General features: G+C 43.4%; 1 protein-coding gene and 1 long non-coding RNA gene across 2 annotated transcripts; both read right to left on the bottom strand.

Moving 5' to 3' along the window:
- Positions 1 to 6,009: 6,009 nt before the first annotated feature.
- Positions 6,010 to 20,771, bottom strand: LOC130357751 (uncharacterized). Its single transcript, XR_008889244.1, has 3 exons — positions 20,548 to 20,771; positions 8,476 to 8,927; positions 6,010 to 6,180 (listed from the first exon to the last, which is right to left on the bottom strand). It is a non-coding gene; the product is annotated as an uncharacterized LOC130357751 (long non-coding RNA).
- Positions 20,772 to 32,626: 11,855 nt separating this feature from the next.
- Positions 32,627 to 49,903, bottom strand: LOC130357752 (protein-lysine methyltransferase METTL21E-like). Its single transcript, XM_056560492.1, has 4 exons — positions 49,888 to 49,903; positions 45,932 to 46,092; positions 39,830 to 39,947; positions 32,627 to 33,088 (listed from the first exon to the last, which is right to left on the bottom strand). Exons 1-4 carry the CDS (start codon positions 49,901 to 49,903, stop codon positions 32,679 to 32,681), a joined length of 705 nt encoding a protein of 234 aa, XP_056416467.1. The 3' UTR covers positions 32,627 to 32,678.
- Between the last annotated feature and the right edge of the window lie 22,186 nt (positions 49,904 to 72,089).

The following is a 72,089-nucleotide window of genomic DNA, read 5'->3' on the forward strand; positions in this document are numbered from 1 at the left end:
TTTCTTGTTCTCCCGCTATATCTAACCATATGAGAACCTTCTTCAGGTGACATTAAAAAATATATCAATATTGAGAAGAGAGAAGGAAGAACAGCGGAAGGGGCTAATCTAGTGCTGTTGTCTTTATAGCAAGAAGATAGATTGAAACGCATCTATGGTAATAAGTGGTCACCTTTGAGTGTTGCACCAGCAGGCACAACACTGTTAGATTAAAGAGATTTGGTAAGGGCACTATTAAATAGAAAAAAACTATACATATCCTCTATCCAAGAAAGCACAGCTCAACTCCATTAGCAGTCAAGCTCCTGTGCAGGGACCCGCTGATAGTGTTCCCAACTTTAAAGGGGTTATCCAGGTATTGAAAAAAAGAGCTAAAAAAAAAATGGTTTGTCTCCAGGTTGGGTGTGATATCACAACTCGGCTCCTTTTACTTCAATGGAACTGAGCTGCAGAACCACAACCAACCTAGAGACAGACATGAGTGTTTTTTAAAAAAGAAATTAGCTCTGCTTTTCTATTCCTGGATAACCCGTTTAGCTGACGATATTCACTTAAGAGGGAGCTGTCCAACATTTGGTAGTGTGAACAAAATTCTCCACTGTATTAGTATTCCTTTAACTTCCCTTACTCATAGTGTATAAAGGTAATAAGGATAGTTATTCCCAAAACATATCAGTGTTTGTTCTTGCTCTGAGTTTTTAGATAAAATGGAATGCTTATAAATCTGAGAATTTTATTCAAACTTCTGAGTACTGGGCAACTTCCTTTTTGAGGATATACTTAACCTCTTCGCTCCACTGCAGCTGCTGTCTAGGTGTCGGGCCATGCTGCTAGCACTTCCATGTGTCTGTGTTGATGTAAGGATCTTCCTGCTCAGCCAATTAGTTCCTGAGTTGGCGCACTACTACGGGCACTTAATTGGCTGAGTGGGAAGGTTCTTGTGCCAACACCGACACCAGAAAGTGCAAAACCAAGACAGAGGCTTGTGGGGGGCAAGGAGGATAAGTATACTTTTTCCTTTCTATTTAACTACACCCTGAGCACAGTAGATAGAAAATAACTTTTCTGTAATACCCCTTCAATTTCCCATTAAAAGGGTTGTCCCATAATAGACATTTATCATCTGTCCACAGAATAGGTGATAAATGTTTGAACCCTAGTATCATTAGAACCGGGGTCCTAAACCCCCTATCCCTGCTGCAGTAAAGAAGAGTTTCAATGCAGCAAGCACCCTACCTCCACTTTACTCCGTACTTGTTTCCCTCCCTCAGCCACTCTTTACCCTTTTTGTATAGCACAGTTTTTTGTACACTGGATAAAAAGTCACAATTTATTTGCCCAAAGACATTTTTGCGCAATCTCACACCAGCCCAAGCCACACCTAGAAACTTCTAAGCTACTTTGTGATTTATAAAGAACGCACAGCTTTTTGATCCGGCATTCTGGCACTGCATGAAAGATGATATGTACTGCTCCGACCATTGGGATTACGGTGAATTATTTTCTTCCTTAATTGTATTTCATTTTTGGATCATACTGTGCTGATAAAGGTCTGGTGACCGAAATGTTCATATTGGTATATCTATAAAGAATTTAGTGAATTATTGGATTAACTAAATTTTTATGCCAAGTATTGAGGAAATACATGATTTTGCAGAGCCATTTTTATGTCAATTTTTCTTTGGATGAAAAATATTTTTTTTGGGGACTTCTTATGCAGAAATAATGTTTAAAAATGCAAACTGGAGTGTCATTTCACTAACATTTTTGACCTTCCCAGCCTTTAATGAGCGCCTATCCAGTGATGTGTATGGTTAAATTGCTTAAAACAAAGGCTTAAAGGGGTACTCCACTGCCCCACCATCCAGAACATTTTGTTCCAAGTGCTGGGTACGGGCTGTGACGTGAGGGGGCATGGAAGCCATATACTTGCATTGAGGGGGCGTGGCATGATGACAATGGGGCGTGGCATAACATCACAACCCCATGGCCCGCACCCAGTGTTCGGAACAAAATGTTCCGGACGCTGGGGCAGTGGAGTACCTCTTTAATAAATCATGCAGATGGGTAACACAATTGCTGGATTGTTCTTGGGGCCCTTTAGATTCACAATTATCAGCTGCATGTTACCTGTTTACACAGGATGATGTGTGGCTGAAAATATTTTACATGGCTGCACAAAAGATCCAATCAGCTTATGAACAAGCATTTGCATGGGCTGTTTATCGGAAATGACAGGTGGTGATGATGAAAGGTGGTGATGATGAAGGGGGGTGTGGGATGATGACAGGTGGTGATGATGAAGGGGGGTGGGATGATGACAGGTGGTGATGATGAAGGGGGAGGGGGTGGGCTGATGACAGGTGGTCATGATGAAGGGGGGGTGGGATCATGACAAGGGGATGATGACAGGTGGTGATGATGACAGGTGGTGATGATGAAGGGGGGTGGGATGATGACAAGGGGATGATGACAGGGGGATGATGACAGGCGGTGATGATAAAGGGGGGGTGTGGGATGATGACAGGCGGTGATGATGAAGGGGGGATGATGAAGGGGGGGGGTGGGATGATGACAGTGGGATGATGACAGGCGGTGATGATGAAGGGGGGGTGTGGGATGATGACAGGCGGTGATGATGAAGGGGGGGTGGGATGATGACAGGGGGATGATGTCAGGCGGTGATGATGAAGGGGGGTGTGGGGTGATGACAGGGAGATGATGACAGGCGGGGATGATGAAGGGGATGATGAAGGGGGGTATGGGATGATGACAGGGGGATGGTGACAGGCGGTGATGATGAAGGGGGGGTGTGGGATGATGACAGGCGGTGATGATGAAGGGGGGATGATGAAGGGGGGTGGGATGATGACAGGGGGATGATGACAGGCGGTGATGATGAAGGGGGGTGTGGGATGATGACAGGGGGATAATGACAGGCGGTGATGATGAAGAGGGTGGGATGATGACAGGCGGTGATGATGAAGGGGGGATGATGAAGGGGGGTGTGGGATGATGACAGGGGGATGATTACAGGCGGTGATGATGAAGGGGGGGTGTGGGATGATGACAGGGGGATGATGACAGGGGGATGATTACAGGGGGTGATGATGAAGGGGGGGTGTGGGATGATGACAGGGGGATGATGACAGGGGGTGATGATGAAGGGGGGATGATGAAGGGGGGATGATGACAGGGTAATGATGAAGGGGGGGATGATGACAGGCGGTGATGATGAAGGGGGGATGATGGCAGGGTGATGATGATGAGGGTGTTAATGATGGGGGTCTGGATGATGACATGGGGGATGATGTATTTTCCACCCTAGGCTTATAGTCGAGTCAACAACTTTTCCTGGGTTTTTGCGGTGAAATTCGGGGCCTCGGCTTATATTCGGGTCGGCTTATACTCGAGTATATACAGTACCTTTACATACATATAGGAACAGGTCTCTACAAACCACGTCATTCTGCATTGCAAATTCCATAGTTTATACACCTGAGCTAATCCTTCATTTTTATGTTGAGACAGTTTGATAGGTTTCTATTTGTAGAACATTACAGACATCAGATATCAAAATACATTCCAATGTGCTAAATAAAATATTTTGCACTCATGCCAGAGAAAAACATTGTGCGGCAATAGAAGCTGGGATTGAAATCTGACATGACTAAATGGACATCTGTTTTATCTCTTTGATTTGCTACTTAACTTAAACATTGTAATATACAAATAATAACTCTAATGACAAGGCTGAACAATTTCCCTAACAATAAATGGCAGGTTTGACATCTGTAGTGGTCAGTTACATTTTGGCTCAATGCATTGACAACTTTATAAGGTCTAGCAAGCTGTAGTAACTCCATCTGCACAGTGATCAGTGGTGATACTTTTGGGCTGAAGTCATAAACAGTCTAAATAGAAATGTATGTTCTCCTTTTGTAGACATGGACACTTCACCTCACCTGTATATTAGATTTGTATTACATTTTTAGCAATTTGTCTTATGTCAGTCATTGCCCCAAGATAACAACAGAACCCTGGCTGAGCAATGATGTGAACGGGTGATATTTTAAGGATGCTAGTCATGTCAATAGTCATGTGTTGTTATTTCTTTTTATCTTGTGAACTTGATCCAGTGATGCTGAATATAGTAGCAACAATATAACAATGGTAGAAGAGCAGAACTCATTGTATGATTCTGTTTACTTTGAAAAGTAACTAAACATAAAAAATACTGCCATGATTTACACAATGAATACACCATGATTTCCCACCGATTATATTATTTCACAGAAACATAGAAGAGTGTTGGTAGAAACAAACAGCACATGGTCCATCTAGTCTAGTTAATACATTAGGATAGATATCGACTCATTAATAGATTTGGGAGGTGGGATTTCTCATTGATATACAATATGTATTTTGTTTTGAATTGTTGCAAAATTTTGAGTGCTCAAAACATTTTTACTTTTTGGAGATGTACACAATTCTGACTTTCCCTTTTTAACAGAGTATATATTGTGTGCTATATTTATTGAAATCGAAAAAAAAGTTGCACTCTGACACCACACAGGGGTGGTTCATTTCAAGCTTAGATCAAGGGACAGTGTCTTATATGGTTTATGTACTATTAGCATAGAATGTCTGGGAGGGAATCGGCACTGTGTTCAGGACTCCAGGTCCAGATGGGTGCTCTGCTGCTGGGGACAGGACTAAATGTCCCATGAACTTCACATCCAAAAAGAAAAAGAAGCCACACTCCAAAGTAATATAAAATGACTGTGGTTTATTCACCCATCTAGTGAATAGTGCTACGTTTCGGTCTTCACAATGAGACCTTTCTCAAGCCAATTAAACAGCCTACATCACTTCCTTTTATATGATGCTTGCCAGTGATGTCAATGATTACAATTTGCATAATATATTCATATAAACAAACACCAGAAAATACAATCATATACAGTGTAATACATCATTTCCAGTACAACACCTAGTGTTAAACAATACATAGTGTACAATATATCTCCACATTCTGATCTTCAGTTATATCACAACTTCATCCAATATAACCATATTTCATCATAAAGTGGGTTGTGACTCACCCGATCATTCTTAGTGTCATGTATATGCCCCCATCCTCCCTTCAACACGCTGCCTCCACTTGTAAAAAAACAAAGAGCGCAGGACCGGAACAAACATCCACTCCTCCTGCGCTCTGGCAATGTTTCTCCAGGGCAGCAGCGGACCAGCCGCCATCGCATGTACTCGCGCATGCGCCCAATGTTCACACATCCAAGTCGGCAGTCAGACTATGGGAGAAACCATGCATCAACTTCAGCGCATGCGCTGTATGAGTTCCCCAATGTGTGCAGCCATCTTGGGTATGGGAAAAAAGACTTCAAATGCCCACTTCTTTAAAAATATATGGAGCAATAACTGGCATCATAATAATCATTTGGGGAATAACAAAATATCTCCCATCCTAATCAAAATTGTAATACTTTATAACTAACTCAATATTCTATGTATAGGTGAGTCCCTCAATAAAAAAAGGTCACACGTATACATAAATTTGGTCCCGTCCGTGAGATATCTAAAATATATCATGGCCCGTGACATACATAGTCATGAATGTCAGGGGGGTGTACAAACCACTCTCCAGCCCGTGCCACTTAGAGATGTAATAGGAGTATCACATGGACGGATATGGTGGAGGAGAAACAGATTATCTGTCACCCCCCACCAAAGCACGCCCACATGTATAACCAACCCATAATCACACTAGGCATGTTCATGCAATGTATATAACATTGCCTGACCCGTGATACAAAGTTATATCCACATTAGTGAGGGACTCTCAGAAACAATTAAACACTAATTAGGGAGATATATTGACTCCCAATTACTAGGGAGATATACTGACCCCCAACAACTTATGAAAAAGCCATCCAGTTATACAACAACTATAATCATACAAAGAAAATTATTTATTGGGCACAAATTATAAACAAAGTATTGCGCTTGGTGTGGCAGATGGTCCTCTGTCTTCCAAGAAAAACATCAACTGGAAAATTCTCACACTATAGTGTTCTTGAGCTTCAGCAGATACTGCAATCGTGTTGTAGAGTGTCCATTGGGGTTCCATGTAAATACAAATCATAATGTGTCCCGAAAATACTGTGAAAAAATAAATAAGTGTCAGAAAGACAAAAAGGAAAAATGTATACAAACAATATACTGATGAATTGATGAATAAACAACAACCTTGATCCATCAGGTTCACATCACTAGGCATGATACTATATAATATTTCACATGTACGGTTTCATTGGAATATCAATATTCAATCCTGCAGGTTGTAAAGCACATAACTCATCAATCCAAACAAGTTCACTTTTCTTCAGAATTTTTTCCCTATCTCCCCCCCGTCTGAGTCGGGGTACATGATCAATAATCATGAATCTCAATTGGTCTAGGGACTGGAAATTCAGTCTTACCTGTCCTTATAATGGATTTATGATTATTGAGTCAAAGTTTACAAGCAGTGGTTGTCTCACCAACATAAATCAATGGACATGGACAAGTTAAAACATAAATGACATATTCTGATTTGCAAGTGACATGGTGGTGTGACATTCTGTACTCACTGTCTTCCTTAATTATCAATTTACAATTTTCACAATTCATACATGGATAGCATCCAGGTTTAAATGTTGTGGCTAACAAATCCGTACAGACCAACTTGTCCCTGAGATTTGGAGCCCTTCTATAGGCCAAAATCAGGGGTATAGTCAACACAGAAATGATTTCAAAAGAATGGGCGAGAATACTCCAGTGTGTACATATACTCTGATTTTGTCACTCATGGGAGTGTTTGTAGACACAAAAGGAATACGTTTAGCCGCATTCTCATCCTGGACATTTGTATGTAAAATATAATCTCTCTTCAGTGCATCAACCCTGCGTTTATGTAAGTGCACTATTTGTTTCAGGTAACCTCTTGCTGTAAATTTCTGCCCCATATCTCTAAGTCTATCGTCAAGGGTGTCTGGGTCCTCAACTATCCTCTTCACCCTGAGGAACTGACTATATGGTAGCGACTTTACCTTGCCCCTCGGGTGTGCACTGTCAAAACGCAGGAGGTTATTCCTATGTGTTGGCTTGACAAATAAATCGGTTACAAACTTGCCATTCTCCACACTCACCCAGGTGTCCAGGAACTGGATTCCGGTCCTGGATGCCACCATGGTGAAATATATGTCACCATCTATGTCATTCAAGTTTGTGAAGAAGACATTTAATTCTTCTTCTGTGCCACTCCAGATCACGAAGACGTCATCTGTATACCGCCACGACCTTGTCACTTTGTCAAAGTGGTGTGATGTGTATATATAGATTACTCTTCCATGTCCGCCATTACAATGTTGGCGTACATAGTGGCCATATTCGACCCCATAGCCATAACCCTTAATTGCATATAATACTTGCCCCTAAATAAAAAATAGTTACTAGTCAAAATAATCTCGACCAAACCAAGAATAAATTCTTGGCAATCTGCAGAGTGTTAACTGTTGTTCAATACTTTGGTGATACTCTGTATACATCTATCATGACTGATAGAGGTATACAAACTCACCACATCAAATTAGACCAGCATGCAATCGGTAGGGTGCTCAGTCTCTCTCAACTTCCCCAAGAAATCCGACGTGTCTCGGATATATGATTACAACATATTCTCAGAGGATCTTGTCGACATAGATAGCTGCCGGGCTGAGAATCGAGTCTCTGCCCGACACTATGGGTCGTCCCGGCGGGTTGTGAAGACTCTTATGAACCTTGGGCAGCATATAAATCATAGGGGTCCTGGGGTGTTTAGGTAGTAGAAAGGTGTGTAGGTCCTCATCAATAGCATCAATCGCTAGAGCGGGATCGACAAGAGTTTTCAATCTCAGCTCCACCACATATTTGGGATCATAACTCACACATTTGTAAACATCCGAGTTCTGGATCTGTCTATATACCTCCTTCATGTAGTCAGATTTGTCCATGACAACCGCCCCACTTTTATCGCCAGGCTTGATGAAATTGTTGTCATTATGGACAATCCCTTGTAAAATCCTATGTTCAGATCTAGACATATTATTAAACCGTCTGGTACTACCTGTTTCTTTTCTCAACTTAGAAATGTCCTTTTCAACCAATGGTCTCAATAGCATCAGAAGTCACTGGAGGAACAAAATGGCTTTTATTATGGAGATTCACATCCCTCAATCGTAACTCACTAACATGTTCATCCAGTGACCTCATTACCCCCGTGGAATTGGCAGAAAACCAAACCTTAAGCTTGATACCTCTAATAAATGCAGTAAGATCAGCCTGTAACTGTACACAATCTACAACTAGTGTTGGACAGAAAGATAAATCACGGTTCAATATATCATATTCAGAAAGTACATGAGAAGAGATATTTACCACAAGGCTCTGTTCGTTACAAGATCCCTCTACTTGTTGGTCCCCATTCTGCCCCCTCTTTGCCCCGAGTGGTTTTCTTTTCTTCAGTTGCGGCCCCCTCTTCTTGCATGTCGCTTCTCTCTGGCGTGGTGTGTCTCTCTGTCCCTAAAAAAGGAACCTTGGGTGTTTTGTGACTTTCCTTTGGTAGTCGAAGACTTGGGTCCCCTTTTCTTCAGGCTTTGTGTCTCTGTTCCTTGCCAACTAGGCTAGATTTGGACTTGAAACATCAGGTTTGCCAGGTTTTGAGAAAGTGGAACTAACAATTGTGGCATTAAAAAGTAAGGTTTCCATTACATTAGTCAGAGATGTTTCCACAGATTTGGGTTACTGGCTTTGAAAGCAGAAATCAAATGTTTTAGAATGAAAAAAATAAGTCTTCACCACAATGTCTCTATAATGCAGGAGAAAGAAGACTGGAGAAAAAGGTATGGAAAAGTCAGTAAAAGAAAAGGTTAGTTTCTAAACTTTTCTTTAAAAGGGAGAACAAATTGGGTAATAAAAAATTGTAAAAATGGTTCCCTTGCCAGCACAACCTTTTCAGTAATGAGAAGGGACAATGGATATCATCTGATTGAGGTAGGAAATGACCTTGTATCATTTAGAAAATGTTTTATAATATTGTCTCCTGTAGGTCAAATAAAGAGACATTCATGTCTTGTTGTGTGGGGAAAAGCATAGAGCCCCAAGGGGAGTCTTAGAATGGGAAAAATAGAAGGGGGTAGGAAAGAAGTCAGTTGAAGCTGATTGGCTTTCCGGGAGACAATAGGGCAAAAATTGAATGTGTTGTTCAAGGACTTCAGAAATAGTCAAGCTCCTAGTCAAGCTCCATCACAAATAAAGTCCAGAGAACATTATCAACCAAAAACCAGATTATGTAGACCCTAGCAGAAGACCAAGTTTCTGAGAATAGGAAATACATGCCTATACAGATAATGTAGCTTCAATGGATACACCAGCTCAACATGGCACAGGAACGACTCTCAGTGCAGCCAAGTAAGAAGATAAAACTTTAATCCCAAGGCTGAAGAAGCTGCGCAAGCGCAGTGAAGCACGTTACATCTTGGAATTAAAGTTTAATCTTCTTACTTGGCTGCACTGTGAGTCGTTCCTGCGCCATGTTGAGTCGGCGTGTCCGTTGAAGCTACCTCTACCTGCATACACTATCCAGCCGGAGGGCAACGGACGTCTCCCTATTACTTACACGCACTACCATTGTTGTGTATGTGGCTACACAACACATCAGGGTGAGCGGCTTTCATGCTTCTCTATCATTTATGTGTCCCCTGGTTTAACTACACTATGGAGCGCTCTCACTCTTGCTTTTAGAATACAGGTAATGGACAGTGAGCCACATGACCTTACTATAAATTCTAATCTTCAGTTTGTCTTCCTGTACATTTTTTTAATCTGTTTATGGGATTGCTTTTTCATTTGAGGCATTGTTCCCCTTTCTAATGCCCAAATGTCTCTTAGCTAGATTTGGACCGAATTAATGCACAGTCACTATTAACAATTATGGACTGATACAATGAATTGTCCCAACTGTGGACTGAGCCAATGTACAGGGTGGGCCATTTCTATGGATACACCTTAATAAAATGGGAATGGTTGGTGATATTAACTTCCTGTTTGTGGCACATTAGTATATGTAAGGGGGGAAACTTTTCAAGATGGGTTATGACCATGGCGGCCATTTTAAAGTTGGCCATTTGGAATCCAACTTTTGTTTTTTCATTAGGAAGAGGGTCATGTGACACATCAAACTTATTGGGAATTTCACAAGAAAAACAATGATGTGCTTGGTTTTAACGTAACTTTATTCTTTCATGAGTTATTTACAAGTTTCTGACCACTTATAAAATGTGTTCAATGTGCTGCCCATTGTGTTGGATTGTCAATGCAGCCCTCTTCTCCCACTCTTCACACACTGATAGCAACACCGCAGGAGAAATACTAGCACAGGCTTCCAGTATCCATAGTTTCAGGTGCTGCAGAATGGGTAAAACAAAAATTGGAACAGGACCCTCAGTTTAGGCAGAAGATTTTGTTCAGTGATGAGGCAAACTTTTATGTGAATGGTGAAGTTAACAAACAAAACCACCGCTATTGGTCTGACACTAACCCACATTGGATAGATCCCTCCAAGACTGTTGGAACACAAAAATTGATGGTATGGTGTGGTATATGGGGTACAAAGATAGTGGGGCCATTCTTCATCAATGGAAACCTCAAGGCCACTGGATATGCGAAATTGCTACATGATGATGTGTTTCCCTCTTTATGCATTGAAGCTGGCACGTTCCCTGAGTTTTTCCAGCAAGATGGTGCACCACCACATTATGGGTGTCAGGTCTGAGCATTCCTAGATGAACAGTTTCCTGGAAAGTGGATTGGTCGTCGTGGGCCAGTTGAATGGCCCCCAAGGTCTCCTGATCTGACCCCCTTAGATTTTTATCTTTGGGATCATCTGAAGGCAATTGTCTATGCTGTGAAGATACGAGATGTGCAGCACCTGAAACTACGGATACTGGAAGCCTGTGCTAGCATTTCTTCTGCGTTGTTTCTATCAGTATGTGAAGAGTGGGAGAAGAGGGTTGCATTGACAATCCAACACAATGGGCAGCACATTGAACACATTTTATAAGTGGTCAGAAACTTGTAAATAACTCATGAAAGAATAAAGTTACGTTAAAACCAAACACATCATTGTTTTTCTTGTGAAATTCCCAATAAGTTTGATGTGTCACATGACCCTCTTCCTAATGAAAAAACTAAAGTTGGATTCAAAATGGCCGACTTCAAAATGGCCGCCATGGTCATAACCCATCTTGAAAAGTTTCCCCCCTCACATATACTAATGTGCCACAAACAGGAAGTTAATATCACCAACCATTCCCATTTTATTAAGGTGTATCCATAGAAATGGCCCACCCTGTAGATTCACTACCAAGGATAGTGGATCGATTCGACAAAGCAACACCTAAGCTTACTTGTGCTATTTAGAATGTATAAAGGGGGTAGTCATCCATTTCTGTTTGACCGATTTTTGACAAATTTATTAGGGTTATGTATTTACCGCTAATATGTTATTATGTTAAATCTGAGACAAATCTATTAAGGAGTTTTCAAGTTATCACAGACAATACATAGACAAAATCCATCTGAGTTGAACAGTAGACCTACCTATGTTATGTCAATAAGATATAGATCAGTCCACTGCTTATTGTGTCACCTCACCTTTTAGGGAATCTGTCAGCTGCAATTCACGTTACAAACTGCTGACACTGTTAGATAACTGTTATGGGAAGGAGACAAAGGGAACATTTCTCAGATCTGTCTGTGCTTCCTTAACATAGAAAATGCTTTAATTCACTGGTGCAAAGTGTCAAAAAGGTGTTTCCAAAAACCCCTAAAGTGCTGAGGGTGTGAACACCTCCTATCTCTATCCCTGGTGGATGAACTGTCAGCTGGGAGGTGAGCCCTGCTTCTACATCTCACACCCATGCACAATTTGTATGTACAGCCCAGTAATGAGATTTGGAAACAGACCTCAGCTTCTGGCTGACTGTCAGTCAAGCAGAGACAAGGATAGGAGTCGAGATGGGGATGTGTTCCAGCCTTCAGCACTATGGGAATGTCTTTTTGACGCCTATCACCAGAGAATAAAATAATTTTTTCACCTTATGGAAACATAGACAGCTATATGAAAGGTAACACTTTATTCTCTATGAAAGGTCTCTATGTTCTGTTCTCTAACTGTCACTGTCAACAACAACCACCATCATTACCACAATAGACCATAAATATACAGTTACATAAGGTGACGTCTTCTCTGATTGAAATCGCTCACTTTCCTTTTTCTTCTTCATCCAGCCCAGACCGTCATGATGATTTCTTCCAGCCACAGCTCCTTTCTGCAGAACGTTTTCTGGTTCTGTAATTTTCCAAGACCTATAATGCCCCAAACCGTGTTAATGCCCTCCTTGGTGTCCCACATAGTAAAGTTGGTAGATAAGTGGGTTGGGGAAGAGTCAGTAAGTCCCACCCAATAGGAAGTTAGGGTGCTCCTGTAGGTAGACAGGGTCTTACAGGTAGTTTCCCCAATCACATAGGTGCCCCGAGTAGGTAGGGCCCCTCCAGAGAGTGTTTCCCTTGTAGGTAAATCCCCCAGATAGCTCTCCCCTGTATGAAAACCCCTATATAACCTATGTAGTAGGTAGCCCCCCAATTAGCTTGGTAGTTATTCCCCATATTAGCTAGGCAGGAATGTAGAAGATTGTAGGCAAGGTAGGCAGCAGTTCCCCCATATTGGGTAGGCAGCAGTTCCCCCACATTAGGTAGGCAGCAGTTCCCCCACATTAGATGGGCAGCAGTTCCCTCCCATTAGACAGGCAGCAGTATCCCTACATTAGGTAGACAGCAGTTCCCCCACATTAGATAGGCGGCTATTTCCCCACATTAGATGGGCAGAAGTTTCCCCACATTAGATAGGCAGAAGTTCCCACACAATAGATAGGCAGAAGTTCCTCGACATTAGATAGGCTGAAGTTCCCCCACTTTCCCCCACTTTAGATGGGCAGCAGTATCCCCACATTAGGTAGACAGTAGTTCCCCACATTAGTTGGGTATCTATTTCCCCACTTTAGATAGGCAGCAGTTCCCCCACATTAGATAGGCAGTAGTTCCTCCACGTTAGATAGGCAGCAGTCCTCCACATAAGGTTGGCAGCAGTCCCCCACATTAGGTAAGCAGCAGTTCCCTCACATTAGATAAGCAGCAGTCCCCCACCATAGGTAGGGAGCAGTCCCCCACATTAAGTAGGCAGCAGTCCCTCACATTAAAGAGGCAGCAGTACTCCCACCCAAGGCAGGCAGCAGCACCCCCACCCAAGGGACACAGCAGTAAAGGCAGTCACAACCCCCCCCCCCTGTGCCTGCCTGCTGCCGCAGCCGCACACCTGCCTGCCGTGCTTGCCTTCAGCTGTTCGGGTCCTCTTCCTCGGTCAGCACCCTCTGCACGGCCTCTTCTTTCTTCTTCCTCTGCCCTCTGACGTCTGATGATGTCACTCATGCACTGTAGTGCAGAGGAAGGGTACAGCCTCTTGCGTCTACTGGTTTACTGTAGCCATGGGCTACCTTGATTACAGTCTGGATTTTTAAATGTAACTTCTACCTAGAGCTAGAGGACAACATTTTCTCCTTGTTGCCTTTCGATTAAATAGACTGGCTCCAATTTAATCCATTAAAAAGATAACAGCCAGGTTGATCTTTATGTCCAATGCAACATAAGAAACAAACTAGATCAATGTTAGCTAGCAAATGTATATTAACATTATTATTTTCCTTTTATATTCTGGGATTTAACTGTCAATTGCTAATATGTCTATCATTCCATAGCACTTGATACCAGATATTCATGTATAAAGAAAACACAGTACAATGATATATTACATACCATACTTAAACTCTAGGTAAAAAATGTAATCTTCAGCTGGTTGAGTGATCCTCTCATAAAACACATTGGTATTATAACTGGAGAAACAGATTATCTTGTGTGTCGTTGCTTCTTAAATTAGTCAAACTGCTTGACATGTACATATGGATCACATATGTAAACTTATAGCTTTCAAGTTTTGACATTCTGTTCTTACATAAACAGGCATTTGATACTGAACAGACTTAAGAGCTTACTATTTCTTTTAATAGTGGAACAATACTATCATATCTTTATGAGACATCGGAAAACCATTCGATTCAGTAAGTTAAACAATGTATTACGTAGTGTACAGTATGTAATGCACATGTAAGCAGAATATTACCTAACATTTAAGAAATTCTATTTATAAATCTGTTTAATTAATTCTAATTAATCATTCTGATCCTTAAAGTATAAACCATACGGCTATGGATGCATAGTAAGCACTTGATCACTGAAGCTTACGGACTTAATACTTTTTCTGATGCATTCTAATAACATGTGGTTAGTAATATGACTGTAGATGAGTGAATTTTTAGAAAAATTTGATTCGGACGATTCGACAAATTTTCACAAAAAATTTGTTTCGGTCCAAATTTATTTGCGGCGACTCGCTATTAAAAATGGCTATTTCTGGCCTACAGAGAGCCTCAATAGGGGTGGAGAACACTTTGCCCTGCTGTAACACACATAGGGTGTGTGCTGGGTCAGTGAAATAATACTGTTATTCATGCAGATCAGTATGACATGCAGATCAGAGGCGTCACTATTGAAATCACTGTCACAGAGCGGCACTATGACAGAGCCTGGAGGTGGCATCAGGATGAGGAGACCATATAGTGGCTGACTGAAACAGCGTGGAGGTGGCGGCAGCATGAGGAGACCATATAATGGCTGAATGACACAGTGTGGAGGTGGTGGCAACATGAGGATACCATATAGTGGCTGAATGAAACAGTGTGGAGGTGGCAGCAGCATGAGGAGAACAAATAGTGGCTGAATGACACAGCCTGGAGTTGGCAGCAGCATGAGGAGACCACATAATGGCTGAATGACACAGCCTGAAGTTGGCGGCAGCATATAGTGACTGAATGACACAGCCTGGAGTTTGCGGCAGCATAAGGAGAACAGATAGTGGCTGAAAGACACAGCCTGGAGGTGGCGAAGCATGAGGAGACCATATAGTGCCTGAATGACACAGTGTGGAGGTGGCGGCAGCATGAGGAGACCATGTAGTGGCTGAATGACACAGCGTGGAGGTGGCGGCAGCATGATGAGAACATATAGTGGCTGAATGACACAGCCTGGAGTTGGCAGCAGCATGAGGAGACCACATAGCGGCTGAATGACACAGCCTGGAGTTGGCAGCAGCATATAATGGCTGAATGACACAGCCTGGAGTTTGGGGCAGCAGTAGGAGAACATATATAATGGCTGAATGACACAGTCCAGAGTTGGCGGCAACATGTGGAGAACATATGGTGGCAGTATGAGACGGCTTGGAGCTGGCTGAAACAGGAAGCGGCATGCCACTGGGTGATGTAGCAGGCTGGACCACCACATTGAAGCCACGGTTCTCCCAGGCCGCTTTACGGTGATGCTGCATTTGTTGATTCAAGGCAGTGGTGCCAACATTAGGACCCTGTTCACGCTTCACCTACTGCCGACACATCTTGCATGTGGCCAGGTTGACATCCTCCGGATGCTTGATGAAAAACTGCCACACCGCCGAGTAGGCAAGGTAGGCTGCAAAGCAGGTGGTCTACCCCAAGCACATTTGGCTCCAGACTTTCTGCATCTGCCACCATACTGACTGCCAACCATGCTACCACCTTGCTGGCTCAGCTGCTGTCTCACCGGCAACCTGCAACCCTCTTCTCCTGATGATGATGAAGGTCCTTCTGCACCCAGCTCCCAAGTGCGATTGGCTTCAACATCTTCGAGTTGTGTCTTCACGTCACAGATGTCCTCCTCAGGTTTCTCAACAGTGTCTGCTTCAGGAGCCTGAACGCTTCCAATACCAACGCCCACACCACTCTCCTCATCACTCCTTGCCCGCCTAGCGGAGGAAGCGGCGGTATGTCTCCTCCACTTCTTGGCTGGCAGTGGCTGCCGACTGTCCTCTAGTAGATCGCCCTCACTAAATAGGGGAGCTGAACCCACAGCATAAGATACTTCTGTGGGGGAGGGAACTGCATAGGACAGAGGCAATGGGAGGACAGGGATTGCTTCCGGGCCATGCCAACTGAGGGTTGTGTCTAAGGAACCCACGGACTGTTGACTGGGGGTGTCAGGTGTCACTTGGATGGAAGTGGATGACCGTGTTAACCAATCAATGACAGCAGATGGGTCATGACCGCTAGCTGACTAGACACGACCGCTAGCTGATACCAGGAGCTCAGGCCTCTCGTTGCCACTCCTGCTGCCACTTGCCCCTAGTCTGCTGCGACTTCTGCCTGATGAATTTAGGCCTCTGCTAATCCTATGTGCACGTCCTCGCACTTCTCTGCCTGACATACTTAGTGCGTATATGAGTGGAGTACAATATGCTCCATTATGCTTCAAACAGTATTTGTCTACAAAACCAGCAGGTGTGTACTTTTGCCTGGCCTTTCACAGTATCTAGGCCCTTAAGACTTTAACAGGAACAAAATTGTACACCACTTAGATGTATGTATGTGGTATGCACTTATGAGGGGATGATAATGCGCTCCAGTAAGCTTAACCTCTTCAGGACACAGGGCGTATGGATACGCCCTGCATTCTGAGTCCTTAAGGACCGAGGGCGTATCCATACGCCCGTGGGAAATCCGGTCCCCACCGCTAGCCGGTTGGGGACCAGAGCCGGATGCCTGCTGAAATCATTCAGCAGGCACCCTGGCACATCGCCCAGGGGGGTACTGAGACCCCCCCATGTCGGCGATCGGAGTAAATCGCATGTCAATTCAGACATGCGATTTTCTCCAATTCCGGGCTGATCGGGTCTCTGGTGACCCGATCACCCGGAAAATAGGGTTGATCTGAGCTGTCAGCAACAGCCCCGATCAGCCTAAAGGATAGGAGTGAGCTCGCAAAGCTGCGATCTCCTCCTATCCCTTGGCATTAGTCAGAACGGAGTTCTGACCAATGGCAGCGCAGGACAGGTGGTTGCCATGGCAACCCCCCGTTCTGCCCGCCCCTGGATGTCGAACGGAACTGAGAAGAAGATGGAGGCCGTACCTGCAGGAGAAGATGCCTGGGGACCTGGGATCTTCGCTGGAGCCTGCTAGATCTTTGCTCAGGTGGGGAATCGACAGTGGGGGGGGGGGGGGGGGAATTGAAAGTGAAAGTAAAACGATCTTTACTGTGGCAACCACTAGGGGGGCCAAAGTGCAACTCCCAGCATGCCCAGACAGCCAAAGGCTGTCTGGGCATGCTGGGAGTTGTAGTTTTGCAGCATCTGGAGTGTCACAGTTTGGAGACCACTGTTACAGTGGTGCCCAAACAGTAGCCCTCCAGATGTTGCCAAACTACAACTCTCAGCATGCCTCGACTGCCCAGGCATGCTGGGAGTTGTAGTTCTGTAACATCTGTCCCTTCAGAATTAGCAATTATTATGAAATTTTTGAAAATTGCTGCTCTACTTTGAAGCCCTCTAATTTTTTCAAAAAGCAAAAGTATGTCCATTTTATGATGCCAACATAAAGTGGACATATTGTATTTGTGAAGAAAAATAAAATTTATTTGGAATATCCATTTTCCTTACAATTAGAGAGCTTCAAAGTTAGAAAAATGCTAAATTTACAACATTTTCATGAATTTTTGGGATTTTTCACCAAAAAAGGATGCAATTAACGCCGAAAATTTACCACCAAAATAAAGTAGAATATGTCACGAAAAAACTATCTCAGAATCAGAATATTCGGTAAAAGCGTTTTTGCGTTATTAATTCGTAAAATGACGGTGGTCATAATTGCAAAAAAGGGCTCAGTCCTTAAAGGGTAGCTCCCACCATCCATTTTTTCTTTCTTTCTGTCCCTGCCCATTGCCCATCTCTCCCTAACCCCTCCCTCCCTTTACATTTTTTTTTACTATATTAAAATCCCTTTTTGTCTGCCTAGTGTGCTCACTACCAGGCAGACTTCCCCAGCAGGCACCACGTCACTGATGCCTGCTGTGGCTGGCACTTCCGCCCTTAGCTCACTATACAGGGTGCCTCCAGCTGTTTCACCACTACAACTCCCAGCTTGCCCTGACATCTACTGGCTGTCAGGGCATTCTGGGAGTTGTAGTGGTGAAACAGCTGGAGGCACCCTGTGGTGAAAACAATAACTTTATTAGCGCAGCAGTGCTACTTCGGGAGCAGCAGCAGCAGCGGCGGCGGCGCTCTCCCGAACTCCGCTCCCCACCCCCATACCTCTAGTGCTGAGCGGCGGCACTCCCCCGAACCCCGCTTCCCCCACCCCATTCCTCCAGTGGTGAAGACTTACCGGAGGATCAATGAGCTGCCTCTGGACAGGGTAACGGCCTCCGGACAGGGTAACGGGGGTGGGCGGGCGGGGACGCGCGCGAGGCCAGTGGAGCTGGCAAATGCGCGCAGCCCCAGCTATCAGCGTGCTCGCTCTCGCCTGTCTGATTGACAGGCGGGAGCGAGCACCGCAGTGACTGGATTTCCACTCATTGCCAGGCTGAAATAAGTCGAAATCCAGTAGTGACGTCACTGCAGAATTCATTCGGCCACTAGGAGGGCGACCCCTAGTGGCCGAATTTAAAAGTGATTTTAAACTTGTTTAAAATCACTTTTTTAAATTAAAGTATATTAGAGATATGTTGTAGTACTTAAGTACTACAACATATCAATTTTTAGATTTCATGACAGTGCCCATTTAAGGTAAAAAAGGGCTGCGTCCTTAACCCCTTAAGGACTCAGGGTTTTTCCGTTTTTGCACTTTCGTTTTTTCCTCCTTACCTTTTAAAAATCATAACCCTTTCAATTTTCCACCTAAAAATCCATATTATGGCTTATTTTTTGCATCGCCAATTCTACTTTGCAGTGACATTAGTCATTTTACCCAAAAATGAACAGCGAAACGGAAAAAAAAATCATTGTGCAACAAAATAATTAAAAAACGCCATTTTGTAACTTTTGGGGGCTTCCGTTTCTACGCAGTGCATATTTCGGTAAAAATTACACCTTATCATTATTCTGTAGGTCCATACGGTTAAAATGATACCCTACTTATATAGGTTTGATTTTGTCGCACTTCTGGAAAAAATCATAACTACATGCAGGAAAATTTATACGTTTAAAATTTCATCTTCTGACCCCTATAACTTTTTTATTTTTCCACGTACATGGCGGTATGAGGACTCATTTTTTGTGCCGTGATCTGAAGTTTTAACCGGTATGATTTTTGTTTTGATCGGACTTTTTGATCACTTTTTATTCATTTTTTAATGGTATAAAAAGTGACCAAAATACGCTTTTTTGGACTTTGGAATTTTTTTGCGCGTACGCCATTGACCGTGCGGTTTAATTAATGATATATTTTTATAGTTCGGACATTTACACACGCGGCGATACCACATATGTTTATAATTTTTTTTTTACACTGTTTAATTTTTTTTATTTTTACGCAGATACCACATATGTAAATTAGTATTTTTATTTACAGTTTTTTTTTTTTTTTTATGGGGAAAAGGGGGGTGATTCAAACTTTTATTAGGGAAGGGGTTAAATGACCTTTATTAACCCTTTTTTTTTACATTTTTTTGCAGTGTTATAGGTCCCATAGGGACCTATAAAACTGCACACACTGATCTCCTATGCTGATCACTGGCGTGTATTAACACGCCTGTGATCAGCATTATCGGCGCTTGACTGCTCCTGCCTGGATCTCAGGCACGGAGCAGTCATTCGTCGATCGGACACCGAGGAGGCAGGTAAGGGCCCTCCCGGTGTCCGATCAGCTGTTCGGGACGCCGCGATTTCACCGCGGCGGTCCCGAACAGCCCGACTGAGCAGCCGGGTCACTTTCAGTTTCACTTTAGAAGCGGCGGTCAGCTTTGACCGCCGCTTCTAAAGGGTTAATACCGCACATCGCCGCGATCGGCGATGTGTGGTATTAGCCGCGGGTCCCGGCCGTTGATGACCGACGCGATATGATGCAGGATCTCGGCGCGATCCCGCTTCATATCGCGGGAGCCGGCGCAGGACGTAAATATACGTCCTGCGTCGTTAAGGGGTTAATGGGTTAAAACTGTATTTGTCTACAACACCAGCAGGTGTGTACTTTTGGCTGGCCTTTAACAGTAACTAGGCCCTTAAGACTTTAACAGGAACAAAATGGTACACCACTTAGATGTATGTGTGTGGTATGCACTAATGAAGGGAGGACAATGCACTCCAGTACGCTTAAAAGAGTATTTGTCTACAACACCAGCAGGTGTGTACTTTTGCCTGACCTTTCACAGTATCTAGGTCCTTAAGACTTTAACAGGAACAAAATGGTACACCACTTAGATGTACGCACAGGTTACACTTAATAGAGGACAATATGCTTTTAGTGCTCTGCTCACCCTATCTGGCTGGCTACTATTAGTTTTTCAGTTGTTGTACACACCAATGCTGCACTTTCTTTCTTAATCTCACTCCCTTTCCGATAAGTGCTTCTAGGCTGGATTTGGGCTTGAGGTGAATCGCTGCTGTCAAAAAGCTTTTCTGTGCAACACACTGCTCTCTGTCTCTCTCTGCAATAGAACGCTGATGTGACTGGGAGGTGAATCGCTGCTGTAAAAATGCTTTTCTGTGCAACACACTCTGCTGTCTGTCCCGCTCTCTCTCTCAGCAATAAAAGGCTGAAGTGACTGGCCGCAAGATGGCTGCCGATTATATAGGGCTGTGACATCACAAGGGTGGCTGGCTGCTGATAGGCTACATGCTGCATGTGAGTCATCCTGCTTACCCTTGTTTCCGCCTTCCCAGGATTCATTGCACCATGTCCTCACATATGGATATGCCATTTTAGGTGCCCTGGAGCCTGGACCACATGTAGTTTAATGAAGCGATTCCTGGCAATATTCGCATTCTTGCGAATCAAATTTATCCTGAAATTCGTAACGATTTCGGATTCGTCAGATTTGATTTGCTCATCCCTAAATTCCTAAATATGACTAGTATCTATTACATAGGAACATGGTTTGTAAGGTTGAAAAAAGACTTCATTACTAAACACATCATTACTCCTTTTCTGTGTTATGCATGTTGGACCCCCTAAGTGTTCCCAATCTTCAGCTGTCTAGTTTTGGTGAGCCAGGTCTATAGCTGCGACATCACTTTCCACTTCATAGGCAATAGGATTAGTGACTGCTGTGTTTTCCTGTGGCTGTAGTACATTCACTTCAAGGTTGAACATGTCATGTGTGTCTCCAATATGCTCTACCACTGTTGTGATTTTTATAATATTAACATTTACTAATATTGTTGACTACAATGATAATGTTTATGCATGTAGCAACAAATCCTGGCTTATCGTTGAAACGTTTATGTACATACACTAGGAACAGCAGTGGTGAGGGATCAGGACAGGTGAGTATTGTTACAATTATGAGGGACATTTATCAATGTTTGCTTATGTATTCTTTTTTTTAGTAATTTTTTCCTTACTTTTGTTTTGCTTATGTGCGACGTATTTATCAACTGGTTTCAGACTGTTGATAATTTTCTTTCACGTAAGCAATTTTTCCTTTTTTACTTTGGTAGTAGCTTTTTCTGCTCCATGTTTGAGCTGGAGTAAATTTAGTCAATTTTTAACCCTGTTGCGACTTTTTTTTGCGCAGTTGCGACTGTCGCAGTTGATAAATACCTGACTATCCGCAGTCCATTTTAAAATTATTACTACGTAGTTAATCTTTTGAAAACTTGCTTTTCTCGCTTTCCATGTCAAAATGTCGCGAAAAATCGCATAGTCGCAGTTGCGATAATTTTGAGACAATTGTAGTAAAGAAAACCTGACTAAACCCATTGATAAATGTCCATCTATATGTTTACAGCACCTGGAGTCATTAACAAAAAAAATATAAAAAATTGGAAAACCCCTGTTGTTTAAATCAAATATTTATATGTTACATAATGCATATTGGTTTTTCTAATTTTGAATATAACGACTTATATTTTTAAATAATCAGGGAATCATTCATTTTTCTTTTTGGCCACTAATCCTAATAAACTGAAACTTGCTTTTCTGTAGAGAAAACTTTTCAGCAGTCTCCTGCTTATTTTCAGATGCAGGATTACAGTAAAGATGACACCTATATAAATAAAATATAGTATCTTCACCTGAGGCCAGTCTGAAGTCAGTCTTACTCATAGCAGGGAAATGATGGCTGATGCACTCACGTATTTGCCTCTTACAATGCATCAGTAGATATTTTTAGTACTTTTCCCCATTTTAAAACTAACAGGCTATACGCAAAAAGTGTCAGAGGACAGGCATTTACCCAACACTCGCATAATACATTTGTGAATTCTAAAAGATGTTCATCTGTAAGGCATAAAATCAATATCACTACATTTTATCATCATTAACAGTATCCAATACTAAAATAGTCTTAAATATAACTTACTGTGGATGATTTTCATGTAGCGCTTCAGGATCACATGGAATCATATAAAGTGGACATTTTAAATGTATCTCTTGAAATAATTTGTATTATTCAGTAAATTTAAGGGGTGAAATAGTAACTGCAGGTAATGAATAATAGTAAACACTTAGAAGTCCAGAATAGGCGCAATTCACGCCAGACAATGATCCTTTTCAGCTCTCTCAAAAATCTCAGGCTGATCTGTTATTAAAAAGATTTCAGCCGCAATATGAATGTGCTGTAAAGGTCAATGACCTGAGGGTCCTCAGACATGAAATCATCTTGGTTATGTGTGTGATACGTCTGTTGAGCTGCTGTAATAGGAGCTGCTGTACATAAACTGTTAAAGTAACCTACTTCCAGAATGTTAGAGCCTTTTTAGTTCATGATGGAATTTTACATTGGTATTTCTCTCACATTACAGAAGGAGTTATTGACAAACAGTTTTATTGGTTCACTTTATCGTGAAGCTTCTTAAAGGGGTACTCTGCTGCTCAGCATTTGAAACAAACTGTTCCAAACGCTGGAACCGGCGCCGGGAGCTCGTGACGTGATAGCCCCGCTCCCTCATGATGTCACGCCCCGCCCACTCAATGCAAGTCTATGGGAGGGGGCGTGACAGCCGTCACTGAAAGGACATGCTGGGAGTTGTAGTCACAACGGTTAGCACGCTGGTGGTACTTGTGGGAGGGTGGCCGAGGAGTACATGTGGGAGTGTGGCCAGCTCCAAGGGATATGAAACTACACTGTAATTTCATATTTCCCGGGCTGGGCTGTGATTAGCCGAGACCGACCAGCCAATCCCAGCCCAGGCTAGGAAATATGAAATTACAGTGTAGTTTCATATTTCTGGCAGCCTGCGCTGCCCCGGCCGCTCATCTCCCACCCGCCACCGCTCATCTCCCCCGCGGTGGGGGGGAGGTGAGCGGCAGTGGGGGAGAGATCAGCAGCGGCGTGGGAGAGATGAGTGTGTGGGGGGGGGGGGGGGAAGGGGGGGCTGGGTGATGGAGATGAGGTGTGGTGAATTTTTAAATTTATGGGAGTTTTGTACTCCAGGTCAGACCTGGAGCAGACTTGCGACTTTTTATAAGGGGTTTGCAACTTTTTTTTGTCTATGTGCGACTTTCGCACATCATACATACCTGACCACTACAAAGTGAAAATTGAAATTTGCTTAGGTAAGGTTGTTTGTAACTGTTTGCTTGCCCACAAAAGACTTTTGTAAGCAAAAAAAAGCTTGAAATTCCTTGATAAACGTCCCCCATTGTCTTGCTGAAATGTCCACCCTTGCTTTATCTTCATCATCCTGGTAGATGGCAGCAGATTTTAGTTAAGAATGTCTTGGTAAATTTGTCCATTCATCCTTCCTTATATTATGTGAAGTTTGTCAGTACCATTTGCTGAAAAGCAGCCCCACACCATGATGTTCCCACCTCCAAACTGTTGGTATGTTGTATTTAGGGTGATGCGCAGTGTCATTTCTCTTCCAAAAATGGTGTGTTTTTTAGCATACAAACAGTTAAACTTTGCTGTTATCTTACCATACTTTTCCTCCCAGTATTTCACTGTCTTTTCCAAGTGTTGTACAGCAAACTTTAAAGAGTACCTGTCACCAAAAAAACTTTTCTAAACTAACTCAGGCTCTGTTCCCTAACTATCCTAACACCCCTCCAGCCCTTAAAAAAAGATTTCAGAGCTTTAAAAAGCTCTGTATCTTACCTTTATTCTTCTTTATCCTTGCTCAAATTGTGCAATCTTCTAGCAGGAGAAAGTGGGCATATCCCAGCAGGCATGACATCTCTGAAGTCTGCTAGGGGACCACTTCCACCCTCACATGTTTGCAGTGCTTTGATGAATAGAAGACCTCAGGCTCTGTGCATGTTTCAGTGAGGCTCTATGCATCTTTCAGTGAGGTTCTATGCAGCTTTCAGTGTGGCTCTGTGTAGCTTTGACTCTGTGCAGCTTTCAGTGAGGCTCTGCGTAGCTTTAAGTGAGGCTCTGTGCAACTGTCAATCAAGCTCAGAGCAGCCACAAGCACTTCCTGAGTTTGGTCTCCTGCCAGGCCAGGAGGAGACCAAACTCACTGTATTCATTGCAGCAGGGACCAGAACAGCACCAGATAGTGGCCGATTTTTCTATTACATTTTTAACATATTTATGTTGATAATTTTAAAAGCAAGTGAATGGGAAAGTGTCTGCTAATTACACAAGGAACACTATATTAAAAGTTTTATTTGGTGACAGGTACTCTTTAAACGTGCCTCTAAATGATTCTTGGAGTCATGCGTGGTGAGCGTGTATACAGGGCATGGCGCCAGAGTGCATTACTTCCGTTTTTTTTAAGACAACAATACCTTAATCTTTCCACTTCCAAATTATGGCCCCTACAGTACTCACTGGAACATTCAGAAGCTTAGATATGCACCTGTAACCAATGGTATTGTTATGTTTTGCAACACTTAGGTTGCGATGGTCCTGAGACAGCTCTTTGCTTTCACCCATGTAAAAGCAAGGTGTCTTGTGTGACATCTTGGCAATGAGACTTTTTTTTTGTTGGCCATCAGATGGGACTAAACCATCTGATATTAATTTGCACTGACAAGGGGCTGGATTGCTTTTTAATTACGGTGCCATCAGAGCTGTGCACATGCATGCCAGGAAAAAATCCACACAATGCCAAAACATGATGATGTCCAATCGATTCCTGATGAGATGACAGGAGGAAACGCACTGAATCAAGTCACAACGAATAATGGAGGAAAAACAAGTTCAGAAAACAGGTTCATGTAATATGGATATTTATGATTGCATAAAACGAAATAACAATATGATACATGTGATTAATGGGAATCCCCGTAGTATACTAAGGAACAAATGGATTTTTATATATTTTGGACATACCTTGCTGCAGGAGGAGCATAATAACATTTCAGCTTCAAGTGAGCGAGCATTGAAGTGTATATTATCTGTATGGCAATGTGACTACTTATTATATGAACCATACAGAAGTTCTGACTAATATGTGACTAACCTCATTGGATAACATCTGTGTGTCAAAGTGACTAACAATAGTATACCTGGATTGGTGAGCATGGATGTGAACAGCCAACTGCTAATATAGGACTGTGTACCATATATATCTGCTGATGAGGGTATAAATTACCTAAAGGATTGTGAAACAAGGCACTTTGAAGTAGGCACTTTGGTGTCTCTATGTATAACTATGGATACAGTTAATCACCACCAAGAATGAATTGTTTATATGTGTTTTAAGAATTACAGACTGCTTTAACCCCTTAAAGGGGTACTCAGGTGGAAAACTTTTTTTTTTTTTAAATCAACTGGTGCCAGAAAGTTAAACAGATTTGTAATTTACTTCTATTCAAAAATCTTAATCCTTCCCGTACTTATTAGCTGCTGAATACCACAGTGGAAATTCTTTTCCGTTTGAAACACAGAGATGTCTGCTGACATCATGATCACAGTGCTCTCTGCTGACATCTCTGTCCATTTTAGGAACTGTCCAGAATAGGAAAAAATCCCCATAGCAAACATATGCTGCTCTGAACAGTTCCTAAAATGGACAGAGATGTCAGCAGAGAGCACTGTGCTCATGATGTCAGCAGACAGCTCTGTGTTTCAAAAAGAAAATAATTTACGCTGTAGTATTCAGCAGCTAATAAGTACTGGAAGGATTAAAATTTTTTAATAGAAGTCATTTACAAATCTGTTTAACTTTCTGGCCCCAGTTGATTTAAAAAAAAAAAAAAAAAAGTTTTCCACCGGAGTACCCCTTTAAGGACCAAGCCCATTTTCACCTTAAGGACCAGGCCAATTTTTATTTTTGCGTTTTCCTTTTTTCCTCCTCGCCTTCTAAAATCCATAACTCTATTATTTTTCCATCTACAGACCCATATAAGGGCTTGTTTTTTGTGTGACCAATCGCACTTTGTAATGAAACCTCTCATTTTACCATAAAATGTATGGCAAACCCTAAACATATTTTTTTAGGGAGGAAATTTAAATGAAAACCACAATTTTGCACATATTGTAGGGTTTCGTTCTACACTGTACACTTTAAGGTAGAAATGACATGTGTTCTTTATTCTGTGAGTCAGTACAATTAAAATGACACCCATGGCTAGAAACTTTGATATTTTTTTTACCGCTTAAAAAAAAATCTAAAACTTTTTGTAAAAAAATCAGTAATCTAAAGTTGCCCTATTTTGACCACCTATAACTTTTTCATTTTTCCGTATATAGGGCATTATGAGGGCTCATTTTTTGCGCCGTCATCTGTACTTTTTTTTATTGATACCACATTTGCATATATTAAATGTTTAGATAATTTTTTATACATTTTTTTGGGAGTAAAATGTGACAAAAAAGCAGCATTTTGGGATTTTTTTTATTTTTTACATTTACGCCGTTAGCCGTACGGGATCATTAACTTTATATTTTGATAGATCAGACATTTACGCACGCGGCGATACCAAATATTTTTATTTAAAAATGTTTACGCTTTTTGGGGGTAAAATGGGAAAAACTGACAATTTTCTTTTTTTTATTGGGGGAGGGGATTTTTCACTTTTTTTTACTTTTTATTTTTACATTTTTCAACATTTTTTTTTACACTTTTTATGTCCCCACAGGGGACTATCTATAGCAATCATTTGATGGCTAATACTGTTCAGTGCTATGCTCCTTTCCACAAAGTGGCAGTTTATGCAGACCTTTCAGCAGCCACTATGCAAGCAAGGTGTTCCCTGCAACCCATCACTTTGGCTCTCCGCAGAGCAGCCATAGCATACAGATGGGGATTCCCTGCCCGCTTGCTGGTCCACCATGACAACAACTTATATGTCATCCGCTCCCTGAAATAAGGACAAACTCTCCTTGCGACATGGGAAGTACTACCATATATTCATGTATTAGGATGGTCCAATGGGGATCTGCATAGCAAGCATTAACACAAATGGGCTCAATACTCCTTACAAAAGATCTTATTTCTGGAAGGAGGGTCAGGCGCTTAAATGTGACATAATTTGTGCGCAGGAAACACACCTACTTTCTAAAGAGTTTTCAGAATGAAACATTTTTCATTTTCTCATATATTCCAAGCTCACTATAAGACCAAGTCCAGGGGTTTACTAATTTAAATAAAAAACACGGTGGCGTTCCAATTGAAAGAAGTGCATACCGACTCCAAAGGCAGATTTGTAGTATTGTGCTGCACGGTAAATAACATTCCTCTGACAGTAGTGTTTCTCTACGCTCCTAATATAGGCCAACTGAGTTTTCTTAACTCTTTATATAGGATAGTTAGAAAGAAACTTTGGGGATCCCTGATACTTAGTGGAGATTTCAACTCTGTATGGGATCCTGCTATAGACACTTCCTCACATACCCGCGCCGCTTCTTCCACAAATACAGGACGTGAGGGTGGACAAACAGGGCTCTTTGCACTGAGGACAAGCATATTTTTTCATCCAAAAATATACACATTTTTTAACCAATGTATATTACAAATATACATATAATGTTATTATCCACATTATATAAAAAGTTTTTGTTGATGACAGATACACTTTAACGGATATCTTCATTTTTGTATCAAATTTCAAATCTATTCACCAATTATTGTGGATAGTACGTCAACAATAGAAATATAATGATGGCTCCCGAGTAAAGTATGGGTGTATTGTGTTGCATCCAAGAATTGACACAATAAGCGTTTAACCCCTTAATTACTATGGACGTATATTTACATCCATTGCTGGCTTCCACTGTATGAAGCGCACTCACGAGCTGAGCTGAGAGGATGGCGGGAGGTCTTTTACCTGGCCCTCTGCTGTCTGATCAATGGTAGGCTGGAGCAATATAGTGCCAACAACACTGATCAATGTTGTGCAATGGCATAGCATTGAACAGTGTATGCAATCTAATGATTGCATGTAATAGTCCCCTATGGAGACAAAAAAAAGGTTAAAAAAAAGTCAATAAATGAGAATTAAACCCTTCCCTGATATAAGTTTCAATCCCCCCATTTCCAATGTTTTTATGAAAAATTGTAAACATATGTGGTGAGTAAATGTCCAAACTATTAAGATACAATGTCAATTAAACCACAGGGAGATGCCAAAAGGCATGGAAAGCCAAAACAACAGTTGAAATATATCAGTAATTAAAAAGGGAAATAAATAATGAAATAAAAGTAATTGTGGTGTTAAAAAAAAAAAAATCGGTGCTCCTATGATCCAGTCAGTCATGGCAGGCTGGAGCAATGGAGCACCGATAACACTGATCAATGCTATGGCATACCATTGTTCAGTGTATGCAATCCAATCTTATAGGGACAAAAAAAAGTGTAAAGTATGTTTAAAAAAATTGTTAAAATGTGATTTAACGCCTTCCGTAATAAAAGTTTGAATCACCCCCCTTTTCCCATTAAAAATTTTTCATAAATTATGTAAACAAAAATAAACATAAACAGATGAAATATTGCTTTGTGCGTAAATGTCGGAACTATAAAAATATAATGTTAATTAAACTGCACGGACCATGGCATATACGTAAAAAAAATACCAAAATCCAGAATTGTGTATTTTTGTTTACTTCGTATACCCTTAAAAAATGGATAAAAAGCTATCATAAAGTCCCCCCCCCCCCAAAAAAAAATGGTACCAATAAAAACTACAGATAACGGCACATAAAATGAGTCCTCACACATCTGCGTATATGGAAAAAATACAAAAGTAGGGGTCAGAAGAGGATAATTTTAAACATGCTAATTTTCGTACAAAAAGTTAGAAGTAAAAGAAAATAAAACCTATACAAATCGGGTATCATTGTAATCAAATGGACCTACGGAATAAAGATAATGTTTTATTTCTACAGAAAATTGCACTGTGTAAAAGCGCAAGCTCCCAAAATTTACTAAATGGCAGTTTTTTTTTGCCTCAAAGGGTTAAAGGGCAGAAAACTTGCCTCCTGTCAATCCAAACCTTCATGTTCCTTTATAGGTAGATAAATGTTTGCTATATATGTGTAAATATATGTAACCTACAGCAGAAAAAAGATGGTTTGTTTTCATATAACTGCTGGAAGCTCTGCTGCAAATTCTATCATATTTTATGGGGAAAAAATAGCACTGCTTTTCTCCAATATAACTGACAATTCAGTGGAAGCATGTGGATAGGGGATGAGATATCTCCTGATGTATGAAGCGCGCTCAGCAGGTGAGCGTGCATCACATACTCGGTGGGTCCCGGTTGCTATGAACAACCGGGACCCACGGCTTATGCCAGACATCGCCGATCAGGCTGATGTCTGGCATTACCCCGTCTAAAACAAAAGTAAACATTGCCGGTTAGCTCCGTGGTGCTGTTAGGGACCACTGCGGTGAAAACGCGATGTCTCGAACATCTTGCAGGACGCGAGGAGGATCCCAACCAACCTCCTGTCCGATCGCCGAATGACTGCTCTGTGCCTTAGATCCACTGTGCCTGAGAGCACTGAACAGTATGAGAGATTAATGTAATTCATCTTATAGTCCCCTATGGGAGCTATAAAATTGCAAAAAAGTGGAAAAAAATGCAAATAAAGATCATTTAACCCCTCCCTTAATAAACGTTTGAATCACCCCCCTTTTCCCATTAAAAAAAAAGTGTAAATAAAAATAAACACATGTGGTATCACCGGGTACATAAATGTCCCAGCTATAAAAATATATAGTTAATTAAATCACACGGTCAATGGCATACGCGCAAAAAATTACAAAGTCCAAAATAGCGTATTTTTGGTCACTTTGTATATCATGAAAAAATTTATAAATAACGATCAAAAAGTAAGTTACTCAGTACCTAATCCTGACCACGTACATGTCATTTTTATGCCTCTATTACCTATACCTCCTTTCATTAGCTCACAGTGTTAGAAATCCTCTCAGGGGAAGGGGAATGTCCCTCCCTTGTGGTGGTGGGAGATGATTGGTGTGTCTGCTCATGCACCTTGTCCATGAGTCATCTCTTGTCCATGACTCATGGACAAGCCTGATGCTGCCGCAGGACTGATTAGTATCCCAGTGGTGGAATTTTCAGGAGCCATTCTCTTTATTAACCCCTACTACAAAATGCTTTTTTAAACGGTGTAGCTCGCTTCATATCCGCTTGGTTCCGGCTGCTGTCAGCCAATCAGCTTTAAGGATAAAGGGACGTCTCTTACCTGCTTCCTTGCCGTTCCATCGGTGCACCTATGCTGCAGCCAGCTATTGCACTGATCAATGCAATCTGAAGATTGCAGGTAACAGTCTCCTATAGTGCAGCAATGATTAGTGTATGTAATCTGAATTTTGCAGTTAATAGTCTCTTATGGGGACTAAAAATGTTGAATAAAGTGTAAAAAAAAGTTTAATAAAAGTTTGAATCATCTCCCATTTCCCATTTTTAAAATAAAACTACGTAAAGCGTGGTAAACGTCGGAACTATTAAAATATAATGTTCATTTAACCGCATGGTCAATGGCGTAAACTTAAAAAAATACCAAAGTCAAGACATGCAAATATTTGGTTGCTTCTTTAAGGTGTTAAATATTACAAAAAAATTAAACCATATTACAAAGGGTCTTTAATTTTCATCAGTAACACCATATAAAAAGTTTTTGGATCTGACAGTGCCCATTTAAAGCGTACCCGTCAGATCCAACAAAAAATATTTTTTTTAAATATATAACTCAGTACCTAATCCTGACTATACATCTAATTTTTATATGTCTGGCACCTTTATTTATTTTTTTATTACACTTTTAATTTAGCTCACTAGTCTGAATTCCTCTCAAAGGGAGGGGTGTGGTCTCACTGTGCAGGTCTCAGCCCCCTCCCTCAGTATGCTGTCTGCTCACATCTCCCCTAGCATTAGCAAAACTACAACTCCCAGCTTGTCCTTACTGACAGTAGCGGGACACAAGCTGACAGTGGGAGGATTTTTCCTCCAGCTGTGAGCCCTGCACTCACAGCTGTCAATCAAGGAAGTGTGTCCATGACATAGGTGATGATGCATGGACACAGCAGGACTAATATGTGTCCAAGCAGGCAGGGGGGGGCAGTTGTTTGACTGGCTTTTTCAGTATGAAATACTGAAAATGTTCTAATGAAAGTAATTGCAAAACCTATTGGTTTTGCATGCTTTACTACATATCAAAAGTTTTTGGATCTGACAGTGCCCAAGCAGCTCATTAGGTGTAGGTGGTTCTGTGGAAACACTTATCAGGAACTTGTGATGTGCACTTTAATATGTACACAAGCAATACTATGTCACTAAGATTGATGGCATCACCTTGGCTGGAGGTAAGTCCAGGGGCACGGAACTTACACTGCTATATTACATGTGACTGTATTGTTATAGAACATTTGGGTTGCACAATTAAGTTAAGTGGTTGAAATCATTATGGAAACTGCTGGATGACGCTGTTAAAGGGTTACTCCACCCCTAGACATCTTATCCCCTATCCAAAGGCGTTCGTTTAGTGCGGCGGGTGCAGCAGTGAAGGCTCGTGATGTCATGGCCACGCCCCCTCAATGCAAGTCTATGGGAGGGGCATGACGGCCGTCACGCCCCTCCCATAGACTTGCATTGAGGGAGTGTGGCCGAAACATCACGAATGGAGCATGACCGTGACGTCAAGAGCCTCCGCCCCACATCGCCAGTCATCCGGCATGGAGTGAAGTTCTTTGGATAGGGGAGAAGATGTCTAGGGGCGGAGTACCCCTTCTAAGGGCTTGCACTGATCTGGTAACATGGCTCATACAGGTAAGGAGTGTTGTAGCTGTCAGTGTTATGTAGCAGTGAGTGTTATATATGTGGATGTCTCTGAGTTGTGTCAAGCATTATACCTCATCCCTACTCAATAAATAGAGCTAAGCTGCAATATCAGGCACAGCTAATGGTCAAGAATTGTTTTAAAAAATAAAGAAGAAATAAAAGAAAAGGGGGGAGGGGGCTGCATTTATTTAGTATATTATTGATATATGATATATGAGTTTTCATTTGGAATTTGCATAGTAATGTCCATTATTTTTGGCAGTTGCATCTTCTAGCTTTGTAGAGTTTTATGCTCAGACTTGGCAGATCATAGATAACCTCCATGTCAAATAGTTTTTGGAATTTCTGAATAAATGCATTCTCCAGATGTGTATTTTCTTTCCTATATCTCATGACCCAAAGAATAGAGGTATGTGCACTGCACAAATGATCAAATGTCTCCAGAAGTTCTGCTAAATATGGATGGTTGTAAACAACATCTGCTGCAAAAATATAGTCAAAGTGTAAGGAGGCCTTTGGAAACTTCTTCTCCAAATCAGATGCCCAGATTAGTTCTTTAACTTGAGGGACATGTTTACTTTTCATTTTGGTATTTCGAAGTACATTATATTGTAGGTTTCCAATCAGCTCCTTCAGATCTGTTGCTACAACGTGGGCCCCTGAAAAAGGAAAGAAGGAGCAAATGTCAGGAAATAGATCTAAACACGCTGATAAATTCTTATAATACATAATATTAGAGATGAGTGAGTGGAGCCCGTAGATCCCAGTCCCGCTCAGAACTTTGCCTAAAATGATGTTCACCAAACATTAGAACTTTGCCTGGTTCAGTTCTATATACAAAAAGAATCCGAACTGACACCTTACTGTCCTGCCTGCCGTCATGGCTACATTGTGTCTACATATGATCCTAACATTATAGCGGAATACTCAAAATGCTAAACAACCACACACAAAGAAAAGAGTAACTAAAATACCGCAAAATGCAATATCTTTATTGAATCAATAAAATATAACAACATAAGACCAAAATGAAGCTGGAATGAACAAGGACCTCAAAAACACAGGCCGAGCAACAGTACAGAGACACGGACACTATTGTAATAATCTGGGAATAACTCTGTAGGAGTTGTATACAATGCACCTGCACAATAAGAAATTAGTCCTATGTAGACACTGGGGACCCGGCTGGGTAAATAATCCCTCTGGAAAAAAGCCTCCCAGTATCTGACCCAGTATCTGAATCAGCTGGATCAAAGTGCAATAGCTACTCACAATAAATAAGTGTCAGTGCATAAGGTGCTAATTAGGGCTTACCCATTCTAAAGTGCCATGCTCCGCTCCCTGGTTCAGTTCTAGTGTTGCTCGCGAATATTCGCAATGCAAATTTCATTCGGGAATATCGCATATTCGCAAATTCGCGAATATTCGCGAATATAGCACTATATATTCGTAATTACAAAAAAAAAATTTCTTTCTTTCTTCACAGTACACATCACAGTGATCACCCCTCTCTGCTTTCAGCTTGTGTGGTGTAAGAAGGCTCTAATACTACTGTGTGAGACTGGCGTGCAAATTTTTGCATGTGCGAAAATTTGCATATGCTAACTTTCGCATATGCGAATTTTCCGCTTAAGCTAATTTTTTTATATGCTAATTTTTTTATATGCTAATTTTCGCATACGCGAATATTACGAATATGCAAATTTAGCGAATATATGACGAATATTAGTCCATATATTCGCGAAATATCGCAAATTTTAATATGGCCTATGCCGCTCAACACTATTCAGTTCAAATGAGCCTGGCAACGGCACTATTATAGGAGAAGGAATAAGGAACCCAAAGTGTTTTGATGCAATTTCAACATAGGATGAGGAAGTATAAACACTGAGATGACATCAGAGTAGCATAGAATACTTTGCAGCTAACAGCAAAATCACATGACCACAGATTAGCCAACCATTGCTTGCATATAGCTCCAAGGCCAATCAGGAGATAGCATAGGGGTGGGTCATAGGAGACTGGTCAAACCCCTATGTACTGCTTTGCAGCCGCTATCTTGGAAACAAAGCTGAGCAGTAAGTAGTGCACAGAAGAACTCTTTAGAACTACTCATCCCGGAAAGCTTTCACGCTACAATACAAAAGCAATTCTGCAAAGCATTGTGCGCTGAGCTGACCTTAATGACCTGCATACTGTGTCCAGTTGCTGCACCACAAATCCCAGCAGTGTGACTGCAGAACAAGCCTAAAGAACGCTATCTTACTGCAACATAAAGCAATTTGAACAAAGCATTGTGCAGAGAGGGCTGACCTTTTTTGTACCTGTATTTTTTGGGTTTAACCAAATATATGTAGAGAATTTCTGGCTGTGAACAAAAAGGAGCATTTCTATCTGCGAGAGGGAAATATGGCTTTTCCTTTTATACCATGTTTTACCTGTATTTTCTGGGTTTAATAAAAAAAAAACTGTAGCTAGGTTTAAAAAAAATGCATTTTAGCAGTGAGAGTCAAAGTTCATTGGGTCTGTTTTGCCATGTTACCTGTATTTTCTGGGTTTATAAAAAAATAAAAATAAAAAAAAAAGAAGCAACATCTAGTATTCCAACCTAACCTGAATCCTCACCCCAAAAAATAATCAGGTGTGGATAAGAGAGAAATGTAAAAATCCTGTGATGCCACTGATTAGATAGTACTACCACCACCTCTACTGTCCACTGGGTACAACTACCACCAGTCTACCACCAATGTTGCTGCACACTACTACTGGGTATACATACACACAGATCCCACTCTTATGTCCTGTACTTTGTGTTTTATTTCTACCACCACCCTTTCTTTTGCTAATACTAGGCCTACACATCCCAACCTACATCCCAAGGCCTATACATCACAACCCTTGATCCCAGAAAAGGGATATTTTTTGGCTTTTCATTACTACAAAAGCTATTTAAGTTTCACAACATCAATCCATTTGCAACTCTTACAAGAGACAATTTTGGGAATGCTTGGAAAAAGATATTGCATCTTTAATTGCCAACAACAAAACCAATAAAGGGAGAATTTTTTATATTTTCTTCACCTTTTGAGGAACCAATCCTGTTGCAACTGTGAGAAAGAAAGAAATTAGGAATTACGACTCTACATAACATAGAGCAACAGCATAAGGCGTGGCTACAACTATCACTTGTCCACTACTGTCTGCTGTCCACTAGCTACCACCAGTCTACCAATTGATTACCACCAGTCTATCAATGCCTATTTCCGCTGGCTGCAACTATCGCTAGCCCAACATCAATGCCTGTTGTCCGCTGGCTACTAGAACTACCACCAGTCCACCACTGCCTGCTGTCCGCTTGCTACAAATATTACTAGTCCACCTCTGCCTGTTGTCTGCTGACTACTACAAGTACCACTAAACCAGTGTTTCCCAACCCAGTCCTCAAGGCACACCAACATTCTGGGTTTTTTCAGTTACTCCATTGGAATAGAACAGGGAAAAATTAAAATCCTGGACTGTTGGTGTACCTTGAGGTCTGGGTTGGGAAACACTGCACTAAACAACCCACCACTGCCTGCTTGCTACTACAACTACCAGTCTACCACAGCCTGCAACTACAAAAAAGGGATCATTTTTGATCATTTTTCATAGTTTCATAATTTATAAGGTTGTAAAAAGACAAGTGCCAAAAAAGTTCAATTTAAAATTCTGTTATGTTAATACAAAGTAAGGCAAACACCCCTTTTGAAGCTGATACCATTTGCCCCATTACAGAAGAAAAATAATTCCTGGATCAACATTCTGTCCCCATAAATCTAGTATACAGCTTGTAATATTATATTTTTTCAGAAAAACATCCAGGTCCCCCTTAAACTTGTTTATTCAGGCATCACAACATTATGTGGCACAGAGTTCCATGGTCTAACTGCTGTTACAGTAAAGAATCCCTGCCTATGATGATGGTGAAACCTTCTTTCCTCTAGATGTTACCAGACTAGGTACAAAAATATAGGCAGCTAGAAAGATCTAGGTACTGTCCATTCATATATTTGTACATCGTGATAAAATCGCCCCTGAGGCGAAACCCAGAGCTTGATAACCTATCTTGATAACTTTTTGAAAAATTTTCATTTTTTTAAAATTGATTATCAAATTTTTTTTTCAATTTGTATGCAGCAGACTTCTCCACTCCCTGCTGAGTCACGCTTCCCTGATTAGATAGTACTACCACCAACCCTACTGTCCACTGGCTACAACAGCCACCAGTCCACCACTGCCTGCTGCTGTTTGGCTACAACTACCACCACTTTCTGTACGCTGGATACAACTCCCAACAGTCCACTACCACCTGCTGAACACTGGCAACTACAACAACAACCAGTCACCCACAGCCTGTTATCTACCAGTTACAACTTCACTATTTTGACAAACTTACAACTCCTAAACAAGGAAGAATGTTTTATTTTTTTCATAGTTTTTATAATTTATAAAGTTGAAAAAAAAGTCCATGAAGTGTTGATCAGGAGAAAGGTAAAAACCCTGTATGGGGCTGATGCCAATTGCCCCATAACAGGAAAAATTCCTTCCTGACTCCAATATGGCAGTTAGAATAAATCCCTGAATCAACGTTCTGTTTCCAGAAATCTAGTATCCAAAGCATGTAATATAATATTTTTACTTTTTTGTTTTAACTTGGTCAGCACTCTGTCCTCCCCCCCCCCCCCCCCAGCCGAGGCCTATATAAATTGGCGGCAAGCCACAAAGGGCCCTATTCTTTCTGGCTGTCTCCCAGTCTTTGACTGGGAGCACATGGTAAGTGAGCTTTGTCACCTGCTCACACTGGTGCTGCGCTGTGCGGCATCCATTGCTGCTGCGGCACCGTGTCTATGGGGAGGTGCAGCCCAGGGTCTGGTGAAGCAGCAGTGGGTCTGCTCTGCCAGTGGGTCTTTCCCCTTGTGGGCACTGATGTTACGGCGGTGGTGGTTGCCGCTCAGTGCAGCAGAATTTTATGCTTGGGATGTTAGGGACCCGCTATTTACAGGTGGCCGTGACGTGGCTAGCGGGCTTTCACTTTATGATTATCAAGTATACTAACGACCTGTTAGTTTAATACATTTTGCTCAGAAGCCTTAGATAACTGTGCGACCATGTCTGTTTTTTTCCTTATTTGAATTCACATTGTATTTTTACTACTTTTAAAAATTAAAACATTTTGTAAGAAAATTTTTATGCTTAAAATTGTCCTCTTCTTACCATTAAATACTTTTATTTTTCCATATAAGGGCTGTATGAGGGCTCTTTTTTGCGCCATGAACTGTAGCTTTTATTGGCATCATTATTGGTACCATACCCTTTGATGGGACTTTTTGATCACTTGTAATAATTTTTTTCTGCTATGTAAAGTGATCAAAAAATCAGTGATTCTGGACTTAGTCATTTTTTTGAACGGTTGACCGTGCGGTATCATTAACATTCTATTTTAAAGAGCACCTGTCACCAAATAAAACTTTGAATATAGTGTTCCTTGTGTAATTAGCAAATACTTTCCCATTCACTTGCTTTTAAAATTATCAACATAAATATGTTTAAAATGTAATATAAAAAACAGCCACTAGGTGGCTCTGTTCTGCTCGCTGCCACCATTGAAGGGGTATTCCAGGATTTTTTATTTATTTATTTATTTATGCTACAGGGGCTGTAAAGTTAGTGTAGTTCATAATATAGTGTCTGTACCTGTGTGTGACGGTTTTCTCACAATTCTTCTGTTATTTTCACCCCAATATTTATTTTTAACAGCAAACAAAATTACTGTTGTCTCGGATTTTTCCCAGGTTGCAATGCGGCCGAGACCTGACCTCACTAGTCAGCTGATGACAGGGAGCCTGTCTGCTTCAATGGGTGGAGGGATCAATCTGCAACTAATGCAACAGCTGTAGGCACCCTGATTGAAAACCACAGGTCTTTTGAATGGATGCAGCTCATTTATGTTTCAATGGGTGGGGTGGTTGATGTGTGGGAGGGAGGATAATGGAATTATGGGATTTGTAGTCAAAGAAAAAAAGGAAATACTAGTTCACAAAAAGCTAGCCACAGTGTTATGGTAATCTCAAAACATAGCCATTTAGCCCCAAGACAAGCACAGATCCTTCCTAAGCATGTCCATTACTGTCTGCTGGGTACGTACTAAAATCACCTTATCGTGGATAACCCCTCAGTGGCAATAACTTTGAAATGCTTTTACTGAGTGCAGCGATTCTGAAACAGTTTTTTCCTGACATGTTGTACTGTTTATTAGTCAATGAAAATCATTGTCAACAATTAAGAGTAAAGTGTCATCTTCCTCATCTTCCATCAGCTTGTAGCTCCCGTTTTTTGCCTGTAGGCATTTTGTACTATTATTTTTTAAGTGTAATACTGTTGTCAGGAACCGGACTGGAAGCGGGTAGTGGATCCTCTGTGTTAGTGAGGCGATGGCATGGGCCGTACCAGGGGACCGGTTCTAAGAAGTTACTGGTTTTCACCAGAGCCCGCCGCAAGGCGGGATGGACTTGTTTTGGCGGTAACTCCCAGGTCGTATCCCCTGATAGCGACTCAACCTCACTAACAACTGAGATAGGCGTAGTACACAAGGACAAGACGAAGGCAAGGTCGGACATAGCAAGAGGTCAAGGCAGGCGGCAAAGGTTCATAGTCAGGGGCAACGGCAAGGGTCTGAATACACAGGCTTGGGAACACACAGAATGCTTTCTCAGGGCACTAGGCAACAAAATCCAGCAAGGACAGGAAGGGGAAGTGGGTTTTTATATGTTTGGGAGTGATTAGCACTGATTGGGCCAGGCACCAATTAGTGGTGCACTGGCCCTTTAAATTTCAGAGAGCCGATGCGCCCGCGCCCTAGAGAGCGGGGCCGCTCGCGCCGGGACATGACAGCAGGGGAACAGGGCAGGTGAGAAGACTGGGATGCGACCCGCGGGCAGGCGCGTCCCGCCACGCAGATCGCATCCCCACCGGTGATAACAGGAAAGCGCTCCCGGTCAGCGGGTCTGACCGGGGCGCTGCACGCTGAAGAACGCCGCGAGAGCTCCGGGGAGGAGCAGGGACCCGGAGCGCTCGGCGTAACAACTGTAAATATTAGATAAAGAGGAGATAAGAGGTTGCACCTGCAGGACTTCTTTTACTCTGCTTTTCTGCAGCTACATGCTCTGAAAGGAAAGAATAAGTAAGAAGGCATGTGAGAATTGAATCCTATGGATGTCCTTGGGCCCCACTTCTCTTACCCTAAGCAGAATCCCACTCTATATTTTGAAAGACTTAAGCCATCCATGTATTACACGAACTGCCATTGATCATTTATACAAAGATGAAGATGTGACAGATGACTTTCATTTAGAAACACTTACCTAGTAGAGAAGCCACGATGGCAACTAGCCCTGTCCCAGATCCTATCTCAATTATGCTTTTATCTTCTATACACAATTGTTTTCCATGTTTCTCCAAAAAATAACACAGCACAAGGGCCTGTGAAGCAAGAATAATAATGAAATAACTGAACCAGAATTTAGAAACAATGGGGTAGATTATTGTACTTGTCTTTAGGGTATAGGATCTGCTGCAGAATTGTATTAATATAGGTAAGGTGATTTCTGCAGCATCAAACTTGTGGCATCAAATCTGCAGCAGATCCTATACATGTGTATGTACTCTTAATGTAGATAGCCTAAAACTAGACCAGAACATATGCCAAATTTTCTTAGTGATGTACTATGTGATATATTCACACTATTGTTTACACCACCTCTTATTTAGCTTACTTTAGACTTGTATGGCATAATAAATACACCATTTTGTCACTTTACCTATGTATCTCAATGAGATGTGCAATGTGAGTCTCAAAGAGACACATAGAAGCCACTGAGTTCCATTCATACAACAGAAGCTGTGGCATGTTGCGATTCATGTGGTCACATAGTAGGACCAGTATGACATCCCGACTAAGAGATAAGGCTGCCTGGCAAGAGAAGCATCAACATCAACCCACTTGTGTTAAGGGGTACTGTGGGGGAAACAAATAGGCTGAGGGAGGTGGTAAACCTATACTTTACTTCCCCACTCCCTTGCCATCACCACTGTCACTATGTTCCATCCTGATGCACAGTATTCCCTGTGTTCAGGGTCAGCATGTGCACATGCCTGCTCAGCCAGTCAACAGCCAAAGTCGTGTCCTGCTTCAGCCACAGATTAGCTGTATGAGCCACTGCATGTGCCAACCCCGAACACAAGAAGCCCAATGACAATGGGAACAGCGGGGGAGTGGGATAAGGCAAGCATAGTTTCATTTTTAATGTTTACCACTTCCCTTTGCATACCTAATAAAAAATAATCCCTGAATACCCCTTTAAGCATATTTGGTTATGCCCTTAGCAATCAGAATACTTTTAACATTCAGACTAGTACAAAAGATGGAATCTGACTGTTTACTATCATTAAGGCTAGGTTCACACGGCCGTTGTCCCCATCCTATTTTCTCCTGTCAATGCCTCCTAAACAGACCAAACGGATGCAAACTGATGCAAATGGATTCCATTTAGTGGTATCCTTTTGCATCAGTTTTTCATCCATTAGTATGAAAAGTCAGCCGCCTACACACTCCCACAGCCGGGACAACTACTACTTCCATCATGAAACAGATTCATTTCCATGAGGGAAGTAGTAGTTCCCCCGGCTGCGGGAGTCTGCGGGTGGCTGGGGAGGATACATTAGTGCTTGTACTACTGCCCCCATCATGGAACAGAATCTGTTCCATGTTGAGGGTAGTAATACTGGGGCTTAGGGACTGATCGCATTGGGTCTCACTTTTGAGACCCGATGTGATTATAAGCTATTAAACCAGGAGATTGGGCGGCATGCTCCGCTCCCCTGCAATTTTATTCCCCCGACCCCAACTCCACATAATTTACCGCTTTCACAGCACAAAGCGGGGACATGTCACTCCATTCCCTGCTGCTCATCCCAGTACCTGATGGGGATGAGCAGCGGGGAATGGAGTGATATGTCCCTGCTCGATTCCCCGCTGCATACACATGCTCCGCTGCCCGTACAGATGCTCCATTCCCTGCTGTCCATTAGCATCTCCTAGCGCAATCAGAATGCACAACAGGGACATGTCACTCCTTTCCCTGCTGCTTATCCCTGTACCCGACAGGGATAAGCAGCGGGGAATGGAGTAACATGTCCCCACTGTGCGCTGTGATTGCGCTCCGTTACTTGCTGCACTTATGCTCGCTCCACTGCCCGTACTAATGCTTCATTTCCTGCTGCCCTCTCCGCAATCAGAGAGCACAGCGGGGACATGTCCCTCCATTTCCCACTGCCCGTCTCCCTCGGGTATGGGATGAATAGCAGGGAATGGGATGACATGGGTCAGGGGAATAAAATTAGATTATTCACAGTACAAGTTTAAAAACCATGCCGGCAGTCGTAAATGGCCACTTGGTGCCGGCCATTCAGGGCATGTTGCCTGCTCCTGGTTTATAACTTATGATCGCATCGGGTCTCAGAAGGTGCGGTCAATCCCTCAGACCCTCTACTACTACCCCCAACATGGAACAGACTCTGTTCAGAAACTGTCAGCTTGTTCACCCACACTAAACCCAATACACTAGGTTATAGTGTGGGTGAACAGGATTCAAACGAGGGGTCACTTACTTATTTTAGTCAACTGGCTGTCGAAATATATGCTTCTGTTTTGGAATTTCCAAAATGAATAAGCGTACTGAAGGAGAATCCCCTGCCCGCTGGCCGCCTCTCTCTCCGGGAGAAAAGCTCCTAAGGCTGCCCCTGCACTTTGTATATTAATTAGCTTCAACTCCACGTCCTAGTGACAAGGAGTCACAGCTCACATGATCGCAGTGCTCTGCGCCGGTCCCTCGCTAAACCGCCCTGGATGCTTTGCGGAATTATATCACACCTAATCCCGCTCTCCCCCTCCAATCACCCTCCTCTACCACGCCTTAGTCCCGCCCCCTCCTACCAATGCTCGATGATTGGTTCCCTCACAGAGCGTGACCAATCGCCGCTCTACCCTTCTTGCTCCCTTGTGCCTGCAGCCTCAGAGCAGAGCGCTCCCCTAAAGCTGTCCTGATGACGTGAAAGCTGGGGAAAATATAACGGTACATGTGCTCTTTAGACAGAGCACTACGATCATGTGAGCCTCGATCCACCATCTTCCAAGGACCTACAGCACCCACGACTCATCCTGCTCACTGTAGACTAAGTTCTGTGACATCTGCAGCTGTTCCTGATGCTCCCAGCAGAGGTCTCACTGGGTTAGTTGCTCTGAAGATCTGTGCATGGCCATGATCCAGCCCTCTCACCAATCACACTCTAGTTCCTGCTATATAAGGAGCCTCTGAACTTCCAGTCATTGCCTGATCTTCTAGTGTTTACACCTTAAACTAGGCAGCTATCTGACTTGCTGTATCCTGTTAATTGACCTCGGTATGTTCCTGACTTCGTTCCTGCATTATCCTCTGTTCCTGTTTTGCCTCTCCTGGATTGATTCGGACTGCTTGACCATTTTACTGCTGTTTGGAGCTGCTACTTCTCCAACACCTGAACTATTACATCTCTGCTGCATCCTGCTGTTCCAGGCTTCCAGACCTGGCCCACCAGTGCCATCTGGTGTCAGCCGGCTCCATCTGCGGTGATCTCTACTTCCAAGTTCCTGATCTGCTAAAGCCAGCTGCCATAGCTGGGGCCGTTCCACCATTAGGATCGGCTAAAAAGAACTCGGTAAGTGAGTGAGAGGGTTCACACCCCTTGGAGCATTACACTAGGACGTGGAGTTGAAGCTAATGAATATGAAAAGCAGAAAGGCGGCCTTAGGAGCTTTACTCCGGGAGAGAGAAGCGGCCAGTGGGCAGAGAAGACGCCTTCAGTGCGCTTATTCATTATAGAAATCCCAGAACTTTAGAAGCATATATCTCGGCAGCCAGTTGACAAAAATAAGTAAGTGACCCTTCATTTGAATCCTGTTCACCCACACTATAGCCCACTATATTGGATTTAGGGTTGTGAACAAGCTGACAGTTTTCCTTTAAAGGCTCATCTGTTTGCCATAGACTTCAATGTTAAATTTATAATATCCGTTACTAATCCGTTATTTTTGCCTGGGAAACAAAATACTGCATGCAACGTCTTTTTGCCATAAAAAATAAAGGATTAGGAACCAAACGGGTGCAAATGGATTTAAAAAAGAGCTATAAAAAAAAACTTTTATGAACGGATATGAATGGATTTGAGAACAGGCATAAATTAACAGGGGACAGACATTAATGTGAACGTGCCCTAACATAGAGATTTTAAGATTTACTATATTCTGGAAAAGAGTACCAGGACCAAAAATCTGATTGAGGTGTTTCCTTAATTTAGTATATGTTTTCTTAATTTAGTATTTGTTTTAGTATCTAGCAACAGATTCTTAGGGCTTGTTCACAGGGATGGATTTGCTTGCAAACTTGCAGCGTGTTTCCCGATGCAAGTTTGATTGGGAGCGGGCTTTCCGCAACAGATTTTTGGTAGCGAAATTTTGCTGTCTGCAGAGAGCCTGCCCCTATTCAAATTTGCTATCGTTAACGCATGTGTGAATGAGTTCTTAAAAGTGTCTAGAAAAGGGGAACAGCTTAGATGAGTCTGTCATTGTTCTATAATAAACATGTACCACGTTCACCATTTTAATAAATGCTTTAGAAATGCGCATACTTTTTTGCCATCTCATTAATACAGTATATGCGCCATTGAGGCTAGACATGCGAAAATGAAGAACAGACTTGGCTTTTCAAAGTCACGTTACCGTGTTTTTGACTAAATGTGTTATATCTGATTTTCAGCGGAGAGAGAAGAAACCTGATAACATGAGAAATAAACAGGATATAATACAAAGTTTTTTATATTCACTTGTATTGATCTATGAAAAGTTTGCTGAAATGATAAGAAGGCTTTAATATGAATCTAATGTTTGTAACATGGCTATATTATTAATATAGTATCTGTTAATTAAATGTACTTTGCTTACTTTTATACTTTGTGCAGCAATTGGAATTATTGGGTATTGATGGATCCTTTTTTGGAACTAATATCAAGACTTAATTACCATGGTTGTCACTCTAGATGGTAAGAGACTGTCGACAGCTGGAGGTGGCTCAACTGACTCTTCATTGTCCCTGAACACAGTCCAAAAAATCATATCCATCTTCTAAAAATACTGTGGAGGAAGTACAAATGCCATACTGCAGCAGGAAAACATTCTTCAGACAGATGATATGTTTACTGTCAAGACTGTACAATTGGAGACAACATTGTTAAAGAGGACCTGTGGCCAACCCAAAAGATTTTAATGTCATTAAAGGGGTACTCTAGGTTCATTTTTGTTTTTTAATCAACTGGTGCCAGAAAGTTAAACAGATGTTTACATTACTTCTATTTAAAAATCTTAATCCTTCCAGTACTTATCAGCTGATGTATCCTCCACAGGAAGTTCTTTTCTTTTTGAAATTTTTTTTTCTGTCTGACCACAGTTCTCTCTGGTGACACCTCTGTCCATATCAGGAACTGTCCAGAGTAGGAGCAAATCCCCATAGCAAACCTCTACTGCTCTGGACAGTTCCTGACAGTTCCACGCCCGGATGAAGCAGTAGTGAAACGTTGGGTTAGGTGTTGGTTTCCCAGGTATGCTCTGTCCCACTTGCTATTAATATGTATATTATCAGAGTAACCTCTTTTACTATGCTGTATTATTGCACATGGGCTTAGTCCCAACAATAAGTTTCTGTTTACATACATCCTTGTGTACTATTTCTATATTGATTGGTAGCCGCCATTCTCAGTCTGGTCCATTGTGGCCATTATCATAATTGTTTGTTGTATCCTTTCCAATCCCTTTTATGGGTTTTTAATGTAATTCATGTATTTAATAAAGCATTGTTTGATCTCTAAAACACATTTCTTTCCTTTCTTGTTATGCTCTCGTATCTAGCGTGGGATCAGTTACCCATTGGGGTCGTTTTTGGTATTGATCAGTTCCTGACATGGACAGAGGTATCAGCAGAGAGCACTGTGGTCAGAAATAAAAGAAATTCAAAAAGAAAAGAACTTCCTCTGTAGTATATAGCAGCTGATCAGTACTGGAAGGATTAGGATTTTTGAATAGAAGTAATTTACAAATCTATTTAACTTTCTGGCACCAGTTGATTTAAAAAAAAAAAAAAATTCCCATCAGAGTACCTCTTTAAAGGGGTTGTCCTACCTGGTTACTTTTGGCTTTTCCCGAATCTCTGGCTTCTTTGCAGCAGCCATTGATGGTCAGGAAGGCTTAAAGCAGCCAAAGTAGGGAAGTTACGCAATTTGTGAAGAGTTATGTGCTATATGCAAGGGATAGAAGGGTACTGCTGCCTGATCACCTTTCTTCTGTGCAATATAGTATGAAATCATGAGGATTGACTTACTGAAGGCCAAACAGTAGCACCATATAGTTCTGTTGATTCAACAATTTTTATCTCATGTCCAACATAGTTGAAGCCTTCCCAGGCGACACTTTTAAGATAAGCAGGTACATATCTACGTTTAAGAATTTCTGGTACCAAAATGTTATCATTCTCATGACCTTCTACAAAACAAAAACAAACAAACAAAAAAAAAGCAAATGAACATAATAATGTTGTGCTGGATTTATATCTTACACATTACACGTTGCATTCATAGTTCTCAACTTCTAAATGTGTATCAAACTATTTTATCTTTTATGCAACTTTTTCTATAATCTTAAATACAAAAGTACTTTTTCTAAGGGTTATTCAACTATAAAGAATTACATTGTAAGAACTAGATAGAGACAAATGATCCACAAGAAGGGGGAGAATTCCTTTACCAAGGCCAGGTTTAAATGGGCACTGTCATTAAAATAAATTTTTTACATTGTATTCCTTTATAAAAATAATAATGTTTCTAATGTACTTGTTAATAAAATTGTCACTTTTTATTAAAAAAATTGAACTTTTATACAGTAATACCCCCTCCTAGTGCCGGCCACATTCAGTGTCTCCAGCAGACCTGACTTTGGACTCATGCCCGGGTGATTGATCTTCATAAGAACCCTCACAGTAATTCTTTATATTTGTGAGTTGAATTTTATTTGCGGGAAAATTTATTTGTTTATATTTGTCTATAACTATATATATATATATATATATATATATATATATATATATATATTATAATATAAACTATATAAACTATATATATATATATATATATATATAACTATATAAACTATACTATATAAATATAAACTATATATATAATATAAACATATTTATTTATATTTGTCTATAACTATATAGAGAAAAGGTCTGGTTTCCTGATGAGAAGCACAGTCTAGCTATCGGCTTATATACCGATGTTTTCCCGCTGACAGCTCTGCTTTGAATTATTTTTTGTCTCATCTGGATGCTTCTTTCTCAAAATAAAGCATCATATGCTGGTTCAGTGTATAGTCTTACATCTTCCCTGCAGGGTTTCCCAACCTGATTGTTTTTTTTTTTTTTTTTTTGGATGTACAACTTATTCATGATCATTGACAGCCAACAAGAAATTCAGAATATACAGAATATAATGTGAGAATACTGTTTATAATACTAATATAAGTACATATGTACCATTCACTATTAATATTATGATTATTATAACCTATAAAACTTCTTCCAATTTTTACAGACTGTCCAAAAAATGATTGAAGGTTGACAACCGGAGCTTGAGACAATTTTCTTTGTTGAGTGGTAGACCCCTCTATGTCCTCCATATGTCCTTAAACTAACAATTTGCTAAGTGTATTGTAAGTGAATTGATTTCTAAGTGCATCCTGCAGGTGGCAGTCATCTACAAAGCATTTGGAAAGTCTTCACCCCATCATTCTGCACTTAGTATCCCATAATAACAAAGTGAAAGCAGAATTTTAGACATTTTTACAAACAGAAAAAAAGCTAAAGTTTGCATGGACATTAGTATTCGGACCCTTCGCCATGACACTCAAAGTTAAACTCTGGGGCAAGTGCATTATTCAACATTGGCCTCTACCTATTGTATATGTACCTTCTACTTCTGAAATATTGAAGGAGCACCAGGTTGTTTTACATAAAGAATTATTCCTCACTCTCAAACACACAGAAATGCAGGCAAAGTTTTTTTTTTTTTTTTTTAAATGTAGGTCTTTTATTTCCTACTTACTTGATGCTTCTGAACGGACGAGAATAATGACACATTTCAAATATTCTTCATGGTATTGTGTTGAGAGTTCAATGGGTACCTTAGGTAATTTAGCACTAGACACGATCTAGATACGCTATTGCTCATTGGACCACTCATCTAGACGGGTTAGTCTTCATTATTTTACCTCCTTCCCGCAGATATTGTAGAGCCATGGCTTGACATGGGACGCCGGGTTGGGGGAATGGATTTCAGAATGGTAGAGGGTTGGAGTGTACTGATATCGTCTTAGATAATACAGATTTTTGCCTGAGGCTATTTTTTTTATGGTTTGCTACAGTTGTTTTTCTGCTTATTTACCTTAGGTTTTCCTACAGCTGAAAGTACAATTTGGGTTCGAACCGACCTCTAATACCTTATTTAATTGCTGACATTCATCTAGTGGCGACACCTACCTATCCCAATTGCTTCTAGCTTTTAACATAAAACCAGGAGTGGCATGTCACCGTTCATGTTTTCATGTTAATGCTTGTATATGTAACATGCTGTTCTTGATCTTACAGTACTTTTCTGTATTGCGATGTTCACTCCTGTCAATGAAGTTTATTTACAAAAACTCTGGGGCCCCCCATTTCTCTTGATCATCTGTGAGATGTTTCTACACCTTGATTGGAGTATTCAGTTGATTGGACATGATATGGAGAGATACACACCCATGTCCATAAAAGGTCTCACAGCTGACAATGCAGAGCAAAAACCAAGCCATGAGGGGGAAAGAACTACTTGTGGAGTTTAGAGACAGGATTGTGTTGAAGCAAAGATGTGGAAAAGGGTACAACACTAAAAGTTCCAAGTGGCTTATTGGCCTCTATAACTCTTAGGTGGAAGAAGTTTGGAACAACTAGGACAGTTCCTAGAGCTGGCCATCCCACCAAAGTGAAGTATTGTGGTGTGGGCATCATGCTGTAGGGGGTCTTTTTCAGCAGCTGGGACAGGAAGACTGGTCAGGGTTGAGGGAAAGCTGAATGGAGCATAGTACAGAGATGTTCTTAATGAAAACCTGATCCAGAGTGCTCTGAACCTCAGACTGGGCCGACAATTCACCTTCTAACAAGATAACGACCCTAAGCCCACAGCCAAGACAACACTGGATTGGCATATGGACAATTCTGTGAATGTCTCTATGTGGTCCAACCAGAGCCCAAACATCTTTGGAGAGACCTGAAAATGGCTTCCAACCAACCTGACAACCTGTGGTATCATTCCAAAGAAAAGAGGAGATTGTAATCGCTGCCAAAGGTGCTTCAACTAATTACTGAGTAAAGGATCTGTATATATATTTCAATGCAAGTTTTTTAGTTTTTCCTTTTCAATAAATTAGCAAAGATTTGTAACATTCTGTTTTCATTATGGGGTACTATGTGCAGAATGATTGGGGTGGGTAAGGGGAAACGAAACTTGATTTTTAAATTTCTTTTATTTAAGGACAAGGCTCTAAAATAAAAAGAATGTGAAAAAAATAAAGACTTTTGGAATGTATTGAATAGGACAATAGCTCTCAGACAATGGGAGGAACCTAAAACACAAAGAAAATATATTGGCAGGCTATGCACTCTTTAATGAAAATTAAAGGAAAACTGACAGCAGGGACACCCACTTTAACCTACAATGTAGTGCAGGTGACCCTAATTCTAAGGCTTCTTACCAGGTGAAAACTGGTACAGGGAATTGTTGCTAATATGGTTATTTCTTCTTATATGCAATGGAGGCAGGCTGCTGCTATATGTGCAATGCTTACTTTTGCCCCCTCCCCCCACTCATCAAAAATATTTATTCCCTCTTCCTCAGCATGTCTGTAAAGGGTTAAGAAGAAGAAAAACATAAGAGCAACAATGTAAATATTGAGAAGCTGCACTGATTTTCAACTGGTAAGAACTGTTAGAAGCAGGGTCCCCTGCACTATCTACCCGTATATTCAGGTTAGTTAGGGTGACCCTGCTGTCAGTTTCCCTTTAAAAAAAAATTGCCTATCTAAGCTGACTTTATAATGCTTTTGACAAATGTTTATGACATCCATCTGAGCCATATATCGTGAATACAGAAGGTCGATGAACCCATAGTTCATATAATATAATATAATAACCTTGACTTGATCTGTGACATATCTACACACAAAATCTAAGACAGGAATTTTAATTACCGTGTTCATCTTCCATGTTTTCTGGTCAGCTGACTTTTCCTGTTCTTCACAGTATACTGTTTTAAAAAGTAAAAGATGAACATTAAAGAATAAAAGAATACACAAAATAATATAACACAATGGCCCTCATTTACTATTCTAAACCCGACTTCTTTTGTCTGTTTTTTTTGGCGCATCTTTGTCTGCGCCATGTCGCAGACATCGTGCGCCATTCTGCGACACGATGCAACATTTTTTCCCGACGGACCCGATGTGGATTCTCCCAAACCCGAAAAAGGGGCGTAACCCGACATTTCTGAGCTTTCCCACGTATTTATAAAGGTTTCCAACGCGAATTTGTTGAATTGTTGTGGATTTTTTCCCGACAACTCAGAGGAGTTGGAAACCAAAACCTACAAAACCCACGTGCGACAAACAGGATGCGACATAATAATAAATACCAGGGGGAAAATGCAGTCGGGTAAGAAAGCAAGATAGACTTACAACCCGATTTTCTAAGTAAATGAGGGCCAATATATGATTAAATTGATTGTAAAATTTTAACCGAGTTTATTAGTAAAGAACGTTCACTATTATAATGTACTCCAGACATATTTGTGGTGCCCAAGTGAATGGTACTCTTAGAATCTGGAAAAATATGAATTGTCTGAGCTTTACCAAACTAAAAGTCTAGAAAAGTGGCTTTATAGATGCACCATATTTATTAAAATTTCAGCTTTCCAACAAGTAACTACTCTGGCCATGATGACATCCACACAGAAAACAGCTCAATCTGACAGGGTTTTTATTTATTTTTTTTTTTTTTAAAGACAGACGTGCAATTGTGATGATGTCAGAGTAATGTTTGTATTTATTTCTTGGCTGCGTTCTATTGTGTTAAATCGGCAATAATGCTTGTTTGAATTCTAGGCTGTGTTTCATTGTGATCACATTCTGTTAGATGTCACAGTAGTGATGGTCTTTATGATGAGAGTTTCCCTTCTTGTGATAATGTACAGTAGCGTTTGTTTTTATTTCAAAAGGCTATGTTCTTATTGTGATGATACCAGACTAGAGTTAGTTTTTATTCCTATGCTGTTTGTTAGGATTCGGCAGGCTGGAGGTGGATCCTCTGTGTCAGAGAGGGATTGGCGTGGACCGTACCGGTTCTAAGTTGCTACTGGTATTCACCAGAGCCCGCCGCAAAGCGGGATGGTCTTGCTGCGGCGGTAGCGACCAGGTCTTGTTCACCGGTAATGGCTCAACCTCACTGACTGCTGAGAGTGGCGTGGGACAGGAGGACTAGACAGAGGCGAGGTCAGACATAGCAGAAGGTCAGGGCAGGCGGCAAGGTACGCAGTCAAGGGCAACGGCAGAAGGTCTGGTAACACTGGTAAGGCAAACACAGAAAATGCTTTCACTGGCACTGAGGCAACAAGATCCGGCAATGCTGGGAAGGGGAAGTGAGGTTTTATAGGCATGGAGCAGATGGGAGCTAATTACACTGATTGGGCCAGGCACCAATTAGTGGTGCACTGGCCCTTTAAATCTTAGAGAGCTGGCGATGAAGATGTATGGTACCTAGTGCTGCCATACACATCTATAGGTAATGTCCTAGGCCCAGCAGCATCACTAAACCATGTAGTTGCTGAATGAAACAGACTGAAGCTGGCTGAAGCATCAATAAACCATATATTGGATGAATGGCACAGCCTGGAGGTGGCTGAAGCATGAGGAGACCATATAGTGGCTGAATGACACAGCATGGAGTTGGCTGAAGCATGAGAAGAGACCATATAGTGGCTAAATGAGACAGTCTGGAGGTGGCAGCAGCATCATCAGGAGTCCTAAAAACAACCCAGTGACAGAGTGGTGCGGTGGGTGGCAATACCAGTATCCAGGGATGAAGGTGGGTGAAAAAAGGTCTGATGCGGAGGAATTTTTGTAACTGGGGAGCAGCGCCTTAAATCTGTTTGGCACTATCCCTATTTGTGAATATGGTCAATCTACTCCGATGCATCAGGCATTGGTGGTTGGAAATCCTGGCTGATCCATGCCTGATTCATTTTCACAAAGGTCAGTCTCTCCACATTTTTTGTGGACAGACGAGTTCTCCTTGGGGTGACTATGGCCCCTGCCGCACTAAATACCCGCTCTGATGGAACACTACTGGCCGGGCAGGACAGTTTTTCCAGGGAAAACTCTGCTAGTTGCGGCCACAAATCAAGTTTGGCTGCCCAGAAGTCCAGAGGATCTTCAAGGTGTGTTGGCATGGGTATGTCAAGGTATGCCACCACCTGCTGGTTCAGGACCTGCTCCAGGTGTACCTGCTGCTGATGAGTTGCTTCACTATGCGGGTGAAGAAAGCTACTCATCATCAACTGTAGACTCAGGCTGCTGCTGATGGAGCTGGTACTGCTCCTGCCACCCCACCCCTCCCCAGCAGCCATGGCAGTGGAAGGTGAGTGCTGGGGGCTCCCTGATTCAGGGGGGCATGCGAGAGGATGGATGATGGCGCGATAGGCATCGGCCAACTCACTACATAGGAAGCCTCTGTAGTAGGTCACTTTGTCCTCCCTCTCAGTGGGTGTAAAAAAGGCCCCTATTTTGTGGCGGTAGCAAGGGTCCAATAAGGTGGAGATCCAGAAGTCATCCCGCTGCCGAATGGTGAAACTTCAGCTGTTACTATGCAAACAAGTGAGCATGCATTGTGCCATTTGTGCAAAGGACTCAGTGGGACTCCCTGCCTCCATCTCCACTGCATACTGCCACGGTGTCTGGGTCATCTGTCTCGCCTTCCTCATAACCCTCTAGATCCTCTGGCTGCTCCTGCTCCTCCTCTCCTGTCAGATTACTAGAAAAACCGCCCATTTGGCTAAACCTAAACTGTGCTCTACTGTGCCCCTCCTCCTCCAGTTCAGCCCCCACAGGGCTCATGTGGCCGTGAGATGTAGGCGCCACATGTCCAGTGCCCTGACAAGTCATTGTTTCCAACATGTGTTGTAAGAAATGAAACAGTGGAATGAGGTCATTCATCCCGTAAACCTGGCAACTTACTAATAATGTGGCTTCCTCAAAGGGCCTGAGCAAACGGCAGGTGTCACGTATGAGCTGCCACTTGTTCACATTAAAGTTACACAGGGAAGTACCCCTATTCACTTTGATCATCAAGAAATCAGTGATGGCTTTTCTCTGTTTGTACAGTCGGTCCAACATGGGTGAAATTCCAACTTGTGGCAACGTCACAAATCAGACTATGTTGGGGGATACCGTTCTGACGCTGCAGCTCAAGGAGGGTGTGCTTTGCAGTGTACAAGTTGCTGAAGTGCATGCAAATTTCCTTCCCATTGTTAGGATGTCTTGCAAATGGGGGGAACACTTCAGGAACTGCTTCACAACCATATTGAACACGTGTGCCATGCAGAGCGCATGGCTCAGCCTTCCTAGTTGCAGCGCATGGAAGATGTTCTTCTAGATGTCAGTCACCATGGTTCCCATTTACAGTTTTTGGTGGAGTAAGCCATGCCCCAATTTCTTTATAAATTACTTTTGCCAGTTCCTCCCCTGTGTGACTCTTTTCGCCAAGGCAAACCATGTGAAGAACAGCATGACACCGCCGTGCCCTGCACACAGGGTATGCTGAAGGGCCACTAAGACTTGTCTGGGCAGTGGAGGCTGAGGACACGGTGGAGGATGAGGAAGCGGAGTCACACACTGTCACAGGACAAACGGCCTGAGAGCGTGGAGGAGGAAGCGGCATGACCTATCCAAGTTGGTGTTGTGGCCGTGCAGGAACCACATTCAACCAGTGAGCCGTAAATGACATGTATTGTCCCTGACTATAGTTACAGCTCCAGAAGTCGGCGCTGCTGTGCACTTTGGTACACACCGACAGGCTCAAGGACTGGACTACCTTCTCTTCCACAAATTGTGCAGGGCTGGTACTGCCTTCTTCACAAAGAAATGACGGCTTAGCACTCTCCACCTCGGCTCGGCACAAGCCATCAGTACTCTGAAAGGTCCACCACTTGAAAAGGCAGGGACTGCAGCACCAAAAACTTGGACAGAAGCACATTCAGCTTCTGTACCATTGGATGTGTGGGCGCATACTGTTGTCTCTTGGACATGGCTTCGCCGATGGATTGTTGGCGGAATGGCTGACTAAAAGTAGGAGGAGCAGAAGCATTTGGATCAACAGAAGGAGGGTATGACACACATCTCCCTTCGGCTGAGTTGGTGGAGACTTGGCTGGCTGAAAGAGGGAGCAATGTGCCACTGGGTGATGCAGCAGGCTGTACAACTACATCGGAGCCATGGTTCTTCCAGGCCTCTTTATGGTGGCGAAAGATATGTTGATGCAGGGCTGTGGTGCCAACATTGGGACCCTGGCCACGCTTCCCCTTCTGCCGACATATTTTGCATGTGGCTACGTGAACCTCCTCCGGATGCTTGATGAAAAACTGCCACACCAACGAGTAGCTAATTTTCCCACCAACAGTCCACACTAATTGACTGCTACTGCTGCCGTCTCCAGGAACCCCTGTTCCCCTACCTCCCGGTAAGGTAGGCTGCCGTGAAGCAGGTGGTCTCCTCCGGGCACATTTGGCTCCAGAATTTTCCACTTCTGCCACCATGCTGACTGCTGACCATTCTACGACCTTGCTGACTCAGCTGCTGCCTCAAGGGCAACCTGCAACTCTCTTCTCCTTATGATGATGAAGCCCCTTCTGCAGCCGGCTTCCAATTGCGATCGGCTTCCTCATCATCAATCAGTGTCTGCAAGTCACTGATGTCCTCCTCAGGTTCCTCAACAGTGTCTGCTTCAGGAGTCTGGACCCTGGCAACACCGCCTCCCACGTCACTCTCCTCATCACTACTTGCCACCTAGCAGAGGAAGCGGTGGATGTCTCCTCCACTTCTTGGCTGGGCAGTAGCTGCTGACTGTCCTCTATTAGATCGTCCTCAGTGAATAGTGGAGCTGAACCCACAGCATAAGATACTTCTGTAGGGGAGGGAACAGCATATGACAGAGGCAATGGGAGGACAGGGACTGCTCCCGGGCCATGCCAACTGAGGGTTGTGTCTGAGGAACCCACCGACTGTTGACTGGGGGTATCAGATGTCACTTGTGATGAAGTGGATGAGTGTGTTAACCAATCGATGATGGCAGATGGGTTGCTTGTCGAGACACGACCGCTAGCTGATACCGGTAACTCAGGCCTCTAGCTGTAACTTCTGCTGCCCTAGTCTGCTGCGACCTCTGCCTGATTAATTTAGGCCTCTGTTACTCCTCTGTGCACGTCCTTGCACTTCTCTGTGTGACATACTTAGTGCTTATATGAGGGAAGTACGCTTAAACTACGCTTCACTACGCTTAAAACAGTATTTATTCTAGAACAGCAGCAGGTGTGTACTTTTGCCTGGACTTTCACAGTATCTAGGCCCTTGACAGATTAACAGGTACAAAATAGTACACTACTTAGATGTAGGTATGTGGTATGCACTTATGAGGACAGAAAAATGCGCTACAGTACGCTTAATAAACGTATTGGAGTAAAACACCAGCCGGTGATTACTTTTGGCTGTCCTTTCACAATATGTAGGTCCTTGACAGATTAACAGGTACTAAATAGTACACCACTTAGATGTAGGTATGTGGTATGCACTTATTAGGGTAGAAAAATGCGCTACTGTACACTTAAAAAAGTATCTGAGTAAAAACACAAGCTGGTGCATAGTTTTGCTTGGACTTTCACAGTATCTAGGCCCTTGACAGATTAACAGTTTAAAATAGTACACTACTAAGAGGTAGGTATGTGGTATGCACTTATGAGGGCAGAAAAATGTGGTACAGTACGCTTAAAAAAGTATCTGAGAAAAACACAAGCTGATGCGTAGTTTTGCCTGGACTTTCACAGTATCTAGGCCCTTGACAGATTAACAGGTTTAAAATTGTACACTACTTAGAGGTATGTATTTTTTATGCACTTATGAGGGCAGAAAAATGTGGAACAGTACGCTTAAAAAAAACTTATTTTAGTAAAACACCAGCCGGTGATTACTTTTGTCTGGACTTTCACAGTATGTAGCCCCTTGACAGATTAACAGGCACAAAGTAGTAAACCACTTAGATGTAGGCATGTGGTATGCACTTATGAGGGCAGAAAAATGCGCTACTGAACGCTTCAAAAAATATTTGAGTAAAACACCAGCCATTGATTATTTTTTGGCTGTCCTTTAACAGTATGTTGGCCCTTGACAGATTAACAGGTACAAAATAGTACACCACTTAGATGTAGGTTTGTGTTATGCACTTAAGAAGGCAGAAAAATGTGGTACAGTAGGCTTAAAAAAGTATTTTAGTAAAACACCAGCTGGTGATTACTTTTGCCTGGACTTTCACAGTATCTAGGCCCTTGACAGCTTAACAGGAACAAAATAGTACACTACTTAGATGTAGGTATGTCGTATGCACTTATGAGGGCAGAAAAATGCGGTACAGTACGCTTAAAAAAAAAAAGTATTTTTGCACAACACCAGCAGAACACAACAGTGCTGCAGAACAAAAAAAGCTGTGTACTAAACACAAAATTTCACTCTGTCAAAGACTATTAGGAATGGACTGCTGGGTATTATACTGTCTACAAACTAGTATAACCAGCAGATGATTTGTTGTGGAACACAGAATGCACAGACAAATTATTCCTGCCTCCTCTGCTAAGGTTTATGAAGTTGAGGCAGCTTGTTGAAATGTATGAGACAACACACAGCTATCTGCCCCTCTCTGTAATACTATGCCAAAGAAAGTGACTGGGAGGTTAATGGCTGCAGTAAAAATCCTTTTCAGTGAAAAAAAACCCCACTGCTCTCTGTCCATCAGAAAGCTGATGTGACTAGGATGTGAAACACTGCTGGAATGAGCTTTTCTGTGTAACATACACACTCACACACACAGCGATGTCCGGCCTGTCTGTATGCAGTGAAATGAATGATATGATGATGGCTGCAAAATGGTTGCCGAATAAATAGGGCTGTGACATGACAGGGGTGACTGGATGCTGATAGGCTGCATCCTGCATCAGATTTAGGGTCATCTCGTCTACTTACCTTCCCGCCTTGCCTTCCCTATGTTCCTTGCCCCATGTACTGACATGTGGATCCGCCAGTTTAGATGCCCTGGAGCCTGGACCACAGTAAATGGAGTTTAATGAAGCGATTTGCATGATAGAATCACAGCAATATTCACATTTGTTGCGAATCAAATATTTCATGAAATTCGTAAGGAATTCGCTCATCTTTAATTTTGAGAGTTACCATCTCCAACATGTCAAAACTGCTGTGCCCTATGGGCAGTACCTGAGGTTACGCTGTAGTAACAGTACAGACAAGTTATTTTTAAAACAAGCCTCTGAATTATCTGGAAGATTGCAGCAGAGAGGGTACCCGCTGAAGGTTTTGGATACTGCTTTACAAAAAGCATTAGAACAGGATAGAATGGCACTGTTGAGAAGAACAACCAGACGTTTTTTAAAGACGAAATCCAGTGACCAAAAAAAGCCCCCACTTTTCTTTTGCATTCAAATTGAGCTCATTATCTAACACCATTAAGAGTGCTATCCTCCGACATTGGCCACTTGTTCAAAGGGATCCCTTATTGAAAGGCAAAAATTTGGGAGATGTCCTTACACCCAGTAGGTTTAAATCACAAAATCACAAATGGCTCAATAAATCTACAATGGGAGGAAACTATAAATGTGGAGGTTGCAATTGGTGTTTTCATTTAAAAAAAGGTAGAAATGATGTTCTAGGAGGTTGTGATATTCATGTGAAGGACTTCATTTGTTGTCGTACTAACTATGTGGTTTATGGGTCGTGTGTGTGTGTGGGATATTTTACATAAGCTGCATGGTACGACCCATGCACACACTATTCCAGGGACACATATATTCATTAAAAACACAGAAGGGCTCCACTTGGTTAATAAAAGATGTAAAAGAAAAACATAATGGTGACTCCACCGTATTAGAATTCTTTGAGATAGAGAGACGGCGGAGACAGGAGAAAAGCATTGCTTCAAAGTGAAGCGAAATGGATTTTGCGCACGGGAGCGCAAGGCACAGTAGGATTAAACGATAAAATAGACTTAGCGACTTTTATCTAAATTACAGTCAATCTCCTTCAATCCCCTGGTACAAGTCAATTCACTTAGTAGTATTTGTTTTTTACTTGTTTTTTGCCTCTTGTTTTTAATTTGCATTATGCACATTTGTGAGATAAAACATTCGCCCACTCACACCGGAGTACAGGTACTTAACACCTACTCCAACATCATTGGGGAAGTGGTCCGAGGAAGTGCTACCAGCACACGGAATAGCTATCGCCGCCGGTGTGGACGGTGTCCGTGCTCTTCCTATGCCAAGTATGTATTTTTGCGCTTTCTGTGAATAAATCTACGTCTGGAACCTGGTGAGTGCCATTCATGTTCTTTCATGCATTGTTGATGATTTTACAATAGTGTTCTGTTGCAATTATGTTTGAACTGATAGGGAATGGGAGTAGAGTATAGAAGATAAGAAACGGGAAGTTGTGTTTGTCTTTATTTTAAAGGAGTATTCCAGGAAAAAACTTTTAAACAGATTTGAAATTACTTTGATTAAAATCTTAATCCTTCCATACTTATCAGCCGCTGAAGTAGAGTTGTTCTTTTCTTTCTGACAACAGTGCTCTCTGCTGACACCTCTGCTTGTCTCAGGAACTGTCCAAAGCATTAGAGGTTTCTATGGGGATTGCCTCCTACTCTGGACAGTTCCTGAGACAGACAGAGGTGTCAGCAGAGCACTGTTGTCAGACAGAAAATAACTTCAGCAGCTGATAACTACTGGAAGGATTAAGATTTTATTAATAGAAGTAATTTACAAATCTGTTTAACTTTCTGGAGCCAGTTGATATATATTTCCTGGAATACCCCTTTAAGTCTGTGTTCTTTGCAGTAATGTGATAGTTATGCTTTTCTTCATCCCAATGCTGTGAGATGCAGAGTTTAAGAAAATTGTCCAGAGCAGGAGAGGTTTGCTATGGGGATTTGCTCTACTCTGGACAGTCTCTGACACAGACAGAGGTGTCAGCAGAGAGCACTGTGATCACACTGAAAATAACCTCACAACTTCCTCTGGAGCATACAGCAGCTGATAAGTACTGGAAGGATTAAGATTTTTAAATTGAAGTAATTTACAAATCTGTTTAACTTTTTGGTACCAGTTTATAAAAAAAATGTTTTTCCATCGGATTACCCCTTTAAAGGGGTAATCAAGGAATATGAAAACAGAATTAAAGAAGTACTCTGGAAAAATCATAATTTACATTTAATTAGCTGCAGCATGTACAGTTATATAACTAATTTCTAATATACAGTTATCACATGTTCAGAATGCATACCAGTGTTCACCTTTATGTGTGGCTTGATGGAAGAATGTTAGTTTGCCTGATTCCTGCTGACTGGCGACCCCCCACCTTTCTTACTCCGGTAGCCATTTTTGGCCCAACATGTCACTGATTCAAGTGATTGATGCACATTTTTTCCTACCTACTGGGCCTGGGTTGATCATCCCACCTTGGGAATATGTATTGGGATTGTCTGAGCATGTCTCGTGTACATTTAGGGGAGGTGATTACATACACTGGGCGGCCCGCACATCCCTGGAAAGACATACAGGGAATTTTGGGATATTTAGTGTTGGGCTGTACATGGCGCTCTGCCCAAACCAGGTAGTGAGACGATTTTGGAACCAGTGACAGCGAATACACGGGGTGGAAATCAGAAAATGTTTGGTCACAAGTTTCTACTTCACCGCTCCGCTGCTAACTTACTAGGCCCTTCTATGGCATCATACATGGTTCCATCTTGGTTGTCCAGCACACACTGGCTCTTGCCTACTTGAGGGGTCAGCATACTCAGGGCCAGATTGAGGCTGCCTGGAAGACGGAGCACTTAAGTATGATGGGCCCCCAAACAATCCACCAGAGACAGTCCCCCCTCCCCTCCCAAGTGAGAATTCTTCTCCTACCACTGAGACTTGTTGCCGGCTAGCAGGGTTGGACTGACAACTCATGGGGCCCCCCATGCACCCACACTCAAATGCTCTGCCCACATACAATAAATATCTCTTTCAATTCATAAATAGTGTTGAGCGGCATAGGCCATATTCGAATTCGCGAATGTTCGCGAATATATGGACGAATATTCGTCATATTCGCGAATATTCGCATATTCGTAATATTCTCGTTTTATTTTCGCATATGTGAATATTCGCGTGTGCGAAAATTAACTTATGCGAAAATTTGTATATACAAAAATTAGCATAAGCGATAATTCGCATATGCGAACATTAGCATATACAAATTTTCGCATATGCGAAAATTCGCGCGCCAGTCTCACACAGTAGTATTAGAGCCTTCTTACACCACATAAGCTGGAAGCAGAGAGGGGTGATCACTGTGATGTGTACTGTGAAAAAAAATAAAAATAAAAAAAAAGAATATTCGTAATTACGAATATATAGCGCTATATTCGCGAATATTCGCGAATTCGCGAATATGCGATATTCGCAAATAAAATTCGAATTGCGAATATTCGCGAGCAACACTATTCATAAAGAAAATATAGCAAAATAACGCAATTTTGGTAAGTGGGGGGGGGTGAGTTTGTTTCTACGCAATATATTTTACAGTTAAAATTACACATTATCTTCATTCTGTAGGTCCATATGATTACAACGATAACCAATTAATGCAGGTTTTGTTATATTTTTACATTTTTTGTTAGAAAATTAACATTCATAAAATTTTCCCATTCTGAAACCTATAACACTTTTATTTTTCTGTATACAAGGCTATATGAGGGAAAAAATTTTATGCCACGATCTGTAGTTTTTCTCGGTATAATTTTTGTTTAGATGGGAATTTTTAATCGCTTTTTTATACATTTTTTAATGGTATATGATGTGACCAAAAAGCAGCAATTCTAGACTTTGGTATATATATTTTTTTTACATTTACGCCATTCACTGTTATCTCCTAATCTCACCACTGAATGCTCAGATATCACCCTGACTTCACCGGTGACATCACCACCGATATCACCACTAAGTGCTCACTGACATCAACCCCCAAAAAGTAATGTAATGTATGTAACACAGTGACCTCACCAGCAGAATAGTGAGTACAGCTCTGGAGAGAGGTTGGGTGTGTCTGAGCTCCTGTGACTTCCAGAGACTTCCAGTGAAGCAGCGTTTTCATCCGCCCCTACCCAGGTGTGTGGCAGGCGCCTGGGTAGGTTTTTCCTGCTATGGACCCCAGAATTCCATCATCCACTCCCCGTTTATGGCCGGCTGGGAGTGTGAGGGAGCATGCGACGGCCAGTAGCCAGGATGGGGTGAGGCGTTCAGCCAGGACCCACAACATCCCCCCCCCCTCCCCCATCCCCTGCTGGAAGCTGCAAAGCTTCCAGCAAAAGTGTCTCCAGGCAAAGGAGTGCAGGAAAGGCTAAGGTGTCTGGTTCCTCTGGACCCCAGCAATGGGGAGTAAAGGGGCCCAGAGAATCCCTGGCTACCTTCGGATCCAGAATCCAGGCTAAGATGGCGGAATATGAGCAACTCGGCAAACAGCTCAGAGGCCTGAGGGAAGAGCTGAAGCTTGTGTCTTACCAGGCAGATACAGCAGCCAAGACCAAGAGAGCAGCATTCACTGCAAAGGTGAGATCATTAAAGAAAGAGGTGGAGGATCTGGTGCAGCTGAGGTCGGACATTGTGGCTGGAGCTGGATTCCTCGGTGAGAAGCTGATCAATAAGGAAAGGTTCTCCAACATGCGTGCCTCCAGAGGTTCAGAAAAACTGCATGATGACTTCCAGAGCGAGGAGGAGGAGATGGAGGAAGGTGATGGAGGTGAGGAGGGCAATGTGAGTGGGGGGGATATGGACATGGGTTCTGTTGGTGCCACCAATGTTGCCCCTGACCCCCCACTTACCCTGAGTGAGGACTACATAATGGCAGCTCAGGTGGCCTTACCTCCCTCCAGCGAGGATGAGGACGGTGATGGCAGTGACTGTGGTGAAGGCAGCGGCTTGGCGGATGGGGGTCTCCTGCGGGCGATTGTGATGCAGGAGTCCCCCACCCGTCTGGAAAATTTTTCTTTTGGAGAAGATCTGGGCCCAGAGGAGAAGAGGAGGAATAAAAAAAGGGCAAGAAGAGGAAAAAAACTGAAGGGCAGATAAAGTTTGTGTTTTCTCCCCTCCAGCAGTCTGGGCTGGCTGAGAAGTCAGTTCAGGGTGCTGGGTCCCCCAATCTGCCAGACCCCGTTTCTGTAGTGGAACGGGGCCAGCATGGGGGATACAGTAGTGCACCCAAAATGTCCGCGGGTGCTATAGAAAATAAAGGGCACCCTCCTGTGAGGGGGGAGGGTGTCCAGGCACCAGAAAATGGCGGCAGTTTCTCCCGTTCAGGGGGCGGTCCCCGGGTTGAAGTGAGCGGTACAAGTCCTGGCGCTGCAGGGCACTCCCCTGTGAGGGGGGGGAGTGTCCGGGCACCGGACCTTGGTGGTTCAGGGGGCGGTCCCCTATGTGCGGTTGGTACCGTTTCTGGCGCTGCGGGGCACTCACCTGTAAAGGGGGAGGTTCCCTGCACGTCAGCTGCAGTAGGCGGGGCAGGAGTGCGTCCGGAGGGACAGCTCCTGCCAAAATCCATGACTTCGTCTGAGGGGGCGGGGCCATCCATATCAGAGGCGGAGCCTGTGTCTGCACCCCAGAAGACTGGAAATGCAACCTTAGTCCTGAAACCGGCGACCCTTATACATAATGCAATAGACCCAGCCAGCCCAGCCTGTAATATACAGAGTGTAAGCAAGAGTGAAAGTGAGAGCAAAAATGTGTGGAAAAATGGTAATGTCCAGAGTGTGAGTTATGGTAGTGCGCATGGGAGGAGTTGTAGTAGCAGTGTGGATGAGGGGTGTGCAAGTGGGGTGCAAGAGAGGGGTGCAAGGGGAGTGCAAGAGAGGGGTACAAGTGGAGTGCAAGAGAGGGGTGCAAGTGGAGTGCAAGAGAGGGGTGCAAGTGGAGTGCAAGAGAGGGGTGCAAGTGGAGTGCAAGAGAGGGGTGCAAGTGGAGTGCAAGAGAGGGGTACAAGTGGAGTGCAAGAGAGGGGTACAAGTGGAGTGCAAGAGAGGGGTACAAGTGGAGTGCAAGAGAGGGGTGTAAGTGGAGTGCAAGAGAGGGGTGCAAGTGGAATGCAGGTGAGGAGTGGTAGTGGAATGCCAGAGAGAGGTTTGACTGACACCTCAGCTAAGAACAAGGGTCCTGGTTTGGGATCTGGGTCAGGTCCTGGTTCGACTGCCCCCCCGGTAGTGGCTGCTTCTCCCAGAAGCTATGCCAGCGTCACTGCCGGGGGATCAGGGGGATCCCCATCTCCATCTGGCTCTGGGGGTCACTTGCAACAGCGCCTCCTGGAGGCTCTACGTAGGGGAGACAGGTCAATCCATGTAGAGGGGAGGGGTGAGGTTGACCTGTCTTTTTGGATAGAAAGACACGGCTTAGGCGCCTTCCGAGAACAAAACGGGGAGGTGGTCTGGTCCCTCCCGACATCCGGGCAGGAAAGTGGCCGTAGGAATGTGGTCCGTTTAGTGTGGAGGGGCGAAGATGCATGTCCGCCTCGGGGTAAGGTGGTTGAGCTCCTCCTCCGGATGGAATTCAGGGCAAGTGACATCTTTGCCCTGATCCACCCCTACGGTACTTCCGAATTTGACATCAGCTTCGTTCGGCCGGAGGGTTTGGAACTCTTCTGGTCGAACTATGAGGTGGTGAAGAGTGAGCCCGGCTGGCGGGATTTCGCCGTAAAGGCGATATCCCGTCAGAATCTGGCCAAGAAAGTGACCGTATTGACACGTAACGAGTCACTATCTTGCTATGACATCATGACCTGGCTCAGCCGATATGGGGATGTGACGGACATGCCAAAAAAGAACTATGACGAACATGGGATCTGGTCTGGGGCCTGGACGTTTTCCGTCAAACTGAAGCGTTCGGGGAGCACTGTTGCCCACATCCCATCAGCTGCTTTTCTTGGGAGAGACAGAATCCAAGTTTTCTACCAGGGGCAGCCCAAGGTCTGTCACAGATGTGGCAGCCCCACCCACTTTAGCGCAGCTTGTACCGTGCAGGTCTGTGCACTGTGCGGTGGGGTAGGTCATCTTGCCGCATCCTGTAGGCAGATCCGGTGTCATCTGTGTGGTGTCTTAGGACACCCTTTCAGCCGTTGTCCTAGCGCTTTTGCCCGGGCAACTGTCACCTTGGCTGGGGAGAGCAGTAATGTTGCCTCAGCTGGGGAGGGCACGAGTGCGGGTGAAGGTGCAACAGGGTCAGTGAAGAGGAAAAGTCCCGCCAAGCTGAGGCGGGAGGCTAATCGCAGAAGGAGCAGGGAACTGGAGAGTTCCCATGTGGCAGGGGTAGCTTCTGACCCTGCTCCAGAGGTTAGTCCTGAAACTGCTGAGGCCCTGGAGGAAAATGTGCTGGAGGAGGAAGCGAGGAGAATCTGTGGAGAAGAGGGCAGCAAGGCCGATCTTTCCGATTCCTCCCACTTTGAAAGTGTGGATGAGGAGGGTGAAGAGCGGCCAAAAAAGAAGGGCAATAAAAGGGGAAAGAAGAGGTCGGAGCCCTCTAGTCCCCGTGCTACGGACCAGGTCCCAAGCGGAAGCCTACCTGCCCCCCCTCTGATTGATCTGTCTAACCGGTTCTCTGTCCTTGATGACATCTCCTCCCCCTCTTTGGAGGGGGTGGTCAAGGATGGGGTACCTGAAGTGGGGGAGCCTCCGGGGGGAACTGGGCCCTGTCCTGATGGGGCAATTTCCTCAGGGGATGGGGCCAAACCAGAGCCAGACGGAGATGGGGATTCAAAAATGGACCAATCAGAGTCTAAAAAAAGGCTAAAAGAGAAAGAAGCCTCCTCATCTGGGGATGAGGGGGTAAAGAAAAGACAGAAATGAGGGGGTTAGGGCCGTCTAACTCAATCACCCATGATGGCGGCACTCACCCCATTGACGCTGGCATCTATTAACTGTGCCAGTATAAAGTCTGATACGGCTAGATTCGCAGCCTTTGATTTTCTCGGCCGTGTTGAAGCCGATATTTTGTATCTGCAGGAGACCAGGTTGTCAGATCTAGCCTCCCTGGTAAAAGCCAGGAGAGAGTGGAGGCGCGGGCCCTCCCACTGGTCTCTTGCGGCTGAGCCGTATAGTGGGGTGGCGGTCCTTTTTACCGCTCCGGTTGAATGCAGACGGGTTATTGAGTTAGAAATGGGGAGGTGCCTGATCTTAGATGTCCTCATGAAGGGACAGGAGCTCCGGCTCATTAACATCTACGCCCCACAAACCAAGTGGGGCCGCAAAGATCTCTTTATGAGGATCAAGCCCTTCCTTTTTACTAGCCGGCAAGTGATCTTTGGAGGGGACTTCAATACTGTCACAAGGTCCCAAGATAGGAGAGGTTCCAATGGTCCGCTGGCTTACGATAGCATAGCTCTCAATAATATAGTTAGGGAAGCTCGCCTAGAGGACGCCCACATCCGGAGCCCCTCAGGCCACGCGGGTTTCACCTATCATCGAGGTAGCTGCAGGTCTAGGATAGACAGGTTTTATTTAAAGGAGGAAGCCGTCTCTTCCGCAGTGTCCGTGGTTGAGGTGGAGTTCTCCGATCACTGTATGATTTTGTTTTCCTTGAATGTTTCAGAGACCCCCCGGATGGGTAAAGGTTATTGGAAGCTGAATTCGTCCCTCCTGGAGGAAGCGGAGATAAGACAGTCCTTTGAGGATTTTCTTCAGAGTCAGGTACCTTTACTGGACCTTTGTAGTAGTAAGTCAGAGTGGTGGGAGATATTCAAGAAGCGGGTTGCGGGGTTCTTCCGCCAGCTCTCGAGCCTCAGGTCCCTGAACAGGTATCGCTTGTATCAGGGTCTGAGGAGGAAACTCGAGCTTCTCGTCTCGACTGGAGGTAGCCGGGAGGATATCTCCAGAGTGAAGTCCTTGTTGATGAGGTGTCAGTATGATAGGCACACATCTTTGGTTTTTGAGAGGGATTTTGGGAAGTACCGCTCGCCCGACCCTTACAGAAACTGCAAGATGTCAGTGAGTAGTAAAATCATCTCAGGACTGATTGATAGTACGGGATCTCTGAATCGGTCCAGATCAGGGATCCTGGAGGTCGTCAGATCCTTCTACTTGCACCTCTTGGGGAGGAAGGATCTAGATCGGGACAAGATGTCGGCTTTCCTGGCTGAAACCATTCCTGAGCCAGGGGTAGACCCCTCTCTTGGCGTTTTGGCAGAAGAGATTAAGGAAGAGGAAGTGAGACTGGCGATCGAGGGGCTTGCCCCCAAGAAGTCGCCAGGTCCGGATGGCTTAACATCCGAGTGGTACAAGACCTTTAAGGAGTCTTTAGCTCCCCTCTTGACTGTGGTATTCAATGAGTGTCTCTCCTCGGGCACTCTGCCTAGGTCAATGAGGAGGTCAGCCCTGATTCTTCTCTCAAAGGGTAAAGATCCTAGCCGGATTGAGAATTGGAGGCCCATAGCTCTTCTCAATACGGACAGGAAGCTTCTGGCCAAGATACTGTTTAATCGGTTGGTGGAGTTTGCACCCCGACTCCTTTCGGGGGCCCAGCACTGCTCTGTTCCAGGCCGAAGCACGTTAAGTGCTGTCCTCAGTGTCAGGGAGGCAGTGGAGCGGAGCAGTGCAGGTCTCTGGAAGGGGTACTTACTGTCCTTGGATCAGGCAAAAGCATTTGATCGGGTGAACCATGACTACCTCTGGTCCGTCCTTCTAAGATATGGCTTACCGAGTACTTTTGTTAATTGGCTCAAGATCTTGTATGCAGGGGCAGAGAGTTTCCCGCTGGTGAACGGTTGGTCTGGCCGCTCTTTTGAGGTTGGGTCCGGAGTCCGTCAGGGTTGTCCTTTGAGCCCGCTGTTATACGTGTTCGCAATCGATCCCTTCGTCCGGAGGGTAGATTGTGGACCGTTGGCGGGAGTCGGGATGAGTCTGGCGGAGCCGGATGTCGCCCAGAGAGTGGTGGCGTATGCTGATGATGTCACCATTTTCGTCTCCTCGAGGGGGGAGGTCGATGTGGTGATGTCAGAGGTGGACCGCTACTCGGAGGCTTCCGGGTCTAAGATCAACCGGGATAAGTGTGAAAGTCTCTGGCTGGGAGGGGGGGATCCCACGTTTGATCTCCCGGACACCCTTCCGGGGCCCCAAGAATCAGCAAAAGTTTTGGGCATCACATTCGGCCAGGATGATTATCCCACCAAAAACTGGGATGGTAAGCTCCAGGATGCCACTCAGAAGGTGAACCAGTGGAAGGGTTGGTCTATGATCCTCAGGGAAAGGGTACACCTGATCAAATCGTACCTGCTCCCCTTGTTTATCTACCTGGGCAGCGTATGTATCTTGCCAGAGGCTTACTACACTAGGATCTACAGCCTGTTTTTCCAACTGTTATGGGGGAACAGGATGAACCTAGTCAAGAGGGAGGTTACGTACCGCACGAGGAGACTAGGGGGTTTATCTATGGTAAACCCTGTGGTGTTCTTAACAAACACCTTCTTGAAAGCCAACATCTCAAACCTCTGGTCAGAGAGGGCTTTTCCGTGGGTACTCTCCTGCAGGGAATGGTTTCGGCCTTTCTTCCAGGAATGGGAGACAGGAGGGCAAGTGAAGGACCTCCGTACGCCCCATGGATATCTTCCGGCTTATGCTACCCCGACTCTGAAGGCGATACGTCGGTGGGGTCTGGGAGTGTGGGAGATCAGGACCCAGTCAAGGCAGTTCCTTGACAAACGGGTTCTGTTGACCCACTTCCAGAAGCCTCTGGCGCTCAGGGACTGCCCAGGTCAGGATCTGAGGGTGGGGTTGTTTCTTTTAAACATGAAAAGGATCCCCCAGAAGTTTTGGGACTTGGCCTGGCGCTGCTTTCAGGGGAAGCTATATGTGAGGGACAATTTGAAGTGTAGGAGATCTGATGACCGGGACTGTCCCCGAGAAGAGTGTGTGGACACGCTGGAAAGCATGGACCATTTCCTCCTTCATTGTCCCTTTAATATAGGGGTTTACAACAGGGTGGGCACTTCCATTGGCTGGAGTCAACTTGCCGGCCTTACCTACCCGGAGTGGGCTTATGGGGCATTCAGGAACCTGGGTGGTCGAGACCGGGGCACTTTATTCTTAGTTAGCTTAGTGATTAGGTACCACACGTGGAACGCACGGTGTTTAGTGTCTACGCAGCGTAAAGTCCTCTCCGAGGTGGAGGTCTGTAGGAATATCACCGGTGACCTCGGGAAGATCAGGTCTTTGGAGTATGGCAGTCTTGGTACCAGTAGGGCTTCTCTCCTATGGAGAGGGTTTTCTTTTGATGTGCCCTAGGTACTAGACCTTCTGGGTAGAGTACTCTTGTTTTGGTTAGGGACAGTGATGTAAGGGGACAGGGTTAGGGTGATAGTAGGGTCAGTTTCTATTTTAGGGATAATGGTAGGGTGAGAGGTAGGGAGGTGTTAGGGAAAGTATGTAAATTTTTGTATGTATCAGGATTGCCATCCTTCTTCCTGGTGGTGGGCTAATGCATGTGTACCATAGCTTTTTGTTTTGTTTTCCGATGTTTAGGTTATGAAGGGCTTACAGGCACCGAACTTGGGCCTAGTGTGGGTTATATTGTTTATGTATGTTATAAAGTTGGTTATGGTTAAGTTGGTTGGGAGGAGTTCTAGGTTGGGTGGGTGTATTTGGTGGGTGGTGGTTTTCTTTTGGTGGACCTGGCATCGGTCAGTCGTGGCTGGACATTGAGAACTGTGGACTCTGACCCATGAACAGAAGGGCGGATGGTGTGGGTGAAGGGATAGTTTAGAGTAGGATGTTTTATTGTATATTTAGGTGTGTTTCCTGTATAATAATAGGTGTGTATATAGTGTATATAGTTTATATGTATAAATTGTGTACATTACATGTAATTATTATAAAAATATATATATATAATTTTTTTTTTTTTTTTTAAATTTTTTTTTTTTTTTTTTATCTTGATTTGTGAATTATATATTTTTTATATTGTGTTTATAGTAGAGATAGATATGGCAGTCGAACCAGATGTTATTTTTGTAGTAATTTTTGTATCCAGTTGTGGTTTAGGTCTTGTGGGATAACGTAGAAAACTAATGTATATATGTGTGTGTGGAAGGGGAAAAAAAAAAAAAAAAGTGTGTGTGTGTGTGTATATATATATATATATATATATATATATAAAATTTGGTGTGCAGTGGGAGTGTTTTCGGTTTGTAATATGTGATTTTTCCCAAGTTTGGGTGTTTTTTTGAGTTGTAGATTAATTTATCTTTATGCCTTTGTAAAGTTATGGATCTGTGATGCATGTGTGTGGCATAGTATTATTATTATTATTATTATTATTATTATTATTATTATTAGTGTTATTATAAAAAAAAAAAAAAAAATTATAAAAAAAAAAATAGTTTACAAAAAAAAAATACAAAAATAAAAAATAAAACATAAAAAAAAAGGGGTGGTGGTGTGTAGTGGGAGTGCTGGTTGTGTTTTCTGTGTGTTTTGTAGTGTGTGTTTTTCCCAAGTCTGGGTGTTTTTGAGTTACAGCTAAATAGTGCTATTTTTATGTTTCTTTTTTGGTTATGTATGTTGAGTATGCATGTGAGTGTGTTGTTAGATATTTGGTTATGTAAGGTGTGTTTTTCTTTTTGTTAGGAAAACTGGGCTGGCCGGTTAGGCAGGATTTATGTTCTTTTATTTTAAATGTAAAGTTTTGGTTTATGTTATTTCATGTTGCTGTTTTCAGTTATGGCCAAGTTGTGCTGGTTTTGTGTTTTTGTTATGATTTATATTTTTCTAATAAAAGATCTACAGGATATAACTCAGGATCAGTACAGGATAAGTAATGTGATGTATGTACACAGTGACCTCACCAGGAGAATAGTGAGTACAGCTCTGGAGTCTGGCCACTAGAGGGAGCATCTTCCTGTTTGGGCTTCCTGTGAGCGTTTGGTGTGCTCGACCTTGAGAGTGATCCACCTCTCTCCCAGGAGCGACCTTCCTTTCCCCAGAGGGAGGGTTCGTTTCCTGGTATGAGCGAGGAGCGGAGAACCCCAACACCTGCCCCCCGAAGTAGGTCCGCGGGGGGCAGGGGGAGCCAGCGACCAGTTGCAGAGGGACCAGCATCAGGAACTGCACCAGATGTCTCTGGGTTAAGGCGCTCTGCCAGGAGATGCAGCAATGTATCTCCAGCACCTCCTGAGCCCATGGAGACGAAGAGTAGCCGCAAGGCTGCTCCAACAAAAGGTATTACAGGTACTATGGACTGTGATACTCCTCCTGGAGCAAAGCCAAATGCACATGGAGGTGTGGAGGAGGATTGGGCAATGCCCAGGGCCCAGGAGCCTGGAACCACCTATGGATCCCGTGTTGCAGAGATACTTCAGGGATATAAAGAAGCAAGGAGCAGCTTGTATAGGCTCCAGGAGGAGGTACAGGAGGCAAAAGCCTTAATGGAAACTGCGTCAAAACGCCAGAAGGCTGAGCTGTCAGCAAGGATTAAACAGCTTAAAACCAGCATCAGCAATCTAAAGAAAAGGAAAACTTTTATTTTGGAGAACAGCGGGCCATTTAAAGAAAAGCTTCAGAATGAAGATCGCTTTGCAGAAAAGGAGAGGGAGAAGCAAAGAAAGCTGAGGGGGCTTCAGCCACGGGTGGAGGAGGAAGGAGACGTTGCGGAGGCCGATAATGTTGAGCCAAATCCACCCGGGGGTCTGCAACATCTCACCCCATACAGTGGGCTCCCTGCAGGGCAAGTGGCGATGTCATCTGGCCGTGGCTCTGGCGGTTCGGGGGATGAGAGTAGCACCAGTCACCAGGGAGGGGCGCTGATGGCCCAGATCCAGCTCCTGGAGTCCCCAGGTCGCCTCCAGGACTTCACGTTTGGACATGAGTTACCAGAGGAGGCACCTGGGGGAAGGAAAAAGAAGAAGTCAAAGAAGACCAAGCTCCAGGAGCAGGTAACATTTGTATATACCCCCCTCCCTGAACCCCCCGGACTGGCCGCAGGGTCAGCTCACTGTGTGAACCCCATTTCTCAGCCCAGCCTGAGTTCTGCTGTGGACTCAGTGCAGGAGAGTGGGGAGAGTATGGAGTCTAGTGTGGCGGTGAGCTCCATAGCTGTTTGCAGTAACAGTGGTGGAGCGGACAGTGTATCGGCTGTGAGGTCGGACAGTGATATTTGCCCAGCGATGGGCATGGATGGCTCTGGCACATTGGGTTGCTCCCTAACGGGAGGGGGGGGCGATTTTGTGCCAGAGTCGGCTGCGGGAGCTCCGGTGGCTCTGAGCGTTGGCACTGCTGTTCCTTTGGAGCAGCGGTGTCGTCGTGGAGGAGCTGCCGGGGCTAAGATGTCTTCGCCTCCCAGAAAGACTGGACTTAAACCCCTATTTTGTATTGGCGCCGCTGATCCAGATCAGCGGCGCCCAGGAGCAGGAAACTCCAGTACTGATGAGGCGGAGGGTACCAATAAAAACAGGGCTGGGGCCGCTAATAAGCAGGCTAGGCAGGCTTCCCACTCCTTGTATAAGGGACCGGTGACCTGTCCTGTGGTGGTAGCTCCAGCTCTGGTACCCAGTGATGCTGATGGTACAAAATCTGCACCAGAACGCACCGGTCCAGCCAGTATGAGTGAGAAAGTTAATGTAATAGTGAATGAAGGAGTGAATGTATCTGTTAATAATCTGTCTGGGGCTTTGAATGGTGGTTTAGGCTGTAGCACGGGTGGAGGTATGGGGGGCACATTAGCTAAAACATGTGACAATGGTTTGGGTATGGATTATGTGGAGGAGGGTGGTGAAGGGGCGCAGATTAGTGGTAGGGATGTAGGGCCTGGTCCAGTTGCACCCCCAGCGGTGGCAGCACCGGTACGCAGCTACGCAAATGTCACCGCTGGGGGAAGGGGGGCACCTTCCTCGTCCTCTGGCTCTGGGGAGAGCAGTTTGCAGCAGCATCTCCTGGGGGCCTTAAGGAGAGGGGAGAGATCGATCAATGTAGAGGGTAGGGAGGTTGATCTATCCTTCTGGATAGAGAGACATGGTCTTTCAGCCTTCCGAGAGGAAAGAGGGGGGGATAATGTGTG

This window comes from Hyla sarda, chromosome 2, assembly GCF_029499605.1.
Source record: "Hyla sarda isolate aHylSar1 chromosome 2, aHylSar1.hap1, whole genome shotgun sequence".
Classification (NCBI taxonomy): domain Eukaryota; kingdom Metazoa; phylum Chordata; class Amphibia; order Anura; family Hylidae; genus Hyla; species Hyla sarda.

Excerpts from the sequence above, each read along its gene's own strand:
- LOC130357752 (XM_056560492.1), bottom strand. Across the intron at positions 39,948-45,931 it reads GTGCTACTGTTTGGCCTTCA|GCCCTTGTGCTGTGTTATTT; the intron begins GTAAGTCAATCC and ends CTTGCTTCACAG. Across the intron at positions 33,089-39,829 it reads CATCGTGGCTTCTCTACTAG|GGGCCCACGTTGTAGCAACA; the intron begins GTAAGTGTTTCT and ends TTCCTTTTTCAG.